This window comes from Macrobrachium nipponense, chromosome 8 (genome assembly GCF_015104395.2).
Source record: "Macrobrachium nipponense isolate FS-2020 chromosome 8, ASM1510439v2, whole genome shotgun sequence".
Lineage (NCBI taxonomy): Eukaryota > Metazoa > Arthropoda > Malacostraca > Decapoda > Palaemonidae > Macrobrachium > Macrobrachium nipponense.
In genome coordinates, this window is record NC_087203.1 from 46,708,100 (window position 1) to 46,780,188 (window position 72,089).

At 40.8% G+C, this 72,089-nt stretch overlaps 2 protein-coding genes across 4 annotated transcripts in view; both read left to right on the top strand.

Annotated features, from left to right (window-relative positions):
* The first annotated feature begins 15,335 nt into the window (after positions 1 to 15,335).
* LOC135222750 (putative methyltransferase DDB_G0268948) lies at positions 15,336 to 36,457 on the top strand. Of its 2 annotated transcripts, none has more exons than XM_064260998.1 (8): positions 15,336 to 15,473; positions 19,881 to 20,015; positions 22,658 to 22,821; positions 24,044 to 24,168; positions 25,308 to 25,393; positions 26,271 to 26,374; positions 27,034 to 27,174; positions 34,418 to 36,457. In XM_064260998.1, exons 1-8 carry the CDS (start codon positions 15,471 to 15,473, stop codon positions 34,515 to 34,517), a joined length of 858 nt encoding a protein of 285 aa, XP_064117068.1. In that variant the 5' UTR covers positions 15,336 to 15,470; the 3' UTR covers positions 34,518 to 36,457. The 2 variants fall into 2 exon arrangements, with proteins under 2 accessions (XP_064117068.1, XP_064117069.1); XM_064260999.1 differs by having other exon boundaries at positions 15,400 to 15,555.
* Positions 36,458 to 63,852: 27,395 nt separating this feature from the next.
* The window catches only part of LOC135222753 (putative methyltransferase DDB_G0268948), a 122,487-nt gene continuing 114,250 nt past the window's right edge, over positions 63,853 to 72,089 (top strand). For both annotated transcript variants that reach the window (XM_064261003.1, XM_064261004.1), the window contains exon 1: positions 63,853 to 64,043. The gene's annotated coding sequence lies outside the window, so the exon portion shown is untranslated. The remainder of the gene's footprint in view (positions 64,044 to 72,089) is intronic.

Sequence of the window (72,089 nt, forward strand, 5' to 3'; positions counted from 1 at the left end):
TAGGACCTACGAGGTCCTATAGTAGATTGAAATTGACAGTAAAAGGTTTGAAAGGTGTAACAGGAGGAAAACTTAAAAGCAGTTGCACTATGAATCAATTGTTAGAAGAGGGTGGAGAGTAAGATGGAAGAAAGAGAATATGAAAGAAAGTACAGTAAGAGGAACAAGGTTGGAGGACAAGGTTTGTTTTCAGAGTATCCTTCTCTTTGAAGGGTTGCCTACCAAGGCTATAGGTTCCCTTCTCTTCCAGACAACTGAATACCGTAGTAGTTTTCTAAAGGTTACGTTATATTTGGGGTTTATTTATCAATTTCAGGTCCAAAGGCTTCAGAATATAATCAGTTTTGTGATGTCAGATCAGGAAACACACAGAGCCAACTCAGTTACACTCCAGTAGATTGTATATAAAGTGATTCCCACTGACTGGCTAATCTCATTTGGCCAGTGGTCTCGTGCATGGTTAGGAACTGGAATACTATACAATTTAGGCCAAAGACCAAGCGCTGCGGCCAATGAGACCATTCAGCGGTGCAAATAATATTGGAATGAGCAGTTATAAGGAGAAGGGTGAGGAAAGTAAGGTAGAAGAAAGAGAATATGAACGGAGGTACAGTAAAAGGACTGAAAGGGATTGCAGTGCAACTGGGGGTCGAAGGGACGCTGCGAAGAACCGTAAGTAATGCCTACAGCGCACCGCGTGAGGTGCACTGATGCCACTACCTTAGGTGCCATACTTTATACGGACCTTCATTTAAAACTTTTTTTTATAGTGTTATTGAGGTCAAGGCCAAAGGAAGTCGTTCAATGTTCTGGTTATAGCAACAGGTATCTACGTAAACCGGATTGTATTTCGATAAATTACGTCCATTTTTAGTTTATTATTCATTTGTTAGATTATTTTCCCATTTCTGATCAGTGATTTCTTCTTTCTGTATTTCCCATTACCTTCTGTTACTTTTTTTCTGATGAACACCAAAATATTCTTTGGAAGCTTGAATTTCAGTGGCTCCTGTATTGGACTTGTTCCATATGAATAGGGTTCATATTCTGAATATAATAATAATAATAATAATAATAATAATAATAATAATAATAATAATGACCTCTGATTTGGTCTTCATCCTGCAAGATATTCCAGTTGAGACGTCGTCTTTTGATGAATCAAAATGAAAATTACCTGGGGACACGTCACACTTGGAACTCTTCCCCCATATAGACTCTTATGTTTGTGAGTTCCTGTTTGTACGTATGGAAGAAAATATGAGTTAGGCAAAATACGAGATAACTTTGCCTTTAACTTATTGGCATGTCCATCATATTTATACTTCCGTTTTGTCACCTCATTCGATTTTGTCAAGAAATTTTCCGTCTTACGTTTTCAACATTCCCAAGCGGTAAAGACCTCAGAGTTCATCATTTCTCTCTCTCTCTCTCTCTCTCTCTCTCTCTCTCTCTCTCTCTCTCTCTCTCTCTCTCTGCCGTAACTGCTCTGGTGAGTCCTTGAAAGCCAAAACGACTTCCGATTTTGTCAAGAATTTTACGTGTTACAATTTCAACATTTCCAAGCGGTAAAAACCTTCGCAGAGTTTATCATTTCTCTCTCTCTCTCTCTCTCTCTCTCTCTCTCTCTCTCTCTCTCTCTCTCTCTCTCTCTCTCTCTCTCTCTCTCTCTCTGTTGTAACTGCTTTGTTGAGCCCTTGAAAGCTATAACGACCTCGTCCAAATCTCCTTCCTTGAGAGAAATTTCCCGCCCTGGAAAGTGCGAGTGAATAGACTTGGGGATTCTACCAGTGAAGATCCTTTAGATGATAAGGTGGATGGTGAGGCCTGGAATCCTATACGCGCCTCCCGCTAGACAGGTCGCTTATGCACCAGATCCTCCGTAATGGAGAGTTAAGCTCGTCGGATTCCCTCGTGATCCCACGCAGCGCCGGATCCGAACGTAAATCATTAAAAACAGTCACTCAGGATCGCCAATAAATGCCTGTGGCTTGGATGTTCTGAGCGATGCGCGGATGGTAGCTACCTCCTCCTCCTCCTCCTCCTCCTCTTCCTAAAAGAAGAAGAAGAAGAAAGAAGAAGAAGAATGAAAAAAAAAAAAAGCAAAAGAAAGAAATAAGCGATATTAAAAGAGGAAGACGGAGCGGAGAGGAGTAGAGAAGAAGAGAAATAAATGAAGAAGGAGAAGCGTATAATCCCCCCGAATGTGATTTCTCGAAGATGAGAATGAAATGATGAGGTTATTATAATTATTATTATTATTATTATTATTATTATTATTATTATTCCCCCGCGTAACTAGAAGAAATTCTCTGGATGATTGCGATTAAGGCGATCCCTGGGGGAAGGGGGGAGGTAAACGGCGTGGGGCAAGTGGGGGGAGGATCCCCTAACGTCGTTCTTGGAGAGTAGGATTTTTCCTACTCTGTCTTGGATGCAAGATTCGTATTTGCTAATCCATGAATTTATTTAGCACCGTCTTTCGTGATCATCGTGAGGTGTTTCATCGAATATTTTGAAGTTTCACTATACATTTTGAAGTTTCACTGTATATTATGAAGTTTCACTACATATTTTGAAGTTATTTTTTGAAGTTTAACTGTATGTTTTGTAGTTTCAAAATATATTTTGAAGTTTCACAAAAATATATATTGAAGCTATTTTTGAAGTTTCACCATACATTTTCAAGCGTCGCTATATACTTTCAAGTTTCAGTATACATTTTGAAGTTTCACTGTATATACAGTTGAACTGTATATTTTAGTTTACAAAAATATATTTTGAAGTTTGGTATATATTTTTTTGAAGCTATCTTTTTGAAGTTTCACTATACATTTTCAAGCTTCGCTGTATTTGAAGTTTCACTACATATCTTGAAGTAAAATTTTGAAGTTTCACTATGCAATTTGAAATTTCACTGTATATTTTGAAGTTTCACTATATATTTTGAAGTTTTACTAAACATTTTTAAGCTTCACTATATATTCTGAAGTTTCACTATATATTTTAAAGTTGAACTGTATATTCTAAAGTTTTACTATGTATTTTGAAGTTTCACTATACATTTTGAAGTTTAACCACATATTTTGAAGTTTTACTGTACATTTTGAAGTTTCACTCTATATTTTGAAGTTCCACAAGATATTTTTAGAAGTTGCACTATATTTTTTTAAGTTTCACTATACATTTTGAAGTTTCCCTATACATTTTGAAGTTTTACAGTATATTTTGAAGTATCAATATGTATTTTGAAATCTCACTATATATTTTGAAGTTTCACTGTATATTTTGAAGTGTCACTATATAATTAGAAATCAGTAGATATTTTGAAGTGTCGCCTTATATTTAGAAGTTTCACTATATATTTTGAAGTGTCACTATATAATTAGAAATTTCAATAGATATTTTGAAGTGCTGTTTATATATTTTGAAGTGCCACTATACAATAAATAAATCAATAGATATTTTGAAAGTGTCGTTGTATATTTTGAAGTTTCACTATACATTTTGAAGTGTCACTATATATTGTGAAGTTTCACCATATATTTTGAAGACCAAATTGGCCTGAGGACAAGAAAAAATTATATATTTGTCTCTGATTATAAAAATCTACTTTACGTGATGTTTGAACCTGCATTTCCTAAACCGTGGATATTTTGAAAGGAAATTTTGACTTAAACCTAAACCTACTATCAGTGTGTAGAATAGAATGTCTAGATTACTTCTTACTTACTCTAACTTGTCTGGGAAATGGAATACTGGAATATACAATTCCCATCCACTCACTAAGATAATCAGATCTTGTAATCGTGAACAGTTAGGAACCAGAATTGGAATGGAATTGGGAATGGTTAGGAACTGGAATTAGAACGGAATCGTGAATGGTTAGGAACTGGAATTGGAATGGAATCTGGAATGGTTAGGAACTGGAATTGGAATGGAATCGGGAATGGTTAGGAACTGGAATTGGAATGGAATTGTGAATGGTTGGGAACTGGAATTGGAATGGAATTGGGAATGGTTAGGAGCTGGAATTGGAATAGACTCATGAACAGTTGGGAACTGGAATTGGAATGGACTCATGAATGATTAGGAACTGGAAGTGGAATGGACTCATGAATGGTTGGGAACTGGAATTGGAATGGACTCATGAATGGTTAGGAACTGGAATTGGAATGGAATCATGAACAGTTAGGAACTGGAATTGGAATGGAATTGGGAACGGTTAGGAACTGAATTGGAATGGACTCATGAATGGTTAGGAACTGGAATCGGAATGGAATTGTGAACAGTTGGGAACTGGAATTGGAATGGAATTGTGAATGGTTGGGAACTGGAATTGGATTGGACTCGGGAACGGTGGGGAACTGGAATTGGAATGGACTCGGGAATGGTGGGGAACTGGAATTGGAATGGACTCATGAACTATTGGGAACTGGAATTGGAATAGACTTATGAACAGTTAGGAACTGGAATTGGAATGGACTCGTGAATGGTTGGGAACTGGAATTGGAATGGAATTATGAACAGTTGGGAACTGGAATTGGAATGCACTCGGGAATGGTTGGGAACTGGAATTGGAATTGACTCAGGAATGGTTGGGAACTGGAATTGGAATGGACTTGGGAATGGTGGGAACTGGAATTGGAATGGACTTGGGAACCAGTGGTGAACTGGAATTGGAATTGACTTGGGAATGGTGGGGAACTGGAATTGGAATAGACTCGGGAACACTGGGAACTGGAATTGGAATGGACTTGGGAATGGTGGGGAACTGGAGTTGGAATGGACTTGGGAACAGTTGGGAACTGGAATTAGAATGGAATCAGGAACAGTTGGGAACTGGAATTGGAATGGACTCATGAACAGAATCGGAATGGAATCACGAACAGTGTGAACTGGAATTGGAATGGACTCGAGAATTTTGGAACTGGAATTGGAATGGACTCTGGAACAGTTGGGAACTGGAATTGGAATGGACTCGGGAACAGTGGGGAACTGGAATTGGAATGGACTTGGGAATGGTGGGGAACTGGAATTGGAATGGACTCAGGAACAGTCAGGAACTGGAATTGGAATGGACTTGGAATGGTGTGGAACTGGAATTGGAATGGACTCGGGATCGGTGGGGAACTGGAATTGAAATGGAATTGGGAACAGTTAGGAACTGTAATTGGAATGGGCTCATGAACGGTTGGGAACTGGAATTGAAATAGAATCGTGAATGGTTGGGAACTGGGATTGAAATGGAATCATGAATGGTCAGGAAGTGGAATAGGAATGGAATTGGGAACAGTTAGGAACTGGAATTGGAATGAACTCATGAATGATTAGGAACTGGAATTGGAATGGACTCGTGAACAGTTGGGAACTGGAATTGGAATGGACTTGTGAACAGTTAGGAACTGGAATTGGAATGGAATTGTGAATGGTTGGGTACTGGAATTGGAATGGAATTGGGAATGGTTAGGAACTGGAATTGGAATGGGCTTGTTAATAATTAGGAACTGTAATTGGAATGGAATCATGAATGGTTGGGAAATGGAATTGTGAATGGTTAGGAACTGGAATTGGAATGGAATAGTGAACAGTTGGGAACTGGAATTGGAATGGAAATGTGAACAGTTGGGAACTGGAATTGGAATCGACTCATGAACAGATAGGAACTGGAATTGGAATGGAATTGTGAATGATTGAGAACTGGAATTGGAATGGACTCGTGAACGGTTGGGAACTGGAATTGGAATGGACTCATGAACGGTTAGGAACTGGAATTGGAATGGAATCGTGAATGGTTGGGAACTGGAATTGGAATGGACTCATGAACGGTTAGGAACTGAATTGGAATCGAATCGTGAATGGTTGGGAACTGGAATTGGAATGGACTCATGAACGGTTAGGAACTGAATTGGAATGGAATCGTGAATGGTTGGGAACTGGAATTGGAATAGACTCATGAACAGTTAGGAACTGAATTGGAATGGAATCGTGAATGATTGGGAACTGGAATTGGAATGGACTCGGAAACGGTTGGGAACTGGAATTGGAATGGAATCGTGAATGGTTGGGAACTGGAATCGGAATGGACTCGTGAATGGTTATGAACTGGAATTGGAATGGACTCATGAATGGTTAGGAACTGGAATCGGAATGGAATCGTGAACGGCTGAGAACTGGAATTGGAATGGAATCGTGAACAGTTAGGAACTGGAATCGAAATGGAATCAGGAATAGTTAGGTACTGGAATTGGAATATAAAAGTTAGGCCATAGACCAAACGCTGGGATCTATGAGGTCATTCTTAGCTGTAAATAATATTGAAACAACTGGTAGGAGAGGGTGGAAGGAAAGATGGAAGAAAGAGAATACGAACGGAGGTACGGTAAAAGGAATGAAAGGGGTTGCAGCTACGGGCCCTAAGGAGAGGACGCTGCGAAGAACATTAAAGTAAATGCCTACAGTGCATCGCGTGAGGTGTACTGACGGCACTATCCCCCTTAGAAATATGTTGTGTCGATGCTGGAAATTCTTTGCTTGAATCATTGAAGCTTCAAGTCGGACTGATCCGTCCCCCCCCCCACACCCCCCCCCCCCTCTCTCTCTCTCTCTCTCTCTCCGTCTCTCCTCTACTCTCTCTCTCTCTCTCTGTATCTTTCGTACCACATCGAAAGATACCAAAAATCTTCCATTACTTTTTCCACTTGCGCTGGCATGAAAAAGGCTCTCTCTCTCTCTCTCTCTCTCTCTCTCTCTCTCTCTCTCTCTCTCTCTCCTGGAGTTCTTTCTCTCACGCTCTCATGGTTGGTCGACTTCGCTTGGGATCGACTGCGGGTTAGATCGCTTCGGACGAGTCCTAAATTGTATTAAATTCTCTCTCTCTCTCTCTCTCTCTCTCTCTCTCTCTCTCTCTCTCTCTGTCGTAGTCATTCTTTTTGGTTGGCGGTTTCTCAGTTTACTAATATATATTTTGTAATGTCCACTGTTTCCTTAGTTTGTGTTAAATTTCTCTCTCTCTCTCTCTCTCTCTCTCTTCTCTCTCGTACGGTCATCCGTATTATAGTCTAGTGTTAATTTTCTTATATAATTGTTTTATTGTTAGTATATAGTATATATAATTACGTATATTGATAACTATATATATACATACATATATATTATATATAATATTCTTATATATATATATATATATATATATATATATGCCATAACTAAATTTCTGAGATTTCGTTAAACCTACAAATGGTTTCGTATCTTAAATTCACAAGTTTTCTTTATATATATACCATTTTCCTCTCTTTATTTTATTTCATTTCTTTGTGTTTTTGGACTTTCTTTGTTTTGATTTTTCTTTCACACGTCGCTTCAATAAACCTTCGTGGATATACCCACAAGTAGAAAAGTGTCATATCGACGGAGAGAGAGAGAGAGAGAGAGAGAGAGAGAGAGAGAGAGAGAGAGAGAGAGAGAGAAGAAAATATCCCAGAACTTAAAAACGAAAAATATATGTAAAAAAAAAATCACTAGCATCCAACACAGATCTTGGGGATTTTTTTGTGTGAGAGAGAGAGAGAGAGAGAGAGAGAAGAAGAAGAAGAAAATATCCGAGAACTTAAAAACGAAAATATAAAAAAAAAATCACTAACACCCCACACAGATCTTGGGGGATTTTTTTTTTTTTTTTTTTTTTGAGAGAGAGAGAGAGAGAGACAGAGAGACAGAGAGAGAGAGCGTGAAAAAACGAGCCTTTTCTTCGCGACAGTTCATGCAAAACACAGCGATCCAGTCCTCTCTAGAGGAGTAGGAGGACTCCCTCCCTTCCTCCCTCCCTCCCTTCCCTCCCCTGGGATGAGTTCTTGGTCTAGGACTAGGGCCGGTGGGGGCTAGGGAGGGAGGGAGGGAGGGGTTAGGTTGTAAATAGGGAGTCTACAGTTAGCAGACGTGAAAACTTTCGGTTGACGGTGAATACATCTTTAGGGAGGAGGAATGGGGGGAGGGGAAAGGAGGGTAGGATGGTGGGTAGTATTGATTCCTTGGAGAGTTTGTGTTGCGGGTTTGTGTGTGTTGGTGTTTCTGATCTGTAGGAGGCTTTTGGAGGGCGTTGGGGCGCCGTGGGCGCGAGGGAGGGAGCGGGTGGGGTAGGTATAGGGAGTCCATAATATTAATAATATGGTGAGGATGATAATGAGGATGTCATAGTGTAAACAAAAGTACTTGGAAAGGATTGTCTGAATTGAGAGTACGTCTGTTTCTCCAATACTTAAGGATTGAGTGAATGTTTCTCCATTACTTAAGGATTGAGTGAATGTTTCTCCAATACTTAAGGATTGAGTGAATGTTTCTCCAATACTTAAAGATCGATTGAATGTTTCTCCAATACGGATTGAGTGAATGTTTTGCCAGTACTTGAGGAGTAAGTGGGTACTTCTCTGATACTTAAGAAAAGATACTTAAGGACTGAGTGAATGTTTCTCCAACACTAAAGGATTGAGAGAACATTTCTCCAATACTTAAGGACTAAGTGAATGTTTCTCCGATAATTAAGAACTGAGTGAATATTTCAATTTTATCTTTCTCTTCTTATCAGGTCGTACACCCAGATATTTATTACTCTCTGACCTTATAAACAAGCAGTCGACGGATGAGTTTGATAGAGTTGGGGAGGAAGTGGAAGGGAGGGTGGGGGGGGGGGGGGTGGGGGGGGGGCGTGGGGGCAAGGGTTTACACGGAGGAAATTGCGGGGGCGTGGCCGGGAACAAGAAGAAGAAGAAGAAGAAGAAGATGAAGAAGAAGAAGAAGAATCACTCCGTGGAGGATGTTTTTGACAGTGAGTGGCACACGGGGACAGATGTCAGGAAAGGACGGCTTTTCGAAGAAGAAGAATAAGAAGAAGAAGAAGAAGAAGAGGAGGAGGAGGAGGAGGAGGAGGAAGAGGCGAAGAAAGAGAAGAAGTAGAAGAAGACGATGATGATGATGATGATGATGATGATGATGATACGGAAGAAGAAGAAGGAGAAGAAGATGTGGAGGAGAAACCAATATATAAATCCGATTTCCTAAGACTCGACGACGTACGAGGAATCAAATCCGGACTGAAAGAGAGAGAGAGGAGAGAGAAGACGAGAGAGAGAGAGAGAGAGAGAGAGAGAGAGAAAGAGAGAGACCTTTCAACTACCTCGTCTGATTCGTAACCGTACTTGTTTTGTTTATAGTATTTTTATTTTAGTATTGATATATTTTCGTTGCTTTGGACATGATATTAACTGGAAATTGGGATAATGATGTAAAGCTCTTATTATTTCCGTACTTATTTTATTAATTTTTTTTTTTTTTTTTTTTTTTTTTTGCTCTATTACAGTCCTCCAATTCGACTGGGTGGTATTTATAGTGTGGGGTTCCGGGTTGCATCCTGCCTCCTTAGGAGTCCATCACTTTTCTCACTATGTGCGCCGTTTCTAGGATTACGCTCTTCTGCATGAGTCCTGGAGCTACTTCAGCCTCTAGTTTTTCTAGATTCCTTTTCAGGGATCTTGGGATCGTGCTAGTGCTCCTATGATTATGGGTACAATTTCCACTAGCATATCCCATATCCTTCTTATTTCTATCTTCAGATCTTGATACTTATCCATTTTTTCCCTCTCTTTCTCTTCAACTCTGGTGTCCCATGATATTGCGACATCAATGAGTAATACTTTCTTCTTGATTTTGTCAATCAACGTCACGTCTGGTCTATTTGCGACGTATCACCCATTATCTGTTCTGATACCAGGTTATTATTGGTTATTTTATTAGTTATTTATTATTAATTATTGGTTTTTTAGTATTATTATTATTATTTCTATTATTAATTTTCTCGTTTCATTCAACATGATGTTCACTATAATTCTAATAATATTTAAAGTTTTGATATTTTGTCATAGAAATGTGGAATACCGTTGAACCTTAAATAAATTAAAACTACCGGGAGGAGGCTACTGGGCTGCAATTTGGTATGTTTGATGATTGGAGGGTGAATGATCAATATCCAATTCCAATTTGCAGCCCTCTAGCCTCAATAGTTTTCAAGATCTGAGGGCGGACTTAATAGTGCGGACGGATAAACACTATAAATAGTGTTTATAGTATTTTTATTTTAGTATTGTATATTTTCGTTGCTTTGGACATGATATTAACTGGAAATTGGGATAATGATGTAAAGCTCTTATTATTTAGTCCCCCCCCGGTACCCCCCCCCCCCCCCCCCCCCCCCTTATTTTATTATTTTTTTTTTTTTTTTTTTTTTTTTTTTTTTTGCTCTATTACAGTCCTCCAATTCGACTGGGTGGTATTTATAGTGTGGGGTTCCGGGTTTGCATCCTGCCTCCTTAGGGAGTCCATCACTTTTTCTCACTATGTGCGCCGTTTCTAGGATTACGCTCTTCTGCATGAGTCCTGGAGCTACTTCAGCCTCTAGTTTTTCTAGATTCCTTTTCAGGGATCTTGGGATCGTGCCTAGTGCTCCTATGATTATGGGTACAATTTCCACTAGCATATCCCATATCCTTCTTATTTCTATCTTCAGATCTTGATACTTATCCATTTTTTCCCTCTCTTTCTCTTCAACTCTGGTGTCCCATGATATTGCGACATCAATGAGTAATACTTTCTTCTTGATTTTGTCAATCAACGTCACGTCTGGTCTATTTGCACGTATCACCCTATCTGGTTGTACGTTGGGATTACCTGAATATTATTATTTATTATTATTCTTATTAATTATTTTATTATTCTTATTATTATTTATTTTATTATTAGTTCTATTTTCGTTTCATTCAACATGATGTTCACTATAAATTCTAATAATAGTTTAAAGTTTATATTTTGTCATAGAAATGTGAATACCGTTTGAACCTTAAATAAAATTAAAACTACCGAGGAGGCTACTGGGCTGCAATTTGGTATGTTTGATGATTGGAGGGTGAATGATCAATATACCAATTTGCAGCCCTCTAGCCTCAATAGTTTTCAAGATCTGAGGGCGGACTTAAATAGTGCGGACGGATATATATAGCCATCTCAATAGTCTTCTTTTACAGAAGATTAAAAATATGTTAAATTCTTCATTATAGTAAAGGTTTTGAAAATTGTGCACTGCCACTAATCAGGTGGACACCGTCTCCTCAACTCGGAGTGAAATTAGGATAGATTGGTTACCCAAACTTTCGGATAAACGCTTTCTTGGCTCCATTAGGTCCCACCCGTGTTGCGCCATTTTCGGGAAAGAAGAAGAAGAAGAAGAAGAAGAAGAAGAAGAAGAAGAAGAAGAAGAAACAACACCTTCCCATTGTGGTAGATACTTTGCCTAAATTATATATATATTTTTTCGTTAGGAAATAGAAAAAAAAATTAGTTTGTTGTATATACCAATATACCATTCCTGTATTATAGTTTTTTGTTTGTTTGTTTGTTTCTTTGTTTGGAACAAAGAAAAACCTTCCCATTGTTGTAAGAATCCTTTGCCTGAAATAGTTTTTCGTTTATTTTTTTTTTTCAAATTGTCTTTTTTGCAAATACCTTGTGTGAATTTTAGTTTTTTTCAGGTTATTTGAAACTATGCCTTATTTATAGCTTTTTTTCGTTTGTTTGCAAAAAGAAGAAAAAACCCCTTCCTTTTGTTTATTTTTAAGGTGAAAAATTCTTTTTTATAGATCGTATCTTCCTGAAATAGTTTTTTTTATGTGAAAAACCTCTTTTGCAGGTACCTTGCCTGAATGATAGTTTTTTATACTGAAAAAAAAAAAAAAAAAAAAAAAAACTTCCATATTTTGCAGATACCTTGTCTGAATTTTAGGCTTTCGAGTTTGTTTGAAAAAAAAAAAAAAAAAAAAACTTCACTTTGTTACAGATACCTATCGTGAATTATAGTTTTTGTTTCATTAAAAAAAAATCTGGTATATTTTCTACGTTCATCAATCATTTGGAAATCATTACCTATAAAACCTCTCACCACAAAAGTGAAGTCGTGCTTCAGCAACTTTTCTGAGCACAAAGAATTGTCCAAAACAACAACAGACATTCGGAGATTAGCAACATAAATATCTTATCTTTGAAGACGCTGCGATGAGGCAGATAAGACGATGATACCTACTCTGCCCAAAAAAAAACAACTCGCCTTGTTTTTTAATGATTTACCGACGTTTTTATCTGTTTATTTGTTAATTTGTTAGTTTTTTTTTTTTGTTTAATCATTGATTTTTCCTTTCGGTATTTCTTATTACCTTCTGTATTTGCTTTCAAATGAACGACCGTGTTCTTTGGAAGCTTAAATTTCAAGTCAGTGGCCCCTTTGGTGGTGGGCTTGTTCCACATGAATAGGGTTCATCATCTTAATAATAATAATAATAATAATAATAATAATAATAATAATAATAATAATAATTCTTGTTGCACAGACAATAATACTAAGTATGTTAAAAGAGATCGCCTGGCTCTTATGCAAGACTTTTCTAACTTATATTTTCCTTTTTTTATAAGGCGCGTTCAGCAAGCATGTGTCGGTGGTGTCACAAATCTAGCACTATCTAACAAAAACAAGGATTAGGCTTAGCAAACCCAGAGACCATTTGCCTATCAATCACGCCTCTTATGTCTCTGGTATTTTGGCATTGTGTGGTTTCTGTGTTTTTGTAAGGCCAAGCGCTGGGTCCTATGAGGTCATTCAGCGCTGAGAGAGAAATTATCAGTAAGAAAGTTTGAAAACCACGTAGTTGCACTATGAAACGATTGTTGAAGATGGTGGGAATTCAGAAGGAAGAAGGAGAATATAAACGGATGTGCAGTAAAAAAATAATGCAAGAGATTGCAGCTAGGGGCCGATGGGACGCTGTAAAGAACCTTAAGTATTGCCTACAGTGCACCATGTGAGGTGAACTGAAGGCACTACGGGGTATAGGTTTTATAGGAAGTGGAAAAACACAAAGATATACGAACGCTGACTGATATTTTTCAAGATGTTAGAATACTGCATTTTTAAAAAAAATCTGTCATTGATATAATACTAAAAAAAAATAATAATAATAAAACTGATATAAAATCTAGCCTGACTGTATGTATCTAAGCTGAAAAAAAAAACAATTGTCACCTCATATTATTTATGCTAATTTTTATTTCAGCATATGACGTTATTCGCTGACATGATTGCTTGTCCTGTTATCTGTTCTGTGTGTGTGTGTGTGTGTGTGTGTGTGTGTGTATCTTCATGCTTAATTCCTTGTTTAATATTATACCGATTATATGCAGCCCAAGGCATCATGTTTTGCCCTGAGAGTTATTGCGAGTAAAGGTTTATAAATCCGCATTATCGCGGTGTGTGTATTTTTTTGGGGGGGCGGGGCCATAAACTTGTCTTAAAGATGCTTTCGTTCCTGTGGAAGACGCTGATAGAAGCCTTCAGCCTTCCTTATCGCGTGCTCTGGGTATTTTGCAAGGTATTTAAAGCTTAAGCCTTTTCATTAAGTTTCTTTTTCTTTCTTTTTTTGTTACATTTTGGATTTACAGTTTTTGGTCTAACCGACAGACGCGATTGTTTTATCTAGACCGAACTTTTGTGATGTGGGTATATATATATATATATATATATATATATATATATATATATATATATATATATATATATCATACTATAGTATATATATTGTATTGAGAGAGAGAGAGAGAGAGAGAGAGAGAGAGAGAGAGAGAGAGAGAGAGAAAGAAGACCGTTTATTTTCCATAGCTATGACTATCGTACCCGTAGGTACGATAGTCATAGCTATGGAAAATAAGCCATCCATTCTTCAAGGGGCTCTTTATTCTCTCTCTCTCTCTCTCTCACACATACACACACACACACACATGAACTTAGGTTCTGATATTCAACTTTTGATAATCAGGTGTAGTTTTCAAAAATGGTTTAAGAATAATCAGTGGCCACTTTCTCAAATACAGTAAATATGTTCGTGTTAGTATTAACTTCCCCTAATCTTTTCTTAAATAAAGCTTTTTTTCATATATATATATATACACACACACATATATATATATATATATATATATATATATATATATATATATATATATATAAAGATAAATTCCACGAAGGAAAAATAAATGAAAGAGGTCTGCGAGATCTTTCGACTTTAAAAGTCCTTTACTGAGCAGATACTGACATAAATACGAGAAAAGACAATACAAGAAGGTTCGTATAACTGACGATAGGGATTATAAAGGGATTAGTACCTAGAATCTGACACACCTGGAAGATAAGAAACCTTCCCAAACAAGCATAAACAATGGGTGCAATTAAAGGTTTAAGACAATATCTCAGATACAATTTCCAGACAATTAAAGGATTATAGGTGACAGCTATTCGGAACTTAGTAAACAAAACCATATTCACCATACATGACAGACATACATTACAACAAAATTTTTTTAATAACTCTAAGGCAACTGATTTTATTTAAGTCCGTAATTATATCTTTGAGGTTCATTCTTAAACATGTTACAGATACAAGGGTCTAAATGAAAAAGGCCACGACTAACATTGAAATTACAATGAAAATTAAGTTGTATTAAAGCAGATTCTAAAAGATTTCGTGATAAGACATCTCTTGACCATGCAATTACTGAACTATCAATCCAATTAATTCGGTGGTTGTTTTCACTTCAATGAATGAATAATGCATTAGATTTTTGCCCAGTTTTTACAGAGTATTTATCACGTTCCTAACTTTCGTGATTCAGTTATACACACACACACACACACACACACACACACACATATATATATATATATATATATATATATATATATATATATATATATAAACAAGAAAACCATAATTCTTCTCTTGATTACTGAATCACCAGAGGAATTTTCTTCACTCGGCATTATCCTTCACCTGCATTTCTCGCGTAAAATTTGGAATTTTCAAAATAAAAAATTCTACAAACGAGTATAGTCAGTATACAGACTTGGTATGTACACACCTCCCACTGTTGCAGAGTTTGCAATTTTAATACTCAACTCCTTGATGCAATATTTGTTTTAAGTATGTGAAAAGTGACACCTGAGTGATTTAAATAAAAAATAAATTTCATTTCAGAATGTATCACTCGTGGGGAATTCCAGCTAGGTATGTTGCAAGCAATGGTTCCCTACGTACAATATTGACCTCGGTAATCGGTATTATTTTTACATACTGGCAATGATATTTACAAATTAAATACAAATTTCATAGATATTTAAAAACTCTGAATTATCTTTATGGCAGCTAATAACTAACATGCAGAAGAAAACTGTTTTCCGTTCGCGCCGAACCGTCACCTGAACCCTCCCCAGCTGAGACTTGTAAACAAACCACTTCAAAACTTGGACGGGAGAAGAATCTCGAGATAGTAGAAACCTACGTCTTATCATCTTATATTACGACGTGTGGGCAGTAATCAGACTAATGGTGAGATTAAGAGCAATTCATAGATATCAGTCTTGAAATAACTAACGAAGGAGAATCGTTAGGTTGTTATAAATTCGACAAAGTAAGTCGTAACCCTCGTTAGGCCTAGTTTTTTTTACACGTACCTACTAGACGTTTTTTTTTTTTTTTCGTAGGCGTAGATTTGATTATTTTCTGCTGTTGTTTTCATACTATATAAGCAATTTGTAATTCTAAGCCCTTATTCCGCGGTAAAGTAGACAATGCAGTTTATTTTACTTACTGAACAAGAATTTAATCGGACGACTGTAATTATAGCCCCCAGGGGCCAGTACTAAACACGGCGAAATACATTGGACGCCCTAATCCCTAATGGATGTCGTATTCGCGGTTATGTTTCTTGCAGGGTATTTCTAAAGAATAGCTACCTAGTTCCGCACGGACTGCATAGAACGTAACCGCAGATAGGACATCCACTAGGGGTTGGGGCGTCCAATGTATTTCGCCGTGTTTAGTACTGGCCCCTGGGGGTTAATTACAGTCGTCCGAATAATTATTACTTTAAATTCTTGTTGGCCACCGCGGATAGGTACCCTATAACTACCAAATAACGTAGGAAAACGTCAACTGCCATAGTCTACTTTACCGCGGAATAAGGGCTTAGAATTACCAACTAATTATCGTCTCTGCTGTAGTATTTTACATTGACACAGAAAGATATACCTAGACTAATATTGGTAGGCCATATTTGGCCTAAATTGATATTAGCCTAATAGGCCTAGTAAGCCTATGGTCACTTTTACCCTTTTGTTTCAAGTGGGCAAATGGATACTTAAGTATTTACGCTACATTATGTTCAAATATTGATACTTTTTAAAATATTTTTAGCATTCCAGTTGCTCAAGTTGACATTTTATCGTTTTCCCTCAGGCCTATATAGGCCTAGGCTAGGGTAAAATACAGAATGGCCACCTGGCCTCTACCGTAGCACGACCACCTTCCCAAAAAAGTACTTTTAACACGTCCTGTAACCTAGGATAGACATTAGTCAAGAGCCAGCAATGCCTTGAGACGTCTACTTTCCTCTTAAAGGAAGTTTTTTCTTCCAAATCTCTAATTAAGGCCGTAATTTCCAATTTCCAGGAAGATGGTCGCGCCATGGTAGAGGCCGGCCATTCGGTATTTTACTCTACTATATGTTTCAAATGTGGGGACCATTTGGGAACGACGGACACAGGTTCTGATGGTGAAAACATTATTATTTCTACCATTATTTCATGATTTCCATCATAATCAATCGGCAACGTTAATTACATGTTGAAACCTGATTCAGGTTGGAGTTAACATTTACCCGTAATGGATGGCAAATAACATTTTACAAAAAAATGGGCGCATAGGCTTAGTTGCTTAAAGGTAAACACTACCTGAAAAGTACTTGGTAGTCCTCTAATTTTGTTCACTATCCTTCATTGCAGTGGTAGGGTGTTGTTCCCCACTTGGCAACTACCCATTTGACACAATACTAAAAATAAACAAAAGACATTGTTATAGTAACACCAGCTGAAGAGTATATGGTAAAGATGAATGGAGAGACTTGCTTACCATTAAAGTGTTGGAGATGTATCTTTCAGTATGAAAATTATAATTTTAATATTGATATCAAATTTACCAGGTGTGAATTGTCTCAACACCACTATACAAGCAGTCCCCAGTTATCGGAACGGGTTCTTTTCTGACGGCATTATGATAACCGAAAATCGCCAATAACTAAAAATCCATGATTTTTTGGTTCTTATTGGTGTATAGGCATCTAATTAAACAGGAACTATTGTACTTCATTAGGGAGGGAAAAAATTAGCACAGAGAGAAGAACTGGATAGGCTTAGAACTTGAGTAGAACATTCAAATTTAAAAGAACTTTTACAGTCATTCCTGACAGAAGCTACATTTTATTCCCTAACAAATGTACATCTGGATAAGTTCCTAAGCTTTGTGAAAACTCAGTTGAAATCCATTTGTATGTATTCTAATGGGTATAGGTATATCATTATTTGTACTTGTCAAAATGTTTTATCTTCAAGATACCTTCAGACTCGGAACTTGACTATTATTTAAGTACATTTTTGTAAGATTTTTTATTTCCTAAAGAGTATATTTCTTTTCTCTCAAGTTCACAGACAGACTGTACTTGAAATCACTGTGATAATTATAATGCCATTTACAACATATATATTCATCTGAAGAGTTTGGTACCCAGAGGTTGGAGAACAGATTGAAGTCTCAAAAATTGAAATGGTTTGGATTTTTGATGAGAAGGGTTGAAAGTATTTGGTCAGAAAAACAGTTACATAAGGAAGCAGCAACATGAAAACCTGTAAGAATTCTAGGGAAACTACAGAAGAATGGATAGATTATGACCTAGGCTGGATAGTTGCTGTGGTAGAAAGAGCCCAGGACAGAGGAGAGATCTCATTGTTCACACGCGGAACAAACCTTCGGTCTTAATAGGATAATCTTCTAGCGCTAGCTGGAAACTGGTAAAAACAATCAAAGATTGTAAAACAAGTAATCTGTGGCATCTGGCAACTCATGCATATATGAGGCGGATGTTTCGTTATTGACCAAGCTCGGACCCTAGCGATATGCCAGTCTTTCCTTTTACCACAGAGCTCAAGTAAAAAATTTTATGATGGTGGTAAATTTTTAAAAGAAAAATGACATCTTTGTAAAAAGTATCATCAGCGTCTTTTAACATTTATATACCATTTACTGTCATATAGGGCAGTTGTATCAGATGATGGCCTGTATATGTAAATCGTACGTATCCTCACTGATTGGTTAAAGGATAATGTCTGTGTTTGTTTAGATACAAGCCATATGCTGCATTCATCCAAAATATCTTTCTGGGTTGACCTGTGTTCGCTGGTGAAAAGGATAATTTTGGAAAGGAAATCTCTAAATGGCAGATGACCTGTGAATAGTGGCTTACACACACCCTGAACTTTATACCCGACGCCCTTTGGGTGCTCGCGCGAGGGTAGTAACCCGTGCATACCAATGCTAGCTTTTTTCTCTGGTATATTTAGAAACTATTTATACTAGAAAAGTGGATAGCAGGTTCCTTTTCACCGGGCGACACAGGTCTCTCCCCAGAAATAGATTTTTCCTTCATCAAAATCCCTTTTATAGGTTTCAAGAGTCATGTCCATTACTTTTATAAGTATTTCTTAATTGAATTATTTTATTGCTGTGGCGGGATCACAAGCTGAAAAAGAAGCTGGCAAAATCCACCCCCCCCCCCCCCCCCACCCCCACATTAACCTAATCACTCTAGCTGCCAAATCCACCCCAGTCACACTTTCCTCTACACACTACAGCATACACGCAGGACAATTGACCTACACCTATACAAAACAAAACAAAAAAAACAAAACACAAAAAACAAAAAACTGAAAACACATGTACAGGCAGTCCCCGGGTTACGACGGGGGTTCCGTTCTTGAGACGCGTCATAAGCCAGAACATCGTCAAAAATCCTAAGAAAACCTTACTTTTAATGCTTTTCTTGGGCTTTTTGCAAATTGAAAAACTAGTAAACTGCATTCTTATGGCATTTTTCATCAAAAAAAACCTTCAAATATTGATTATTTTGCATTTTTGGTGTCATATTTTATCTCCCAGATGAGCGTTGTAGGCGTCGTAACCCTGGAAATAACGTCTATTGACAAGTGTCGTAACCTCGGAACGTCGTAAGCCGACACCGTCGTAACCCGGGGACTGCCTGTACTTATCAATCAATCCAGTTACTCCGGGCTACCCTGTGCTGTCCGCTGGTTGAGGTCACAGAAATACCAACAACAACACAAAAAATCACATATAACAACAAAACACAACAACACAACAAAAGACCACTGCACAAACAAACACGTACAGCACAGGCACAACAACTCTAAGCAAAAAAAAAAAAACACTAACTAAACAAAACAACAAAACAAAACACAAAACTCAACCAATTTCCAATGCCTTCAAATAACTGTCCGACACTACTAACTCTCACCAGCTCTCACCAAAGACTGACTAAAAACTCACCAAAAACACAGAACTCTAACAATCAACAGCACCAGCAGACAGCCCAGAACTACCAACAACCAATTCAGTCATTAACTATCCATACAGCAATTTACACAACCCCTCTCTCTCTCCTCTCCACCTCTCTCTCTCTCTCTCTCTCGTCCTCTCTCTCCCTCTCTCCCTCTCCTCTCTCTCCGGGTCTCTCTCTCTCTCCCTCTACTCCGGGCCTCTCTCTCTCTCTCTTCTCTCTCTCCAGGAGCTTGTCAAATGGAACTCCTTAACTCCTCCATATTACCACTTTTTAAAATTTTGTTAAACAGTACTGTACTGTAATTGATGTGAAAATTTCTTTTACAGGTTCTTCTATCCACAAGGTTAATCATGGCTAATCGATTCTTTGAAGGAGCAGCTCATGCAGCTGCTTATGCAAAATTTAGACCACAGCCTCCAACAAGTCTTATTGGGCGTATTGTTTCTTTCTTGAAAGAAGGGGTAAGTTAAACTAATTACTGCAAGGATTTTTATTAGTATGAATATGTATATAGTACTCTTGTCCATTATATTTATGTAAGTGATGATTGCAGTAATTGTTTTAACTTAATAGGATAGTTTGTACGGAAGAGTTTCTGAAGAGGTGTAACTATTGCTACAAATATTAATACTGTCTTAAGATGGGGTTGCCTAACCTCATATACATGGAAACTTGACATAAAAACATGGTGATGTTGGTGCATTTAATTTTACTACATTTCTATTTTATTTGCTACACCACTTCAAACTTAAACATGCCCAACTAATTCTTAATATTGCACATCACAAAAGTAGATATATGACTGTGCTTCTTGAATAGAATAAAGCTTTTCCAGAAGAGAGACATTCCATGAATAAAGAGAATTTAGAACAACAATATTAAGCATATCTGTATTGGCAGTTTAACTCTGAACCAAATTTCAACCAACAACATATGTCAAGTATTGGAAAGAAATTCCTGCACAGATTAGCCATTGATTCAATTTTTAAGAAAGTGCTATGCATAAGAACCCCCATAGGGGGGTAGTGCTGTCAGTAGACCTCGTGCAGTGCACTGTTACTTAAAGTTTTTTGCAGCATGCCTTTGGCCCCTAGCTGCAACTACTTCCATTCCTTTTTACTGTACCTCCTTTCGTATTGTCTTTCTTCATCTTACTTTCCACCCTCTCCTAACACTTAATTCATAGTGCAACTGTGAGGTTTTCCTGTTGTTGCACCCCTCAAATCTTTTACTGTCAATTTCCATTTCAGTGCTGAATGACCTCATAGGTCCTAGTGCTTGGCCTTTAGCCCAAATTCTATATTCAGTTCAGCTCAGGTAGGTCGAAGAACAAACCTTTCAGACCTGTGTTCTGGTTAAACTATTTGCCTGTAATAATATTCTCTAATGCCCATTTTGAGTGGAGACATACATTCTGTATTTTTCTACAATATTTTGAATTGGTTAAATTACTTCAAAATTGGTTTTAGTTGGTAGCAGTTATAATTACAAATTATTTAGATGGTTTTAGTAGGTAGCAGTTATAATTACAAATTATTTCTAAAAACAATTTTACAGTCATTGCAGTACTGATATTCAGTTTAGGTTTATTGACAATCTCCGCTCAAGCACAGCGGTTGTCCTCATTCTAATGTCATCAGTCTACATCACCAGCTTATGATCAGTGTGTAGTCTCATGTCCCTTATCATAAGTATTGGCATGAAATAGGTTCTTGTTCATCAGTATCAGTTCATTTTCTGTCCTTAGTATTACAGTGGGCCGCCCGTATTTGCGTTCTCCGGATTCGCGGACTCATGCATTCACGGATTTCTCTCTGGAACTTATCCCCCCATTATTCATGGGAAATTCGCCTATTCGCGGTATTTTTCAATGAAAAATCTCCACAAATTCCTGGTTTTTTTATCAATTTCAACATAAAATGCACTTTTTGTGATAAAGCTATTAAAAAAATAAATATAAACATTCTTGTGGGTTTTTCTTGAGTGTTAACTAACAAAATAGACCATTTTAAGCATTTTTATAGGGGTTCCAACTATTCTCAGGTTCTAACTATTCACGGGGGGATTCTGGTTTGCATCTCATGCAAACACAGGGGACCACTGTAGGACCAAATCATTCATAAACATCAACTCTGTATGTGGTGTTTGTTGGTATAGTATTGGTTCTCAAAGTTAGTGGCCCTCAGAGCTTGGCCTGTTACCCGTCGTCTGTTTGGTGCTCCGGAGTTCAGATTAGCTTACTTTTCATTGCGTGATACTTGCCTCAACTTCCAGGTGTATTGTTAGCATCTCCGTAACTGGATGATTGATTTTATTGCTCTTGCCTCATTTATAATAGCATCAGCATCCGTTTTCTGTTGTTGTTCCAGGGTTGTCTCCACTCTCCCAGATTGTGCAAACTCCTAGATTGTGCACTGTCTGCCTGAATTTTCATCTGGTCCATACGTATGTTCAGTGATGTCTGCTCCCTGACTTTTTTTTATCTTCCTACCATGTTTTGTCTTGCCACTCCCATTTCTGCCTTTACTCTGACTGACTGCTCCTGTTCCTTTCTCATCTCATGCCCAAATCATCATGATAACCGTAATATCTGTTAAGCTAACTCTCTTTGGAACATTATCTTTCAGAAGCTTCTTCATTTTTAATTCTGTCGTATGACCTTCCCATTGCTCTCCAGCAATTGTTTGCAATCTCAGCTTCTTTTTTATCTCACCTCTTCAGAGTTTCCTCCATTTTTGTGTAAGTTTCCATTCAGTTTGTCCATATTTGTGTATTTAATGGCTGGTTATCATATTTTATTTCATATGAATTCTTCTATACCTTCTATACAATGCACTTTGTCTCCATGTTTTCTCTGTTCATGTATGGGCAATATGTGAAGTGGAAGAAGTTTAATTTGCATGTCAGTGTTCTTTTATTCTTGATTCTATTGACAGTGAACATTTCTGGATTTGTAATAATTCAGCAATTTATGTTCTTTTTTTAGGATCTGATCACTGAAAGCAATATTTTTATGAAAATATATCATTTCTTTGACACAAATTTAATATATTTTCATGTTGCTGTAGTATTATTTACTTTGGTTTCATCTTATCTTGCTCAGTACTCGGGAACTTTGGATGTGGCTGCTGATGTAGGATGTGGCACAGGCCAGAGCACAGAAGTGTTGACTCCTTATTTTGAGAATGTTACAGGCCTTGACATATCAGCAGCACAAGTTTCTGAAGCCGCCAAGCTTTCTTTATCTAATCCAAAAATTTGTTTCAAGTAAGTTGCTGCCTCCATAGGAAGCACAGTAATTGATTTTATTTCCATGAATTTCAACTAACATTTATATAGTAGCACTAAGTTTTGAGCTGCATTTGAAAAAAATTTAAAGAAAATAGGAGGTTTGTACCTGCTTTATTTACCTATCTTGTTTTCTGCTGGTTTGGTGTTCACATCAGTGGTAGTGCAATTTGTTTGTTGGGAAGTATTTTAGTTGCTTTTCTTGTGCTTCACTGGAAAATTGGTATACAGGCAGCCTCGGGTTACGGCAGTCTTGGGTTATGGCGTTCCAACCTTATGGCACGTGGCTCATGAGGCTGTTAACCTGATTTTTCGGCACCATAACCCAGTTTTACAGTGCCATAAGCACTATTTATTTCCATCATTATTATTATGATGTTCCATTTACAGCGTTTTTTGGGTTATGTGGCGTCACCAGGAACAGAACCCCTGCCGTAAACCGGGGACTGCCTGTAGTTCTAACCTTGTTTTGTATTCTATTATACTGAGGAAGTGCCTGTTCTAGGGGCTTTATGTGAAACTGCATTATAGTGTTGACTGTAGTAACATGGATGATGGATGATGAAGGCATTATGAAACATTAAACAATTTCTTTTGAATAATCTAAATTAAAATCAGTCAGAAGACTGGTTGGGGGTTTTTGAAAGTTTTTTTACTGCCAAGGCTGTTTTTGCTTGCTAGATAGATGATGGACTAGTAAGCCAAAGAGTAAGGTTTTGGTCTTATTGGAGTCTTATATACAAAATTTTGCTTGATTTCTATTGCCAATTCATACTCATATGTGGTTATTACATTTACTTCTTATCTGCAGAAGCTGTTGTATTTCAGCACTTTATAAGTTTTCAGTGTTTACTTTTTGGTTGTGTGAATTTTGCCATCTCATTTTACTGTCTTTGTTCCCAGGCTAATTTAGTTAGTGTGTTGTTTATGTTAAACAAAGTTGTAAGTTCTTTTCATGAGATATGGAGATAGATATTATACAATTAGATTTGGATTGATGGGTGGTCAGTCGGGAGAAAAAGTATGTTTACATAGTTTTTGATATGTCCATTACATTTTGACACTGTCATCTTACCAGTTTATTGTTTAATTGGCTATAACAGTTGTGATTTGTGTCATTTTTAAGATAATTTTTGTGGATCTGGAGGATGTGCTATTATATCAGATCTTTTATTTCAAGGTGTTCCAAACATTTTTTCAGGGTTAGTGGTGCAGAAGCACTTCCTTTCAAAGAAAACAGTGTACAACTCGTAACAGCCAGCCAGGCATGCCATTGGTTTGATATGCCTGCCTTTTACAAAGAAGTTGATAGGATTCTTGTACCAGGTAAGAGCATCATTTTTTTAGATTTTTTTTTAATATTCCCTCTGAAAATTTTCTTCATCTAACTTGTTTTTGAAAATGTATTACTTTGATTATAGCATAAAGTTTAATTAGATATTATGGCATTACACATTTCATGAATGTGTATGTGGTATTATGTACTTTTAAGTGTTAATTCTTTACTTTAAATGATGGTTTTGAGAAAGCATTTCCTCATCATCATTAACAGTTTTATATGAGTCTTCTAAAATTTTAGAGGTCATACATTTGTCAACATATCTCTGAAATTGAATTTTAATTGTGAAGTGCTGGTTATTTAAAGGTAGGAACTATGTAGGATTGCCAGCTGTAAGATATGTTCAGCAGTTCAAGCAAAAATGCAGTGCATTATTACCCTAATAGGTACAGGCAGTCCCTGGGTTACGACGGGGGTTCCGTTCTTGAGATGTGTTGTAAGCCGAAAATTGTCGTAAGCTGGAACATCATCAAAAATCCTAAGAAAATCTTACTTTTAATGCTTTGGGTGCATTAAAATCTATATAAACTGGATTCTTATTGCATTTTTCATTAAAACACCTTCAAATATTGATTATTTTGCATTTTTGGAGTCATATTTCTTCTGTCAGATCAGCATTGTAAGTGCCGTAACCCTGGAACATGCATCGAAAACCTGGAAATAATTTCTGATAAATATAATTGAAAAGCGTTGTAACCTCGGAATGTTGTAAGCCGAACCCATCGTAAGCCAGGGACTGCATGTACTATTCTTCTTGATTTTTGATACATTTTATCTAGTATTTATCTATATTTATTTTTAATAAGTGGGATATCTTCTTTCTGTATTTCCCTTTACTTTCTCTTACTTCTTCCTAATGAACACCTTATTATTCTTAGGAAGCTTGAATTTCAAGTCAGTGGCCCCTGTGGGCTTGTTCCATATGAATAGGGTTCATCTATGAATGTAATATATAATAATAATGTCTAAAAAATGTTCTAGAGGAGGCTATGATGTAGGGTCCTTGTTACTTATTAGAAGGCAAGACCACCAAAGTTTCTATTAAGTTGCAATGTTGCTGTGGTACAGAATTTAAAGTGGCTTATTAGGACGTGAACTTTTCAAAAGACATTTTTGTTTTGTTCAGGTGGTGTTCTGGCCCTTTATGGTTACTTGTTCCCAAGACCTGTTCATAAGCATCATTCAGAAGAATTGTATGGACTTCTTGATCATGTAAGTTGTAATTCTTTCGTTATCTATGTGTAAACAGTTTTAAATGTTTTATGTAAAACACTTTAATATTTGCCATGGTGTTGTATAGTCACAAACTGCATTCCGAGGGTATGTTTTCATTTTATATATTCATAAGATTTTATCAAACCAAAAGCAGTAATACTCTGGTAGCTGAAACAAATTTTATACAGTCTACCCCCGGATTTCGGGGGGATGTGTAGTACTTCAGCCCCTAGCTAATATCTGCAAATACTTAAAACACCTCCAAAAATGCTGTGGGTAGTGTTCCCAGTGATAATAGGAAAATATTTCCATTAGGTGGCGTTGACGTTATTAACCCACATTGTAGTAGCCTTTTACGTTATTACTGTCATGTATTATAATGAACTTGGCTAAACAACATAGAGACTCTCTGTCCAAAATAAGGTTTGGATACTTTAAGGATGGTTATCAAGTGTTGTTTTACATATAATTAGTTTAATGAGGAAAAGTATGTAATGATTTGCACATTATGAAATGTTAAGTGGCTTCTATACTGAATGTTTGTAATTTTTAGTATTAATTAGCATTGCTAAAGGATGCTGTAATTGACATCAGTCACTTAGGGGTTGGGGCAAGGTAGGTAAATTATTCATGATTTTCATTTGGGTTTGTTTTCTCCTAATTTAGTTTTGACAAATTTTGGATGACAGTATTTTAAGAAGGTAAATTCTTAAGGTGATTTTTTCATATCCTTTGCAAGAAATAAAGGGTGATGATATGCATTCATTCTGTTTAATCAACCCTCCAGTGGGGTAAAGATTTTCTCATTGAAGTCCAGGACTTGAAACACAAAAAAAAAAACAAAATTGTAAATAACTTTGTATTTACTTCAAAGGTATATAAAGTAGAAACAGAAGGCTGCTGGGGAAGTGCCCGAAAAGATGTGGATGAAGCCTATTCGGATGATAGATTCGTCATCCCATATCCTGGTATTGTCAGGTTTGTTAACCAAGTGTTTGTTGATTCTCAGAGAGCTTTTGATGCTCAGAATTTTAATGAAAATTTTGCTTGTAGCTCTTTAGTAGTTTGAACTGTCTTGTGTTCAAAATATTTTCTGCCCAGTTTTGAAGATTACAGACACCACTCTGCTTACAGACGAGTTTAGGTCCAAGTGGCCGATTCTATATGGAACTGTTTTTAACTTGATTACTGTATACTCTTCATGCCTATTTATAAATACAGTATGATATAGTAAAATCAATACAGTACCATATGTTTTTTCATCCTAAAACACAGTACACTGTTCATACAGCACTGTTGTACAAATAGGCATGCAAAACAAAAGTTTGAACTTACAGGTGGCAAAGGGGAGCTCTGTGAACACAATTTTAATTTGCGATATTATTTGTCTGCATCTCTTGAATGTTCTTAAGAAGGATGGTGTCTGTGTACATAGAAATATAATTTAAGACTTCTTATCAAGACAATTTTCCTAGCAGGTAGTATAGAATGTCTAAAAAAAATCATTGTCTCTTAAACAGAACAGTTCAAATCTGTAGACATTATAAACAGTTTAATAATGATAGTTGAGCTAAATCATTCTGACAGTCTATACAAGATAAGACCACAAATTGATGTGCTGGTTCTTTTACTTTCAGGGATGAAACGCATTACGTAGATAAGATGATGTCAGTGTCGGATATAACTGGCTACCTTACTTCTTGGTCAGGTTTTCAGAATTTCAAGGAGAAAAATGGGGAACTAGCAGCTCAAAAAATACTTGATGATTTCCAAAATGGGTTAGTGACAGTTGACAGTAATTTAATTTGATTCCATACAAATATACAGTTTTCTGTAAATGCCTTACATAACCCCATTCTTTTTCAAATGACAGAGATTTTTATAGTCTTCCTTTCCAAAATTATCCATAATGCATTAGTATAATTTAGAATTCTAAGTGTTGGTGCTATCATATTTATTTAGAATGGGAGATGTAAGTTCCATCCTAAGTAGGAGGTAGTTAATATTTTTGTCATTTGCAAATACTGCAATAGAGATTTATCTTAAATTTTTGTAATTGTTTGATGTATTTTGAATGTTATTTTGCATAATGAATCTTTCCTGTCAATAAGTTCAAAAGATTGTTCATTCATTTACAATTTGATTCTGTTTTGGGATCCCAGGATAAGTTGTATTGAAAAGTTTTGTTCCTTTATACAGTACAAGTTAATTTGCTTTCATTGCTATTTGTGAGCAAAGAAGAAATATCCTTATTAACCACAAGTTTGTTCATGAAACTTACCTGTCAGATATATATATAGCTGTATTTTCCGAAGTCCGACAGAAATTAAAAAACTTACGACATACGTAGTGGGAGTCAGGTGGTTAGTACCCATTCCTGCCGCTGGGAGGCGGGTATCAGGAACCATTCCCATTTTCTATTCATAATTTTTCTGTCGCCAGTGTTGTAAACACAGTTTTCAGCACCTCCGTCTTGAATTTAGGAAACTTGGCTACTATAAGTACCCCTTTTTGATTTTTTGGTATCTTGACTTTTGGATCGGTGGCTAGGCACACGTTAATTGTGGATTTGATTGATTTTGGCTTGATTTCTCTTTAAATAAGATGTCTGGTTCTAGTTCGGCTAGCGCCAGGTTTTGTACCAAGAGTGATTGTCGAGGTAGGCTACTGAAAGCATCAGTAGACCCTCATACTTTGTGTAAGAGTTGCAGAGAGCATGATTGTATGTATGAAAGTCGCTGCAAGGAATGTGAGTGTCTTTCTGATTCTGGATGGAGAGCCTATGAGTCCTATCTTCGTAAGCTTGAACGGGATAGGTTAAGGAGGTCTTCCTCCAGGAGCGTTTCAGGTAAACGTCAGGAAGTTCATGTTTCTCCTACTAACCCTCCTTTAATCACTACTCCTAACCCTGTAGTGTTGCCTTCGGGCCCTGAAACAGTGTCTGTGGAGGGTAATACCCTTACGCTTATCTTAGAGTCGATTCGTAATTTAGAATCTAAAGTGCTCGCCTTAGAAGGCAAAAGTGAAGGTGCAAAGTGCAGTGACAGTGCTCCTTCGTTTGTGGAGGGTGCGTCAGATCGGCCCCATTTCGCCTCTAGGCCTAGACCGCTGCCGGACTCCCAGGTTTCAGGGAGAGGGCATGTCGAAAGCCGCAGGAGGGTTACGGGGAACGCCCACCGATCTGACGTGCCTTCGGCAGTATCTGTTGACGCTACCCAGACTGCCAAGGAGCGTGCGCGTGCACGTCTCCTGAAAGAGTGTTTCTCTTCTTCAGAGGCTTCCTCCCTGCACAAGGGGTGGAGCTCTCAGTCTGTTTCACGCCTGCTGAAAAGGAGCGTTGGTGATCGTGACGCTTCACGTCCAGTTTTTGCTCTCGAGCGGCGATCTTCGCCTGAGAGTATGTTCGCAGCCTTCCCGCCACAGAAGAAACGTAAGGAGTCATCGGATGATGACTTTGTTGAGCGCCCCAGTCGCTCCCGAGCGCGTTCAACGGCAGTTCCTGGGAGAAGGAAGAAGGCGTCCCCTCGCCCCTCGCCTTCTCACAGGATCAGCCCGTCACCTGACAAGGAATCCTCTCCTACTGAGAAGATCCTGCGCTCTTTGCAGCAACAACTTGCTGATGCTCTTTCTAAGAGAGGGACGCAACCACGTCCCAGGAGAAAGGATGACCGTCTTCCTGTGAAGAGATCTAGAAGGTCTCCCTCTCCCTCTCCTCACTCGTCTATCTCTCCACTTTCTTCGCCTGCTAGAGTTCGTGCGACTCCCCAGCGGCTCTCTAGAGGACGTGAAGAGGAATTTACTCGCTCTGCGCATGAAGCGGTATTACCCGCTCGTAAACTTGCAGTGCGAGAGCTCGATATTTGCGTGGACGCTTTGGTGCAAGTTCAGGATCTTGACGCTCGGTCAGAAGCCAAGCGAGCGCCAGTGGCATCTAAGAGTGCACCGGCGGAAGCAGAGCGCGCGCGAGATGTTAAGCGCGCTTTAGTGAACGTCATACGCACGCCAGTGGACGCCAAGCGTGCGCCAGCGGACGCCAGCAGCGCGCAAGTGGACGCCAATCCCGCGCTAGTAGCAGCCAGGCGTGCGCCAGTGGACGCCAGGTGTGCGCCAGCGACGCTCGGGTGGACGAGGATGTGGATTTTCGTCATCACCCACCTGTTTTTGATGAGACTTTGCAAGTTACTTCGGGTCTTAGAGAGACAACCGGAGTTTCTATTAAGGAGTCAGCTTTGCCTTCCACTTCACAGCAACGCTCCTCTTGGAAACTTAGACCAGATAGTCTTAGTTCAGCCTTACTTCCTCCGACTTCACCTGTGTCGGAAGCAGAGGTTAGCGACGCTTCGGTTGAAGTTGATGATGAGAAACCTTTGGCGGCAGTCTCTTCTGACTACCAGGTATTGACCCGCCTTCTTCAATCGGAGTTTGGAGATACGTTTCATCCGGAAGCTCCTCGCTCTCCTCCTTCGCAACTTTCTTCTTCCAAGCTCAACAAGGTCTCGGCATTTGTCAGAATGAAGAAGTCCCTTTCAACTAAGAGGGCTCTTCGTAAGGTCCATGACTGGATGGAGAAAAGGAAGTCTCAGGGAAAGACTTCTTTTGCCTTGCCACCTTCGAGACTTAGTGGGAAAGCTGGCATTTGGTATGAGACGGGAGAAGACGTAGGTATTAGACTTCCCTCGTCAGCTCAAGGAGACTTCGCAAGCATTGTGGATGCCTCGAGGAGGTCTCACCTGTCCTCTTCGAAAGTTTCCTGGTCTACTACGGAAATGGACCACCACCTTAAAGGCCTCTTTTGGACGTTAGAGGTCTTTAACTTTCTAGATTGGTGTCTGGGAGTTCTGGATGCCAAGTCTAGGGGTTCCGACTCGATTAGTCTGGGGGAGCTGTCCAGCGTAATGTCGTGTATGGACAAGGCCGTCAGAGATGGTTCGGAGGAGCTTACAGCTCACTTTTGCACAGGGCTCTTGAAGAAGAGATCCCTGTTTTGCAATTTTACAGCTAAATCTGTCTCCGTCACAAAAGGCAGATTTGCTCTTCGCTCCTTTTTCGGATCATCTCTTCCCCCAGGCTATGGTAAAAGACATTGCTACCAGTCTACAGGAGAAGGCCACGCAAGATCTCCTCGCACAATCTTCAAGGAGACCTGCGGTTCCTTCGTCCTCGGGAGTTTCGATTCTCAAGAAATCGAAGCCCTTTCGAGGTAGTTCTTCCTCGAGACCAGCCCCTCGAGGAAGAGGCACTTCCAGAGGCAGAGCCACTGCGCTTGCCAAGAACAAGAAGTGAAACAGAAGTCCTTCAGTCACCGGTTGGAGCCAGGCTTCAGCTTTTTGCGCAAGCCTGGGAAGAGAGAGGTGCGGACAAATGGTCCTTGGACATCTTAAAGAAGGGTTACCGGATCCCGTTCCTGAAACCACCCCCGCTGTCTACGACACCCAGGGACATGTCACCTTCTTATCGGGGAGAAAAGCAACAAGTGCTTTACGATCTGCTAGATCAGATGATCGTGAAACACGCCGTAGAACAGGTCTCCGACCTGAATTCCCCCGGATTTTACAACAGACTGTTCCTGGTGCCAAAGCAGTCGGGGGAATGGCGACCGGTACTCGATGTCAGCAACCTGAACCTCTTTGTCATCAAGCAGAGGTTCAAGATGGAGACACCTCAGTCAGTGATGGGAGCCTTAAGACCGGGGGATTGGATGGCTTCACTAGATCTCCAGGACGCGTATTTCCACGTCCCCATCCACCCCCAGTCCAGGAAATACCTGCGGTTTGTCCTGAAAGGAAAAGTGTTTCAATTCAGGGCTCTCTGCTTCGGACTCAGCACTGCTCCGATGGTATTCACCCTACACCCTACTGATGAAGAACATTGCGAAATGGCTTCATCTTTCCAAAGTCAGGATCTCTCTCTACCTGGACGACTGGCTCGTACGAGCCTCCTCGAAAGAACGGTGTCTGGAGGACCTGCACACGACCTTGTCGTTAATGAAGTCCCTGGGGCTTCTGGTGAACCTCGAGAAGTCACATCTGACCCCTTCTCAGTCTTTAGTCTATCTGGGGATTCAGATGGATTCAGTGGCTTTTCGGGCTTTTCCGTCCCAGGGGCGACAACTAGATTGCCTAAGCAAAGTGTCAACCTTTCTGGGGAAAGAATCATGCTCGGTGAGGGAATGGATGAGTCTGCTGGGGACCATTTCCTCACTGGAGAAGTTTGTTTCCCTAGGGAGGTTGCACCTCAGACCTCTTCAATTCTTCCTGTCGGACAATTGGAAGCACCAAAACAATTTGGAGTCGATTCTGGTGTTATCGGAAGAGGTCAAGGAACATCTAAGATGGTGGACCGACCCTTTGAAGCTCGCAGAGGGTCTTTCCCTCAAGCTTCAGAGCCCCGACCTAGTGTTGTTTTCCGACGCGTCTTCCGCGGGGTGGGGAGCAACACTGGGGGGGGAGGAAGTGTCAGGCACCTGGAGAGGGGAACAGGTGTCCTGGCACATAAACCTCAAGGAGCTGGCAGCAGTTCATCTGGCGCTCCAGTTCTTTCAGGACGAAGTCTCCGGCAATGTGGTGCAGATCAACTCGGACAACACCACAGCCCTGGCATACCTCAAGAAACAGGGAGGAACCCACTCTCGATCCCTGTTCTTCCTTGCAAAAGAGATCCTGTTATGGGCGAAGGCACACGACGTCTCTATCCTGACGAGATTCATATCAGGAGTAGAAAACGTCCGTGCAGATCTACTCAGTCGACAAGGTCAACTTCTGCCGACGGAGTGGACCCTTCATCAGGAAGTATGCCAGAGGTTGTGGAAGTTATGGGGATGTCCTCTCGTAGACATCTTCGCAACTTCCAGGACAACGAGACTCCCGCTGTACTGCTCACCAGTTCTAGACCCAGGAGCAGTAGCAGTAGACGCCCTTCTTTGGGACTGGACGGGACTAGACGTATATGCCTTTCCCCCGTTCAAGATCCTAGGGGAAGTAATAAGGAAATTCGCGGCATCAGAGGGAACGAGAATGACTCTCATCGCCCCCTTCTGGCCAGCGACCGACTGGTTCACAGAGGTCATGTCTTTTCTAGTAGACTTTCCGAGGACTCTGCCTCCAAGGATAGATCTACTCAAACAGCCCCACTTCGAGAGGTATCACAAAAACCTCCCCGCTCTGAGTCTGACTGCGTTCAGACTATCCAGAAGTTGGCCAGAGCGAGGGGTTTTTCAAGACCTGTGGCTAAAGCGATCGCAACGGCAAGGAGACCTTCTTTTTATTGCCGTATACCAATCCAAGTGGGCTGTTTTTTGGAGCTGGTGCAGGAAGAAAGGCATTTCCTCCACCTCTACCTCTGTGAGCCAGATCGCAGACTTCCTTCTCTACTTGAGGAATGAAGTTCGCTTAGCGGTGCCTACGATAAAAGGCTACAGAAGTGTGCTTTATGTAGTCTTTAGGCATAGAGGGCTGGACTTAGCCAATAACAGAGACCTTCATGATCTTCTGAAGTCTTTCGAGACTTCGAAGGTATCTCAACCAAGAGTTCCTTCTTGGAACTTAGACATTGTTCTAAAGTTTTTGATGTCCAGTGATTTTGAACCGCTCAACTTAGCTTCGCTTAGAAACCTTACAAGGAAGACACTTTTTCTAACTGCTCTGGTGACGGCGAAGAGAGTTAGTGAGATCCAGGCAATAAGCAAGCATGTTGGGTTTAAGAACTCTGATGCAGTTTGTTCTTTAAGCCCTATGTTCTTAGCAAAGAACAAAAATCCTTCCAACCCTTGGCCCAAGACATTTGAAATCAAGGGTTTGACAGAGATCGTGGGTAGTGAGCCAGAGAGAGTCCTGTGCCCTGTCAGGGCTCTCAAATTCTATTTAGACAGAACGAAGGACTGTAGAGGACCTTCGGGTAACTTGTGGTGCTCTGTTAAGAAGCCTGATCTTCCCATGTCAAAGAACGCGCTTTCTTTCTTCTTGAGAGACACCATTAAGGAAGCTCATTCCACATGTAGTGATAGTGACATGAAGCTTTTAAAAGTGAATGCCCACGAGGTGAGGGCTATTTCGACCTCGATAGCCTTTCACAGAAATATGGCACTCAGTGACATTTTGAGTGCCACATATTGGCGGAGCAACTCGGTGTTCGCTTCACACTACCTGCGGGAGGTGAAAGCGACATACGAACATTGCTCGTCGCTTGGACCATACGTCGCTGCAGACACTGTTTTGGGGCAGGAGGTAGCACTCATCCTTTCCTTTAGTGGTTAGGTGAGCTTTTAATTGTGTGTGTTTTTTGGTTGTGGGGTCAACCGCCCGAGGCGGATCTCCCTTCTTTAGTCTAGTTTAGTGGAATACCTTTGGTAGACTAGGCCAGGTGGTTTTTTACTTTGTTGCCCTCATTGTATGGTCAATGGTCTAGTCACATCGTGGTCATGCCCCCGTTGACAGATCATCTTGAGTGCACCAGCTTATAGGTCTCTACCTCTAATAGCACAAGCAAGACTTACGTGGCAGTAACCACGAAGCCAGCTATGCTAACAGGTAAGGAACCAAGATATCAATTATCTGCATGTATATGTTTCCTAAAATTCTATTCTGTCTCTTCCCACCACCAAAGGTGGGATTCAGCTATATATATATCTGACAGGTAAGTTTCATGAACAAAATGATATTGTAATGATACAATAAAGTTTGTTCATACTTACCTGGCAGATATATATAATTTTAGTACCCACCCACCTCCCCTCAGGAGACAGTGGAAATAAAATTATGAATAGAAAATGGGAATGGTTCCTGATACCTGCCTCCCAGCGGCGGGAATGGGTACTAACCACCTGACTCCCACTACGTGTGTCGTAAGTTTTTTAATTTCTGTCGGACTTCGGAAAATACAGCTATATATATATCTGCCAGGTAAGTATGAACAAACTTTATTGTATCATTACAATATCATGTTATCTGTAATATTCATTTGATATTCACAGCCTCTTGTATTCTTCTTACCACAAATAATTATTATCTGTTTGTATTATTTCAGGTTTATGAAGCTCCTAGACGTATCAACTGCTCCAGAAGACACCCAGGTTTGCATGCGTTTACAGTTTTTCCTTCTCATGGGCCGTAAGCCTAGTATGTGAACAGTTTTAGGTACTGAATGTTAGTTGTGGAGAATTGTAATAACTTTTTACTAATTGCACTTTGTACAATAGTCATAATTTGTATTATTTTATTGTGATAATTTATGGGTATACATATTGTTGGTAGTTTAGATGGTTTTATATAAATTGGATATGGAGAATTTCTTAGAGAAACGTATCTTTGTACACACTGAAGTCCTGTTGAACAGTGATTTAATAGGGTCACTAAACTAATTGCTAATAATATTGATCTACATTAGGAACGTTATTGTACAACACAGTGGTGGGGAGGGGGAGGGGAACTGAGATGGAAAAGATTATTCTTCTGTACACGTTCCTGATCATCATGACCTTGTGTCCAACATTCTTTACCATTCCTCTTTCTGAAACCCTACCAAGTAATACACCTACATTAGATTTCTTGACCCCTTGGAAATTCACACAACTCTTGTTTCCATAACCTCAACTTTCACCTGTCCCCTACTGGTTCCCTCCAAACAGTGGGAATGTTACATTGGTAGCTGAAACCCTGACCTCATGGCCTTGAATGTTTATGAGTTGTAACTTTCATGGTTCAGGCATATGTATACTCTTTTGCTGTAAATTTCCCTCCTTCCAACTAAGAGAGCTGGCTAATGAGTGATTCATGTTATCTCCTACTTTTACACTTCTTTTATTATGTGCCGTGAATCTTTGTACCACTCTACTTTTGAGCTGTAAATCTTTTCATATGTTCTAATCAAATTTCCAACCAAAAATATGTATTTTCCTTGACCAGTAAAGTTATCAGAACTTCTGGAATCAAAATTTCCCTCCTCTCATCTATCCTGATGTATCTATAGCTTGCTTTCGTAGTGGAAAAGCCACACTGTTCCTCCTTCGTTTTTTCACTAATTCTTCTATCAGAGATTCCAGTTGACTTGATCCTCCTACTCTACACCTTCCTAATCAGGAGTCTACTTCTGCTCTTCTGATACTTTAAACTTCTTTCTTTTGATCTTTTATCGTAAAGTCTCTTGCTGCCTTTATGGATAAGTTCCTTTTTTCTTTTCCCTTATTCACTGTTTTCTTTTGGTTATTATTAGAGGAGGACTTTAGGTTGCTTCTTCTTAGAAGGAAAATGTTGCCCAAAATTTTTGTTTTTGTTGTAGAAAACATTGTATTTAATAATAGTTAAGATTAAACTATGTTGTTTTTCATGATGTATACACTTTATTTGGTTGCTGTTATTTATGTAATACTTTATTATGCTGTGGTAAAGTGTACTACTAATAATAGAAACATATTTTGAATGCGTCTTACCTACTGATCAAGATAGTTTATATCTCTGTGCCGATAGGCAAGGAGATGTAAGCTATCTTGAACAGTAGGTAAGTATCCAAATGATAAATTTATCATGAAAATGTATATTATTGCAAAAGATTACTTGAGGTATTTTCTAATTTCAATGTTATGTAGACTATAGTAATAGTTACAGACACAACTCTACTTACAAACATTCAGAGATGTAAACAACGGGATCACAAACTTATTTTGTACATACAGTATTATATGTACAGTGTAACATACAGTATTGCATTGATTTTATATCATACTGTACTTAGTCATGAAGATGCAAATAATTCAACATACAAGCAGCCATCTGCAATGTAACTCATTTGTAAGACAGTGGTGTCTGTATATGTCTTGCTGTAGAAGTACTCATATGCACACACACTTTTATTTTTGTAGGATCCTTGGTTTCTGATTTCCATTCTCGTAAGTGACTCTTACTCTTTGAAATATGTTGTACATGCAGGGTGTAATGAACCTGTAAATAACCTTAGGAGTATCAGGTAACGGTAGGTGCTTATATGAAAGTAGAATTAATTTTAGAGGGTTGTATATGTTGTTAATAAAGTTATACTGTATTTTTATATTAAATACTAACTCTATATGAATTGTCTTTTTATTCTGACACAAGGATCTCGGCCATCTTAGAACACTGTATGCATGGTATAGAGTGTATTTATTTAATTATTTTACTACTTAATATTTAGGTACTGGTAATTATTGAGATTATAAAATGGACAGACAATAGCAGGCATACTTAACCTCTGGCTTGCAACACAATTTATGTATTTAGTCTTTTGTGAAGAATCGAGTGAAATCAAAATTTAGTCTTTTAAAGGGCTGGAAGTCTATTTGTATTTGCTTATGAACTAAAGATCAATGAAAATTATTTACACTTTTATCTTACAAGTTTTTAGCCATCACAAGCAGAAAAAGTTCAGAATGACATGTGATCAGCACCCACTTCTGATATTGCATTCTTTGCAAATAGGGACTTGTTAAGTATGAAGACAGTTTTCCTTCCCCTTTCCTCAAGTCATGTCTTTCTTCTGCTTAGAGAATGACTTATTGCTGTCAGCAGATATGAAATACAAATGTTTGGTATTTTTAGTTTTTAAATTTATCCATTTCAGACCCTTTCTGAGCTGCAGGTTTTCAGATGAATACGTATCCAGAAACTAACCATTGTTCATACGCGAACAAACCCTCGGTCTTAACAATAGGATCATTTCTAGCGCCTAGCTGGATCCGGTAAAACAGCAGATGAAAGCAAGAAATCTTGTAGTATCTGGCAACGCATGCGTAGATAGGGTGAAGAGTGGCCAAACCCGAACATCTACTCCAGTCTTTTCTTTACCGCCTGGACGAGAGTTGGGTTTTTTCCTCTTGGCCTTTTCCCCGGTTCTTGCCCGTTTCGTTCCTTTAGTGTGTTTGTGTGTGTTTTTACCTGGTATTATGGCTTCTGCTCCCTCTCGACGTCAGTGTTGGTGCCCTGCAATTCCTAGATTCCCGTGTTCTCGTTTTTTGGCTTCATCAGCAACGGACCCTCACATCACATGCAGCAGGTGTCGTTCCAATTTTTATACGATTACGAATCCTTGTACGGAATGCCGGGCATGGCCTTTGGAGCAGTGGAGGAAGTTTTATGGTAAGAGGGAACATCGGAGAGTCTCCACTCTTCTTTCTTGGGAGGGCTTTGCTCCTGTTCCCGATGTTTCGTCTTCCGCAGTTGTCAACCCCCATAGTAGCGTTGTCTTTGCATCTCCTTCCTTTTCTTCCATTGATTTGTCAATGGAAGTATCGGGAGATAGCCAGGGTATTGTTTGTAATGTAACCCCCCTCTTTTTTGGGAGCTTTTTCGGTTCCCGAGAAGGGTGAGGTTTTTTTCATCATTCTCTTCTCTTCCAGAGTAGGAGGCATCCAAAATGGCGTCGATTTGGAAGACACTTGGGCTAGGGGGTACCCCGTTCTTGGAGGGGTTACTAGCGCATTTTGTGGAGGCTCGCACCCCCCTCCCCGTTCCAACCAGGCCATCCCCCCTCCTCCCGGCCTCGTCTCCATGGGTGGGAGCAGTTGGGCATCTTGTATTGCTCCGCCGGCGTCTGCCGCCACCTTGTCTCGGAGTGATGCTGTGTCGTCAGCCCCATTATTTTCATCACGGGGCCCATCTTTGTGTATTCCTCCGCCAGTGGCGTCTCTTTCCCCCTCATTCAGAGGGGAAGTCGTGACGTCACTCTCATCGACGACATATCTCACAGTCGCCTCCTCTGATCTGCCTCTCTTAGCCACAACGTCATCTCTGCCACCCAGTTCGAAACACCTCCCTTCCTTCGGAGCCTTCTCTGGCATGTCAGTCCGAGATCATCTGCCAGGCAGTTCTTAAGAGGCTGGACTCTGTTTTAGATGTGAAGTTGGCTGCCTTATTGGTTGGGAGGACTGGTAGGAAACGCGTTGCTTCGTTCCCGCCTTCCGAGAAGAGTGCGCATAAGAAGCTAGTGCTGTCTTCCTCTCCCTCTTCCCCCTTTACGCCTGGTAGGCATCTTCAGTGTTGGAAGGCTAAGGGCTTTGCCCTTCCTTCGCCGCCGAGGGAGGAACAGCACGGATGTGTTCCCAAGAGTGCTGTGGTTTCGGGCAGTGTTAGTGATGTGTGTTCTGCAAGGGTTGCTTCGCCGCCGAATCTCGTACGCGCTACCCCCCCCCCCCCTTCCATCCTTGCACATCGCGAGCGTGTTGCAACCTCCCCCGTCCGTGCACATGATGGTGGTGCTCCTTCTTCTCCCAGGCCTATTCGTCGCCATAAAGATCAGAAGGCGCCTGTCAAGAGGTCAAAGGTAGTGACCACGGAGGTGGTGCAGCCGGAGTGTTTGCTTGCTTCCATATCTTCCACTATTAGGGATTCTCCGTCAATCTCAAGTGCTCGAGTTTCCCCCCCACCTCACATACGTACGGCCGCCACGCCTGTGTCTGTTCATGGACGTCTGGAGTCACCTGTTGAGGTAAGTGATGAGCCTGATGTTACTGTGGGTCCGTCTCGGAGGCTGACGCTCGGCCCCAGCCCAGATAGGCTAGTAGGGATTTCAGACTGTTTACCTACTAACCCTACTGTGAATTTTGGTGAAGAAAACGCATTAGAAGAGCCTACACATCCTTCTCGTCGTCGGTCCCCAGTGCCAGAGCAGGAAGAGGGGAACACGCAGGAGTTTCTGTCTTCCTTTTGGGAGGTTGTTGATCTCATTCGTGGGTTCAACAATTTGGAAAGTAGGACTCGGGCTCGGTCGTCTTACACTCCTTCTTGCTTGGAAGCCTTGGTGGGAGCTTTTCAGGACCCAAAATCATCTCTCCAGCTGCCATTGTCAGGGCACATTCAGTTGGTCTTGCAGAAGGTTAATGCCTTTGTTTCTGACTGGGATGGTTCACTTCACTACTGAGGCTCTACCAAACTACTACCTCGGCCTCTCACAAGATATAGGAAGTACTATGCTACGAGCTCTGCGTTTTTGTTGTCACGCCACCTTAACCCAGACGTCATTCGCCTGAAGCCGGGTTTGTCTTTGGAACAGGTGAGGTCAGTGGCTCCGTCCTGATCTCCGCAAGACACCTTAGCTTTGGAATCTACAGCGGCCTCCATGTTGCAGACGGTTTCTTGGCTGGACCTCTGGGCTGTGGTGATGCCAAGATGGCTTCTGACAGGTCCCCTGATGGGTTGGTGAGTGCCGCCTCGCTTGCCAGTCTTTTGCAGTCCGGGGGCAAGGCGTTTTCTTATTTGGCTCACCTCAGTGCCAATTTATGGGCTAATCTTCTGGTTAGGAGGGACGCGGCTTTGTCTAGGATGGAGAGGTCGCTCGACACCGAGTCTTTGCTGGCCTTGAGGAACGGTGATCTGTTGGAGTCGCAATTTTTGTTTCCACGGACAGAACTAGAAAATGCGATAGACTGACGTCGGGCTGACACCAAGGACCAACTGGTGCACCAAGCCGTGTCTAAATCAGTGTCCCGCCCTCGGAGATGTCTGGCCCCCCCTCCGCCCCCGGTCCAGCAGCAATCGAGGAGATCGTCGCCTGGTAGGCCCTCGAGGACCTCGAGTTTGGCAGGGCCTTCCCGTTCGACACAGCCCAAGTCTCAGGATCAACGCCCCTTTCGCTCTTGTTCCTTTAAACCAAGAAGAGGCCCCAGAGGCAGAGGTCAAGGGGGCCGTCGGTAGGTTGGGCACCTCTCCCTCTCCTGTGCCATGGGTGTGGGGGTGCCTGGCTGGCCATTGGGCCAAGTGGCAGGGTTACGGGGCGGAGAAGTGGGTGGTAGATGTCCTCTGGGTGGGATACCTGTTGCCATTCGCCTTCTCTCCTCCTCTGTCGGACAAGCCGCAGCTCAGGAAGACGTATCCCACAGATTCTCTGAAGTTCTTGGCTCTTCAGGAGGAAGTGCAGAAAATGCTGGACAAGGATGCGATAGCGGAAGTAGTGCTTCTGTCCCCTGGGTTTTACAGTCACATCTTCTTGGTGCCTAAGGCGTCGGGAGGATGGAGGCCGGTGATCGACTTATCCACCTTGAATCACTTCATCAGGAAGACACGGTTCGAGATGGAGACCCCCACGCTCAGTGGTGGCAGCTGTGAGGGAAGGCGACTTCATGCTGTCGATAGACTTGAATGACGCAGACTTCCAAATCCCTGTTCATCCCACGTCCAGGAAGTTCCTTCGCTTCTCTTTGGCGGACAAGATCTTCGAGTTCAAAGTCTTGTGCTTCGGGTTGACCACAGCCCCTCAAGTGTTCACAAGGGTCTTCTCTCTTGTGTCAAGTTGGGCCCATGCTCAGGGGATCCATTTGCTGAGGTACCTCGACGATTGGTTGGTCTTGGCAGTTTCCAGGGAGAAGCTGCTGCAAGACAGGGATCGTCGTCTTCGGTTCTGCCTGGACCTGGGCATATTAGTCAACCAGGAAAAGTCGAACCTCGTACCCACTCAAAGGATTCTCTACCTGGGCATGGTCATCAATATGACAGTGGCAAGAGTTTTCCCATCGGATCAAAGATTGGAGAAGTTGCGGGCTGTGGCGCGCAACTTCCTTTCAAAGTCGCATCAGTCAGCTTCCCTGGAGAAGCTGGTCCCTCATGGGCGTCTTCATCTTCGGTCTCTGCAATGGAGATTGGGGGAATTCTGGTCTCCAGTGGGGGACTCTCCCCTGTTTATGGTCCCACTGTCTTTGAAAGTGAGAGAAGACCTTCGTTAGTGGTTGGACGGCCAGAATCTATTGAAGGGCATCCCTCTGCATTCTCTCCCTCCGGACTTCCTTCTGTTCTCGGACGCCTCCCTCGCAGGTTGGGGCGTGCACTTAAGCGGCCTCATCGCTTCAGTCGATTGGGGTTTAGAGGACAAGCAGCAGCATATCAACGTCTTGGAGTTGAAGGCGGCTTTCCTGGGTCTGAAGGAGTTTCGGGGGATGGTAGAGGGTCACTCTGTCGTTCTCATGTCGGACAACACCTCGGTGGTAGCCTACGTGAACAAACAGGGAGGCCTAGTTTCTCAGCAACTTCATGCCTTGACCGCCGAGCTTCACCAGTGGGCAATCAGGAATTCGGTAGAGCTCTCAGCCAGGTATATCCTAGGGAAGCGGAACGTGGTCGCAGACAAACTCAGTCGCCAGGATCAGATCTTAGGCACAGAGTCCCGGTCCCTCATCAAGCGGTGGTGGACAGGCTTTTCCAGATTTGGGAGAGACCCATGCTGGACCTTTTCGCGACACATTACAACAGGAAGCTGGAGGTGTTCTGTTCAGTGGTCCCAAATCCCTTGGCATTGGCAGAACACGCATTCCAACATCCCTGAGACAACCTGGAGGTGTATGCCTTCCCTCCATTTTGTTTGATCCGTCAGGTTCTGAACAGGCTGTTGGGTTCACAGGGTCTCAGAATGACTCTGGTGGCCCTTTTGTGGCCTCAGGCAGAATGGTTTCCAGATCTGCTATCGTTGTTGCCGGAGATTCCGAGGGTGATTCCGCCTTGGCGGCATCTCCTGTGTCAGCCCTATGCAGAAAGGTTCCACCAGTCAGTAGAATCCCTGTCTCTTCACGGTTGGAGGCTATCAACTATCTCCTCCGAGAGAGAAGCTTTTCTCAGAAATCAGCTGGGCACATGTCCAGCAGTCTTAGGAAGTTAACCTCCGCAGTTTACCCAGGCAAATGGGCGATCTACTGCGATTGGTGTCGTAAACAGGGTTTTTCTCCATTCGTGACCTCTATTCAGCGAATAGCAGACTTTTTAACCTTTCTCAGAGACGAGAAACGTTTGTCTGTGTCTGCTATTAGAGGCTACAGGGCGGCTCTGAGTTTGGTGTTACGCCTGAAGGGTATCGACATCTCCTCTTCCTGGGAACTTTCCCTGCTAGTTAAGGGGTTTGAGCAGTAGTCTTCTCCTAGAGAGCCCAAGCCAACTTGGTGCTTAAGAGCTTGACTAAGAGTCCTTATGAGCCCTTGCAAAGCTCATCTGATAGGAACCTGACGCTCAAGACAGTTTTCCTTTTGGCTTTGGCATCTTCCAAAAGGGTAGGAGAGCTCCACGGTCTGAGTTATGAGGTGAAGCACACCAGGGTTTGGAAGTCAGTATCCTTTGAACTTGTTCCGGAGTTTGTGGCCAAGACCCAAAATCCCTCGGTGCATGATGACAGGTTCGCTTCGTTTTCCATTCCATCACTGACTGACTTTGTGGGTGGTGATGCTCAAGAGCTTTTGTTGTGCCCTGTCCGGGCCCTGCGTTACTATCTTAAAAGGACTCGGCACCTTAGACCAGGCTGCCGCAGACTTTTTGTCAGTACAGGCCGTACAAAGAAAGAGGTGTCTAAGAATACTATCTCTTTTTGGATACGGGAAGCCATCAGACAGGCATACTTGACTCTTGATTCCATTACCACGTCTGTGCAGGCTAGAGCACATGACGTTAGGGGTATTGGTCCCTCTCTGGCTTTCAAAAAGAACTTGGCTGTACATAGAGTGCTGAGCGCTGGTACTTGGTTACGCCAGTCCACGTTCACCTCCTCCTATCTTAAGGATATTGCCCACAGATCTATAGACACGTTTTGCCTAGGTCCTGTGGTGGCTGCCCAACAGGTTGTGTACTCGTAGTTACCCTTAACGGGGCACCTTTGTATCTTACCTAAGATGATTGTGTGGATGAGAGAATGAGTGAGTTGGCTGGCCTCCTCCTTTCTCTTGTACCTTTCCTTCTTCCTTCGGGCGGTTTAAGGAATTGACACGTCATTTGCTGGACTGGTCTGATACAGGTGAGTGAGGTAGTCATACTGGTAGTGTGGTTGTGCAGTATACAATATCTTACCCACTATTTAGTAGCATGGGCTCTGCCCCTGAGCAAGGAGGAGTGCCCTTTTTGTTTGTTTTGGACAGTCAAAGTTTCTCTTTGGTTCCCTATACAATGGTTATCCCATATATCATTGTACGTCACTCAGGTTCTGAGTGGTTAGATTTTAGTGTATCTAGCTTCTCAACAGGCTTCAGTCCCTCTAAAAACTATTTCTTTTGAGAGCTGAACTGGCGGGTAGGCCCCCAGCCGGTCTAGGATGTCTTATACCTCCCTCCAAGTATGAGTCTATCCTATTGTTAAGACCGAGGGTTTGTTCGCGTATAAACAAATGACAAATTTTCTAACAATTTGTATTTTTCATAGCTACAAACCTGAGGTCTTAACGTTATACTGCCTGCCTCTATCCGCCCCTCTTTTTGTTAAGTCATCCTGAGTTTGGAAAGACTGGAGTAGATGTTTAGTGTTGTACCACTCTACACCCGATCTACGCATGCGTTGCCAGATACCACAAGATTATTTGCTTTCATCTGCTTTTTTACCGGATCCAGCTAGGCGCCAGAAATTATCCTATTGTAAAGACCTCAGGTTTGTATTTATGAAAAATACAAATTGTCTTAGAAAATTTGTCATTTTATGAATGTAAGTCATTTCATTCAGAGAATCCACCAATTATTGTCCACCAATTATTGTAGTATGTGTATGCAGTAAGGAGAGAACATGAAAATATATAAAAGAAAATAGGAAAGAGCAGTGTATCAAAGAGAAAAGGAAAAGACCATGATAGAATCATATCAGGTGTGTGGTGTGTTTACAGAAAGGGACCCCCTTCTGTAATAGTATTAAGCATCAGGTGGGATATTTTTTATGGTAGCTGGGTGCCCAAGGCAAAAATCACTTGTTGAGATGATACCACTAGAATAAAAAGAAAAAAAAAACAGGATTAATTCAAGTAAGACTGGCCAATCTAAAATTGGGTCAGAGTTAGTATATTCTCTACTCATTCTCATCATCCTGTAAAAACCCAAGAAAACCAAGTGTACCAGATATGTTTAAAAACAAAATTAACAGCCTGTCAGGTATAGAACCAACATGAATTCTTTATCCATCAAAGGGTGGTTCCAATTCAAGACAGATGTCCTCCAGAATTACAATTACCCCCTTCATGTACTCATTTGCATTTTTTATTCAAAAGTGATGCTTCTGTTCCTGAAACATCAAAAACATGTAATATGCAAAATACCATTATGCAATTACAAAGTTCATACAGGCCTAGGATTTACTTACTGTCACGTCACCTATTAGAATAAATTGATTCTCTTTGTCAGATAGTGTTTCTGTTTTAACAGCAGTACCGAGCATAATAAATTAAAATTTAAACACTTAGTTGACTAAAAATATGCCTCCCAGGAATTGTTATTTTCAGTAACTAAAGTGTTACTGAAGCCCTTCAGAACTGTTGTCCTATAAAAATCCTTATAATGTAGCAAATTAAGTTTACTGCCCACAAATTATGAGACTGGTCTATGTTGAATCCCTGTCCCAAAAACCTCCTTATGGGGTTAGTGCCATCAATGCACCTCATGTGGTGCAATGTAGGCATTACTTATGGCTCTTTGCAGCATCCCTTTGGCCCCTAGCTGCAACCCCCTTTCATTCTCCTTACTGTACCTTCATTCATATTCTCTTTCTCCCCATCTACTGTCCACCCTCTTGATAATTGATCCATATGCAGCTGCAAGATTTTCCTCCTGTTGCACTTTCAAATCTTTTCACTCAATTTCGGTGCAGCCAAATGCAGGAATATGAGGCATTCTATAGAGAAAATTGTAAGATGAAAACGAAGAGAATCACACACCCCTATCTTCAAAACAGATTTTTGTAGATATGTATGGCCTTTTGGTTCATGGACTGGCAGTGAGTAAATTTATGACAATTTTGGTATGGCACTGAAAGAATACAAAAATGCCTTGAAAAAGTTTTTGTATGGCCTAGAATCCTCTAGTCACAGATTCTCTGAAGTTCTTGGCTCTTCAGGAGGAAGTGCAGAACGATGCTGGACAAGGTGATGAAGCGATAGCGGAAGTAGTGCTTCTGTCCCCTGGGTTTTACAGTCAACTTCTTCTTGGTGCCTAAGGGCGTCGGGAGGATGGAGGCCGGTGATCGACTTATCCACCTTGAATCACTTCATCAGGAAGACACTGGTTCGAGATGGAGACCCCCACGCTCAGTGGTGGCAGCTGTGAGGGAAGGCGACTTCATGCTGTCGATAGACTTGAATGACGCAGACTTCCAAATCCCTGTTCATCCCACGTCCAGGAAGTTCCTTCGCTTCTCTTTGGCGGACAAGATCTTCGAGTTCAAAGTCTTGTGCTTCGGGTTGACCACAGCCCCTCAGTGTTCACAAGGGTCTTCTCTCTTGTGTCAAGTTGGGCCCATGCTCAGGGATCCATTTGCTGAGGTACCTCGACGATTGTTGGTCTTGGCAGTTTCCCAGGGAGAAGCTGCTGCAAGACAGGGATCGTCGTCTTCGGTTCTGCCTGGACCTGGGCATATTAGTCAACCAGGAAAAGTCGAACCTCGTACCCACTCAAAGGATTCTCTACCTGGGCATGGTCATCAATATGACAGTGGCAAGAGTTTTCCCATCGGATCAAAGATTGGAGAAGTTGCGGGCTGTGGCGCGCAACTTCCTTTCAAAGTCGCATCAGTCAGCTTCCCTGGAGAAGCTGGTCCCTCATGGGCGTCTTCATCTTCGGTCTCTGCAATGGAGATTGGGGGAATTCTGGTCTCCAGTGGGGGACTCTCCCCTGTTTATGGTCCCACTGTCTTTGAAAGTGAGAGAAGACCTTCGTTAGTGGTTGGACGGCCAGAATCTATTGAAGGGCATCCCTCTGCATTCTCTCCCTCCGGACTTCCTTCTGTTCTCGGACGCCTCCCTCGCAGGTTGGGGCGTGCACTTAAGCGGCCTCATCGCTTCAGTCGATTGGGGTTTAGAGGACAAGCAGCAGCATATCAACGTCTTGGAGTTGAAGGCGGCTTTCCTGGGTCTGAAGGAGTTTCGGGGATGGTAGCGGGTCACTCTGTCGTTCTCATGTCGGACAACACCTCGGTGGTAGCCTACGTGAACAAACAGGGAGGCCTAGTTTCTCAGCAACTTCATGCCTTGACCGCCGAGCTTCACCAGTGGGCAATCAGGAATTCGGTAGAGCTCTCAGCCAGGTATATCCTAGGGAAGCGGAACGTGGTCGCAGACAAACTCAGTCGCCAGGATCAGATCTTAGGCACAGAGTGGTCCCTTCATCAAGCGGTGGTGGACAGGCTTTTCCAGATTTGGGAGAGACCCATGCTGGACCTTTTCGCGACACATTACAACAGGAAGCTGGAGGTGTTCTGTTCAGTGGTCCCAAATCCCTTGGCATTGGCAGAACACGCATTCCAACATCCCTGAGACAACCTGGAGGTGTATGCCTTCCCTCCATTTTGTTTGATCCGTCAGGTTCTGAAACAGGCTGTTGGGTTCACAGGGTCTCAGAAATTGTACTTCTGGTGGCCCTTTTGTCCCGGCCTCAGGCAGAATTGGTTTCCACAGATCTGCTATCGTTGTTGCCGGAGATTCCGAGGGTGATTCCGCCTTGGCGGCATCTCCTGTGTCAGCCCTATGCAGAAAGGTTCCACCAGTCAGTAGAATCCCTGTCTCTTCACGGTTGGAGGCTATCAACTATCTCCTCCGAGAGAGAAGCTTTTCTCAGAAATCAGCTGGGCACATGTCCAGCAGTCTTAGGAAGTTAACCTCCGCAGTTTACCCAGGCAAATGGGCGATCTACTGCGATTGGTGTCGTAAACAGGGTTTTTCTCCATTCGTGACCTCTATTCAGCGAATAGCAGACTTTTTAACCTTTCTCAGAGACGAGAAACGTTTGTCTGTGTCTGCTATTAGAGGCTACAGGGCGGCTCTGAGTTTGGTGTTATTTTACGCCTGAAGGGTATCGACATCTCCTCTTCCTGGGAACTTTCCCTGCTAGTTAAGGGGTTTGAGCAGTAGTCTTCTCCTAGAGAGCCCAAGCCAACTTGGTGCTTAAGAGCTTGACTAAGAGTCCTTATGAGCCCTTGCAAAGCTCATCTGATAGGAACCTGACGCTCAAGACAGTTTTCCTTTTGGCTTTGGCATCTTCCAAAAGGGTAGGAGAGCTCCACGGTCTGAGTTATGAGGTGAAGCACACCAGGGTTTGGAAGTCAGTATCCTTTGAACTTGTTCCGGAGTTTGTGGCCAAGACCCAAAATCCCTCGGTGCATGATGACAGGTTCGCTTCGTTTTCCATTCCATCACTGACTGACTTTGTGGGTGGTGATGCTCAAGAGCTTTTGTTGTGCCCTGTCCGGGCCCTGCGTTACTATCTTAAAAGGACTCGGCACCTTAGACCAGGCTGCCGCAGACTTTTTGTCAGTACAGGCCGTACAAAGAAAGAGGTGTCTAAGAATACTATCTCTTTTTGGATACGGGAAGCCATCAGACAGGCATACTTGACTCTTGATTCCATTACCACGTCTGTGCAGGCTAGAGCACATGACGTTAGGGGTATTGGTCCCTCTCTGGCTTTCAAAAAGAACTTGGCTGTACATAGAGTGCTGAGCGCTGGTACTTGGTTACGCCAGTCCACGTTCACCTCCTCCTATCTTAAGGATATTGCCCACAGATCTATAGACACGTTTTGCCTAGGTCCTGTGGTGGCTGCCCAACAGGTTGTGTACTCGTAGTTACCCTTAACGGGGCACCTTTGTATCTTACCTAAGATGATTGTGTGGATGAGAGAATGAGTGAGTTGGCTGGCCTCCTCCTTTCTCTTGTACCTTTCCTTCTTCCTTCGGGCGGTTTAAGGAATTGACACGTCATTTGCTGGACTGGTCTGATACAGGTGAGTGAGGTAGTCATACTGGTAGTGTGGTTGTGCAGTATACAATATCTTACCCACTATTTAGTAGCATGGGCTCTGCCCCTGAGCAAGGAGGAGTGCCCTGGTTTGTTTTTGGACAGTCAAAGTTTCTCTTTGGTTCCCTATACAATGGTTATCCCATATATCATTGTACGTCACTCAGGTTCTGAGTGGTTAGATTTTAGTGTATCTAGCTCTCAACAGGCTTCAGTCCCTCTAAAAACTATTTCTTTTGAGAGCTGAACTGGCGGGTAGGCCCCCAGCCGGTCTAGGATGTCTTATACCTCCCTCCAAGTATGAGTCTATCCTATTGTTAAGACCGAGGGTTTGTTCGCCGTATAAACAAATGACAAATTTTCTTCTAACAATTTGTATTTTTCATAGCTACAAACCTGAGTCTTAACGTTATACTGCCTGCCTCTATCCGCCCCTCTTTTTGTTAAGTCATCCTGAGTTTGGAAAGACTGGAGTAGATGTTTAGTGTTGTACCACTCTTCACCCGATCTACCACAAGATTATTTGCTTTCATCTGCTTTTTTACCGGATCCAGCTAGGCGCCAGAAATTATCCTATTGTAAAGACCTCAGGTTTGTATTTATGAAAAATACAAATTGTCTTAGAAAATTTGTCATTTTATGAATGTAAGTCATTTCATTCAGAGAATCCACCAATTATTGTCCACCAATTATTGTAGTATGTGTATGCAGTAAGGAGAGAACATGAAAATATATAAAAGAAAATAGGAAAGAGCAGTGTATCAAAGAGAAAAGGAAAAGACCATGATAGAATCATATCAGGTGTGTGGTGTGTTTACAGAAAGGGACCCCCTTCTGTAATAGTATTAAGCATCAGGTGGGATATTTTTTATGGTAGCTGGGTGCCCAAGGCAAAAATCACTTGTTGAGATGATACCACTAGAATAAAAAGAAAAAAAAAAAACAGGATTAATTCAAGTAAGACTGGCCAATCTAAAATTGGGTCAGAGTTAGTATATTCTCTACTCATTCTCATCATCCTGTAAAAACCCAAGAAAACCAAGTGTACCAGATATGTTTAAAAACAAAATTAACAGCCTGTCAGGTATAGAACCAACATGAATTCTTTATCCATCAAAGGGTGGTTCCAATTCAAGACAGATGTCCTCCATAATTAACAATTACCCCCACCCTTCATTGTACTCATTTGCCATTTTTATTTTATTCAAAAGTGATGCTTCTGTTCCTGAAACATCAAAAACATGTAATATGCAAAATACCATTATGCAATTACAAAGTTCATACAGGCCTAGGATTTACTTACTGTCACGTCACCTATTAGAATAAATTGATTCTCTTTGTCAGATAGTGTTTCTGTTTTAACAGCAGTACCGAGCATAATAAATTTAACACATTAGTTGACTAAAAATATGCCTCCCAGGAATTGTTATTTTCAGTAACTAAAGTGTTACTGAAGCCCTTCAGAACTGTTGTCCTATAAAAATCCTTATAATGTAGCAAATTAAGTTTACTGCCCACAAATTATGAGACTGGTCTATGTTGAATCCCTGTCCCCAAAAACCACCTCCTTATGGGGTTAGTGCCATCAATGCACCTCATGTGGTGCAATGTAGGCATTACTTATGGCTCTTTGCAGCATCCCTTTGGCCCCTAGCTGCAACCCCCTTTCCATTCTCCTTACTGTACCTTCATTCATATTCTCTTTCTCCCATCTTACTGTCCACCCTCTTGATAATTGATCCATATGCAGCTGCAAGATTTTCCTCCTGTTGCACCTTTCAAATCTTTTCACTCAATTTCGGTGCAGCCAAATGCAGGAATATGAGGCATTCTATAGAGAAAATTGTAAGATGAAAACGAAGAGAATCACACACCCCTATCTTCAAAACAGATTTTTGTAGATATGTATGGCCTTTTGGTTCATGGACTGGCAGTGAGTAAATTTATGACAATTTTGGTATGGCACTGAAAGAATACAAAAATGCCTTGAAAAAGTTTTTGTATGGCCTAGAATCCTCTAGTCATTCTTTAATAAGTGTTAAAAGATTTTATAAATTAAAGCATTCGTAGCATTCCTCAGATGATGATGATACCACTGTACATGTATTTAAGACCTTTTGAAGCTATTCACAAATAACTGTTCCAGTCTTCATAAGCACCCTGTTAACTGTAAATTCTCAGTATATTTTAAATTAAGCAGACTGTATATTTCCAAATTCACTGATACAAATGCTGCGCTAATATGCCAATAAGCATTAGGGCAGCATAAAAAATTCTTTGGGCAAGTTTTGTAAAGAATGAGCCTCATAATTTAACGGCCTAATTGATTCTTTTCGAGTAGGTTACAGTCAGTGTCATTATTTCTTGTGTACACGGCATTGTAGTACATGTTTTGAAAGAGATACGTATATACATATTCACATGGTACTTCTGGCTTTTTACTGGGAACAGCAATCGAAGCATGGTATTATATAAAGAGAACTTCATTTTGGAATCAGGAACACTTGGGAACTGGAATTGGAATGGATTCATGAATGGAATTGGAATGGAATCGTGAATGGTAGGAAACTGAAATTGGAATGGACTCGGGAACGGTGGGGAACTGGAATTGGAATGGACTTGGGAATGGTGGGGAACTGGAATTGGAATGGACTCGGGAATGGTGGGGAACTGGAATTGGAATGGACTCGGGATCAGTGGGATCTGGAATTGGAATGGACTCGGGAATGGTGGGGAACTGGAATTGGAATGGACTCAGGAATGGTGGGAACTGGAATTGGAATGGACTCAGGAATGGTGGGAACTGTAATTGGAATGGAATTGGGAACAGTTGGGAACTGGAATTGGAATGGAATTGGAAGTTAGGACCTGGAATTGGAATGGACTCGGGAACAGTTGGGAACTGGAATTGGAATGGAATCAGGAACAGTTGGGAACTGGAATTGGAATGGACTCATGAATGGAATTGAAATGGAATCACAAATGGTGGGAACTGGAATTAGAATGGACTTGGGAAAGGTGGGGAACTGGAATTGGAATGGACTTGGGAATGGTGGGGAACTGGAATTGGAATGGACTTGGGAACAGTGGGGAACTAGAATTGGAATGGACTTGGGAATGGTGGGGAACTGGAATTGGAATGGACTTGGGAACAGTCGGGATCTGGAATTGGAATGGACTCGGGAACAGTGTGGAACTGGAATTGGAATGGACTCGGGAATGGTGGGGAACTGGAATTGGGAACAGTTAGGAACTGGAATTGGAATGGACTCATGAATGGTTGGGAATTGGAATTGGAATAGAATCATGAATGGTTGGGAACTGGAATTGGAATGGAATCATGAATGGTCAGGAACTGGAATAGGAATATAATTGGGAACAGTTAGTAACTGGAATTGGAATGAACTCGTGAATGATTAGGAACTGGAATTGGAATGGACTCGTGAACGGTTGGGAACTGGAATTGAAATGGACTTGTGAAAAGTTAGGAACTGGAATTGGAATGGAATTGTGAATGGTTGGCTACTGGAATTAGAATGGAATCAGGAACAGTTAGGAACAGGAATTGGAATGGACTTGTTAACGATTAGGAACTAATTGGAATGGAATCGTGAATGGTTGGGAACTGGAATTGGAATGAAATTGTGAACAGTTAGGAACTGGAATTGGAATAGAATCGTGAACGGTTGGGAACTGGAATTGGAATGGAATTGTGAATGGTTGGGAACTGGAATTGGAATGGACTTGTGAACAGTTAGGAACTGGAATTGGAATGGCATTGTGAATGGTTGGGAACTGGAATTGGAATGGAATTGTGAATGGTTAGGAATTGGAATTGGAATGGAATCATGAGCAGTTAGGAACTGAAATTGGAATGGACTCGTGAATGGTTGGGAACTGGAATTGGAATGGACTCATGAATGGTTGGGAACTGGAATTGGAATGGACTCATGAATGGTTGGGAACTGGAATTGGAATGTAATCGGGAAAAGTTAGGAACTGGAATTTGAATGGACTCGTGAATGGTTGGGAACTGGAATTGGAATGAACTCGTGAACTATTGGGAATATAATTGGAATGGACCCATGAACGGTTAGGAACTGGAAATGGAATGGACTCGGGAACAGTCGGCAACTGGAATTGGAATGGACTCGTGAATGGTTGGGAACTGGAATTGGAATGTAATCATGAAAAGTTAGGAACTGGAATTAGAATGAACTCGTGAACTATTGGGAACTAGAATTGGAATGAACTCATGAACGGTTAGGAACTGGAATTGGAATGGACTCGGGAACAGTCGGCAACTGGAATTGGAATTGACTCAGGAACAGTGAGGAACTGGAATTGGAATGGACATGGAAATGGTGGGGAACTGGAATTGGAATGGTTAGGAACTGGAATTGGAATGGACTTGGGAATGGTGGGGAACTGGATTGGAATAGACTTGGGAACAGTGGGGAACTGGAATTGGAATGGACTCGGGAATGGTGGGGAACTGGAATTGGAATGCACTTGGGAACTGGAATCAGAATGGAATCAGGAACAGTTGAGAATTGGAATTGGAATGGACTCATGAACGGAATTGGAATGGAATCGTGAACGGTAGAGAACTGAAATTGGAATGGTGGGGAACTGGAATTGGAATGGACTCGGGAACTGTGGGAACTGGAATTGGAATGGACTCGGGAACAGTGGGGAACTGGAATTGGAATGGACTCAGGAACAGTGGGGAACTGGAATTGGAATGGACTCGGGAACGGCGTACTCTGGGTATTTTGCAAGGTATTTAAAGCGTAAGCCTTTTTTTTTTCCTTTTTTTTGTTACATTGTGGATTTACAGTTTTTGGTCTAACCGACAGACGCGATTGTTTTATCTAGACCGAACTTTTGTGATGTGGGATATATATATATACTATAGTATATATAGTGTATTGAGAGAGAGAGACAGAGAGAGACCGTTTATTTTCCATAGTTATGACTATCGTACCTAAGTTATAGCCATCCATTCTTGAAAGGGGTATTCTCTCTCTCTCTCTCTCTCTCTCTCTCTCTCTCTCTCTCTCTCATGAACTCAAGTTTTGATATTCAACTTTTGATAATCAGGTGTAGTTTTCAAGACTGGTTTATGAATAATTAGTGGCCACTTTCTCAGATACAGTAAATATGTTCGTGTTTACTATTAACTTCCCCCAATCTTTTCTTAAATAAAGCTTTTCTTCATATATATATATATAATATATATATTAGTATTATATATATATCTATATATATATTATATATATATGTATAACAGAATCACGAAAAGTTAGGAACGTGATAAATCCATAAATAAAGATAAATGCCACGAAGGAAAAATAAACGAAGGAGTCTGCGAGATCTTTCGGCTGACAAGACCCTTTACTGAAGCAGCTACTGACAAAAATACGAGAAAGACAATACCAAGAAGGTTCGTATAACTGACAGATAGGGATTATAAAAGGATTATGTGCCTAGGAATCCGACACACCTGGAAGATAAGAAACCTTCCCAAACAAGCATAAACAAAGGGTGCAATTAAAGGTTTAAGACAATCATCTTAGATACAATCTCCAGACAATTAAAGGATTATAGGTGACAGCTATACGGAACCTGGTAGACAAAACCATATTCACAAAAAATGACATACATACATTACAATAAAAAATTTTTTTAATAACTCTAAGGCAACTGATTTTTATTTAAGTCAGTAATTATATATTTGAGGTCATTCTTAAACATGTTACAGATACAAGGGTCTAAATGAAAAAAGGCCACGACTAACATTGAAATTACAATGAAAAGTAAGTTGTATTAAGCAGATTCTAAAAGATTTCGTGATAAGACATCTCTTGACCGTGCAATTACTGAACTGTCAATCCAATTAATTCGGTGGTTGTTTTCACTTAAATGAATAAATAATGCATTAGATTTTTGCCCAGTTTTTACAGAGTATTTATGCTGGCTTAGCCTTACTTCTAAGCCCTTGCTCGACTGTCCGAGGTAGAATGAGGGACAATCCATACATGGAATTTTATATATTATGTTGTTGCTTTCTCTTGGGCCATTTTTATTAAACTTCTTTTTAGTGTGTTATTATAGGAAGAAACAAGGTTGACATTAAAAGCTTTTAACAATGGTTTAATGGTTTCAAATCCGTTAAATAAGGCAAACTGAGAATGTTCTTAGAATTTTCTTTCTGTGTGTTGTTTTCAGTATAAAAACTTTTTTGTGGGCTTTATTATAACAAATGTCTAATATATGTGAAGGATAGCATAAATCTTTCCCTATTTTTCTTATGTATTCAATTTCTTGATCCAAATATTGTGGACTGACAATTCGTAATGCTCGTAAAAACATAGAGGAAAAAATTGATATTTTTATATTAAGATGGTGGCCTGAGAAGAAATGAACATAAGTTAAGTTGTTAGTCGGTTTTCCTATAAATACTGAATTTACATTGAAATGGTTCTCTATGTATCAAAACGTCTAAGAAAGGGAGGCAATTGTCTTTTTCTAATTCTAGAGTAAACTTAATCGATGGTACCTGGTTATTTAAGTTAGAGAGTAAATCATTTACATCAATACCGACAGGAAGAACAGCTAAACAATCATCAACGTAACGATACCACTTTACAGGAATATGAATGATATTAGGTAAGTAGCGTTTTTCGAAGAATTCCATATACAGGTTTGAGAGCAATGGTGATAAAGGATTTCCCATTGCCATGGATTTATCACGTTCCTAACTTTCGTGATTCTGTTATACATAATGAGGGTCCACGTTTACTTTCGCTATCCTGTTTCCTCTTTTGAGATGTGTTGTCACTACCTTCTCCAAGTCTCTGGTGGCTGCACATTCAACCAGAATTCGTCTTAAGTTCCTGAAGAAGTGCTTTCTGAACAAGTGCTCCCTAAATCCTTGCTGCCACGCCGTCTAAGAAGATATGACAATCACATTCAATGAATTTAGTGCCATGATGTTGAAACAGCACATAGCAGCCGCCAAGCAAGAAGAGAAAGAAAAATTCAAGGAACTGGAAAGAACAAGGATCTCTTTCAATCATTCTATCCCGGCTGATGGAAGGACTCGCTGCGACGGGGAAATTTACGAAAAACTACGTAGGACTACAGATGCCCTGAAAAGGAAACTCGACAAAAAACTAAAAAATCTATTGATAGCAGTGATTGACTAATTGTGCACGTCAAGATTGTGTTGTTAAACTTATCTAGTAAACAAATAAGTGAAAAATGTTGTGAGTGCGCTTGGATATGGTTTATCTTTCTTTGCAACAAGTAGACCTTCGGCTTTAATGATTGGGTACATCCCTAAGTAAATTTGAAAAATATTGTGATCTTCTCAAAATCCATGTCGACATGATTAAAGGGTATTGTTTACGGAGCTGCCAATGTTAAGCATGAAAGTAACTTCCCTGCTCGCTATAAGAAAAGTTTGACCGATCTTAAAAAGGACAATACTATCCACATCACAAAAGCTGATAAGTCAAATAGTATAGTAATTTTTAGATAAAGCTGACTACATATCACGTATGCAAGCCCTACTGGATGATGATGTGACTTATAAAAAACTAACAAAAAATCCTCTTGATCAAGTCATAAAACTTCAATAGCATAGTGAAAAGTATCCTTAAAGATAAAACAGAACTACTAGGCAAATTGTCAGTCAATTCTCCTTCGCTACCTTACTTATATGGATTAGTCAAAACGCACAAAGAAAATAACCCTATGCGGCCTATTATCAGTACTGTTGGTTCAATTTCATATAAACTCTCGAAATATATCACTAAGATCTTGTCCCCGTTACTTGGAACCATCTCCGATTCTCATATATATAATTCTCTAGATTTAGTTGATAAATTATACAAAATTGCTCTTTGCCCTACTGATAGATTCTTTGTTAGTTTTGAACGTATGTTCTCTTTTACTAAGTCCTATAGACTCTATTTAGAATATCTTAGCAATGAACTAACTCAGCATGAATTACCTCTACCTATAAGTCACATTATTTCACTCACGAGTTTGTGCATTTGTGATTGTAAGTTTATATTCAATGGTGAATTTTATCAACAAATTTTTGGCATGGCAATGGGAAATCCTTTATCACCATTGCTCTCAAACCTGTATATGGAATTCTTCGAAAAACGCTACTTACCTAATATCATTCATATTCCTGTAAAGTGGTATCGTTACGTTGATGATTGTTTAGCTGTTCTTCCTGTTCGGTATTGATGTAAATGATTTACTCTCTAACTTAAATAACCAGGTACCATCGATTAAGTTTACTCTAGAATTAGAAAAAGACAATTGCCTCCCTTTCTTAGACGTTTTGATACATAGAGAACCATTTCAATGTAAATTCAGTATTTTTATAGAAACCGACTAACAACTTACTGTTCATTTGTTCATTTCTTCTCAGGCCACCATCTTAATATAAAAATATCAATTTTTTCCTCTATGTTTTTTACGAGCATTACGAATTGTCAGTCCACAATATTTGGATCAAGAAAATTGAATACATAAGAAAAATAGGGAAAGATTTATGCTATCCTTCACATATATTAGACATTTGTTATAATAAAGCCCACAAAAAGTTTTATACTGAAAACAACACACAGAAAGAAAATTCTAAGAACATTCTCTTGTTTGCCTTATTTTAACGGATTTGAAACCATTAAACCATTGTTAAAAGCTTTTATGTCAACCTTGTTTCTTCCTATAATAACACACTAAAAAGAATGTTAATAAAAAAATGGCCCCAGAGAAAGCAACAACATAATATATAAAATTCCATGTGATGGAATTGTCCCATCATTCTACTTCTGGACAGTCGAGCAAGGGCTTAGAAGTAGGCTAAGCCAGCATAATACTCTGTAAAACTGGGCAAAAATCTAATGCATTATTTATTCATTAAGTGAAAACAACCACCGAATTAATTGGATTGACAGTTCAGTAATTGCATGGTCAAGAGATGTCTTATCACGAAATCTTTTAGAATCTGCTTTAATACAACTTACTTTTCATTGTAATTTCAATGTTAGTCGTGGCCTTTTTCATTTAGACCCTTGTATCTGTAACATGTTTAAGAATGACCTCAAATATTAATACTGACTTAAATAAAAATCAGTTGCCTTAGAGTTATTAAAAAAATTTTTTATTGTAATGTATGTATGTCATTTTTTGTGAATATGGTTTTGTCTACCAGGTTCCGTATAGCTGTCACCTATAATCCTTTAATTGTCTGGAGATTGTATCTAAGATGATTGTCTTAAACCTTTAATTGCACCCTTTGTTTATGCTTGTTTGGGAAGGTTTCTTATCTTCCAGGTGTGTCGGATTCTAGGCACTAATCCTTTTATAATCCCTATCTGTCAGTTATACGAAACCTTTCTTGTATTGTCTTTCCTCGTAATTTTTGTCAGTAGCTGCTTCAGTAAAGGCTTGTCAGCCGAAAGATCTCGCAGACTCCTTCGTTTATTTTTCCTTCGTGGCATTTATCTTGTTTATTTATATATATATATATATATATATATATATATATATATATATATATATATATATATATATATATATATATATATATTATATATGACTGGTATAAATGTTCTGTAAAACAACAGAGTTCCATCTAATAAAAGGAGCCCATAAAAACACACAAAAATAGAGAAAAAGTACTATATTTCAGAGACTGCTGTCTCCCTCTTCAGGTAGATGAATCGAGAAAAGTTCACAGAAAAGGTGGTATATACCAAGAGGTCCATCCACAAACAAGCCATTTTAAGTAAGCACCCCCCCGCTGATAATCTTCCTCTAATCTTCTTAAGGGTTGGTTGAATGAAGACGTTGTCGATCGTGTCCGAAATCCATCCCTCCTTTTGAGATGTTTCTTACCTGCCTCTCTTTTTTATTAAGGCCGATTCCATCATTTGACTCTTGTACCGGCAGTTGCTGCTATAAATTACACGTGACAAATTCCAGTTTATTCTATGGTTATGTTTCATTTATATGGTTGAAAATAGCCGAGTTCTGTTGTCCATACCTAACTAACCGTTTGTGTTGTATAATCTCTGGGGAAGGGATTTACCTGTAAATCCGATGTAAGATTGGTCACAGTCCTGGCATGGGATTTCGTAATACCCCAGAGTCCTTTGGAGATGTCTTTTGTTGGACGTTAATCAGGGATTTGGCTAAGGTGTTTGGGTAAGTAAATCACAAAAGGGTTCGATTTCGAGGGGGTTGGTTATTCTCTTAATCGTGTCCAGGTGGGGTGGGGAATTATTATTTTATTGTTGGGTGTATCTCTGGTCTTGTCTTTAGGGGTTCGGTAGAAAATTACGTTAGCTTTGTGAATTGCTTTCTCAATTATATGGTCAGGATATTTTAAAGACGAAAGTTGCTTGCGAATTAGTTCAAATTCTTTTCCCAGGAATTCTGGGGAACAAATTCGTAAGGCTCTTAAGAACAAGTTACTAGCTACACCTATTTTGATAGAAATGTCATGATAGCTAAAGTAGTGAATGTATGAAAGTGAGAACGTTGGTTTTCTGTATATGGTTTGTATTCTGTCGTATCTCTGATTATTAAAACATCAAGAAAAGGAATTTTGTTGTCTGTTTCCCATTCAACTTTAAATTTGATGCTGGGCACTAATGTGGTTGTAATTTCGAGAGGCAATTCATTGAAAATTGCCCCACCTATTATCCCAAAATGTTAGGATATCATCCACGTATCTCATCCACAGCATGTTTTTGGGTTTTATTGCATTTATTACTGTAGTTTCAAAGTATTCCATGTACAGATTGGCTAGAACAGGACTTAAAGGACTACCCATACTACACCCGAAGTTTTTGCTTGTAGAATGATTCCCCGAATGAAAAATACGTTATTAGATGCACATAATTCAACTAGCTTTATTATTTTGTCAAGCGCCAATGGGAAATGATCTGAATAGGGGGATAATTTTATTACTTAAAAAACTGAAGAACGTCCTGTACTGGTACTTTAGTGAACAAGGAATCTACATCAAGGCTTAAAAGTTTTATGTTGTGAAGTGGATATGTGCTTTTCCTCTGAATTTGTGACAAAAATCTTCCGAATGTTTAATGTACTGGGAGAAAATGTGCCTAAAAAAAAGGGGAAAGGAGGCCAGCTAACCATTTAGAAATTTTGTAATTGAAAGCACCGGCACATGAAACGATGGGTCTGAATGGAAGATTGTCTTTGTGAGTTTTGGGAAGGCCATAAAAATAGGGCTAATTAGGATTAAGTTACTTTAAATTTCTCTAATTGTTTCAATACTCTTTTTGTCTTTGCCAATTAATCTTCTTCTTTTGCCGAAAAATTTCCTGTGGGTAACGTTTTTTGGGGGTGGGAATTTTTCGTCAGTTTTTCGTATGGTTGTTTGTGTCGCTAAGGAGATGGTTTGATTTTGTCAAGGTAGAAGTCTTTGTCCATTATTACGATTTTGCCGTCTTTGTCGGATCTACTTATTATAACATCTAACTTTTTTAGCGATGGATGGCTATCATGAATCTGCGGGGAACAGGATATTTCTTATGTAAGTCAGTTAAAGCATTTAGTAACACTCCTTTTAAACATATCTCTTCACGGTTGTAGTTTTTGTCAGATATGAATTTATCAAAAGCCACTATGAAGTCTAGGTTGTTTTTGCGGTCTGGCATATTGCCAGACCGCAAAAACAAACCTAGACTTCATAGTGGCTTTTGATAAATTCATATCTGCATATGCCAGACCGCAAAAACAACCTAGACTTCATAGTGGCTTTTGATAAATTCATATCTGACAAAAACTACAACCGTGAAGAGATATGTTTAAAAGGAGTGTTACTAAATGCTTTAACTGACTTACATAAGAAACGAATATCCTGTTCCCCGCAGATTCATGATAGCCATCCACTCGCTAAAAAAGTTAGATGTTATAATAAGTAGATCCGACAAAGACGGCAAAATCGTAATAATGGACAAAGACTTCTACCTTGACAAAATCAACCAGCTCCTTAGCGACAAACAAACACATACGAAAACTGACGAAAAATCCCCTCCAAAAACGTTCCCACAGAATTTTTCGGAAAGTAAGATTAATTGGGCAAAGACAAAAAGAGTATTGAACTATTAGAGAAATTTAAAGTAATTAATCCTAAATTACCCTATTTTTATGGCCTTCCCAAAACTCACAAAGACAATCTTCCATTCAGACCCATCGTTTCATGTGCCGGTGCTTTCAATTACAAATTTCTAAATGGTTAGCTGGCCTCCTTTCCCCTTTTTTAGGCACATTTTCTCCCAGTCACATTAAACATTCGGAAGATTTTTGTCACAAATTCAGAGAAGCACATATACCACTTCACAACATAAAACTTTTAAGCCTTGATGTAGATTCCTTGTTCACTAAAGTACCAGTACAGGACGTTCTTCAGTTTTTAGGGTAAAATTATCCCACCCCCTATTCAGATCATTTCCCATTGGCGCTTGACAAAATAATAAAGCTAGTTGAATTATGTGCATCTAATAACGTATTTTCATTCGGGGAATCATTCTACAAGCAAAAATTCGGGTGTAGTATGGGTAGTCCTTTAAGTCCTGTTCTAGCCAATCTGTACATGGAATACTTTGAAACTACAGTAATAAATGCAATAAAACCCAAAAACATGCTGTGGATGAGATACGTGGATGATATCCTAACATTTTGGGATAATAGGTGGGGCAATTTCAATGAATTCCTCTCGAAATTAAACACATTAGTGCCCAGCATCAAATTTAAAGTTGAATGGGAAACAGACAACAAAATTCCTTTTCTTGATGTTTTAATAATCAGAGATACGACAGAATACAAATTTACCATATACAGAAAACCAAAAGTTCTCAATTTCATACATTCACTACTTTAGCCTATCATGACATTTCTATAAAAATAGGTGTAGCTAGTAAACTTGTTCTTAAGAGCCTTACGAATTTGTTCCCCAGAATTCCTGGGAAAAGAATTTGAACTAATTCGCAAGCAACTTTCGTCTTTAAAATATCCTGACCATATAATTGAGAAAGCAATCACAAAGCTAACGTAATTTTCTACCGACCCCCTAAAGACAAGACCAGAGATACACCCAACAATAAAATAATAATTCCCCACCTGGACACGATTAAGAGAATAACCAACCCCCTCGGAAAATCGAACCCTTTTGTATTTACTTACCCAAACACCTTAGCCAAATCCCTGATTAACGTCCAACAAAAGACATCTCCAAAGGACTCCTGGGGTATACGAAATCCATGCCAGGACTGTGACCAATCTTACATCGGATTTACAGGTAAAATCCCTTCCCAGAGATTAAAGTATAACAACACAAACGGTCAGTTAGGTATGGACAACAGAACTCGGCTATTTTCAACAATATAAATGAACATAACCATAGAATAAACTGGAATTGTCCACGTGTAATTTATAGCAGCAACTGCCGGTACAAGAGTCAAATGATGGAATCGGCCTTAAAAAATAGAGGTCAGTAATGAACATCTCAAAAGGAGGATGGATTTCGGACACGATCGACAACGTCTTCATTCAACCAACCCTTAAGAAGATTAGAGGAAGATTATCAGCGGGGGTGACTAAATGGCTTGTTGTGGATGACCTCTTGGTATAAATACCACCTTTTCTGTGAACTTTTCTCATTCATCTACCTGAAGAGGGAGACAGCAGTCTCTGAAATATAGTACTTTTTCTCTATTTTGGTGTTTTTATGGGCTCCTTTTATTAGATATATTATATTTATATATATATATATTATATATATAATATATATATATTATAATATAATATATATATATATATATATATTATATATATATATTATTAGATATATATATATATATAGTATATATATATTATATATATATATATATATATAAACAAGAAAACCATCATTCTACTCTTGATTACTGAATCACCAGAAGAATATTTCTTCACTCTGTATTATCCTTCACCTGCATTTCTCGCGTAAAATTTGGAATTTTCAAAATAAAAAATTCTTCAAACGAGTATAGTCAGTATACAGACTTACTATGAGATTCAGGGTCTCTGTAACACGGTTTTTTGGACTTTGCTCCTTGTCAAAGCATCGGATGTAGCTGAAAGTTGACATATGTATATTTTACAACCACACACAAATTTTGTCAGCATTATCAATAACCTAAACCCGATAGTTTTAATTTTTATAGAGTAAAAATGATCTAGCCGACGCCATGGCCAATGATTACGAGCCAAGAGTCGAAAACATTCATTACGTAAGCAAGGTAAACAAACACCTTTTGACTAAATGTTGCCCCGCCCATCCACCAGACAGAAATTCCATCGGCTCTGAAACCCAAAGACTTTATGAATGGCGGAACGATACATAGATGTGGGTGGGGTATCAGTGCTAGCGTAGTAATAGCAGTAGTGCCGCAACAGTATAGCAGTAATATACATGAATTAAACGTTTAGGCCAACTGCTGGGATCCTAGAGGATCATTTAGCACTTCTTACAACTACTCGAGAAATTAATTTTTATAGCCAGAAGTTAAATTTTCTAATCCAACAATGCCCTTGGTAGCCTTCAGTGTTATCCTGAATTATAACGAGGCGAAAGTGGGTGGAGCCTCATGAAGTCACCATTCTGACGATAATTATTGGTGAAGGTTTAAAGCCAATATACGGTACCGGCTATTTTTTTTTTTTTCAGTAAATAGGTAGATAGCCAATAAATAAAAAATTGCTTGACATTGGATATAGCTAGCAGTTATCAAATCAAGCTTGTCTACTATGTTTTTGATAATTACCAACTATTCCCTACATCTTGTCAATCTGATTGTGATCTATAAAGTAGACTGTAATTTCTTTGGTAATTTATTTTGGGAGTTAGACTAATAATCGAAGTGTTTTTGTATTTATTAACATATTTTGTTAGTTTGTTCATTATGACAATTATCAGTGGAGAGGTTCCAGAGTTCATAAAGGTGTACTGCTTTGCTTGTATTTAATTTTGTATGTCATTGTTGCCAGAGGTTTAGCCTTCGTTACGTATAGCCAATCATCCATCGAGAAAGAGGGAAGAAATGCTGTCATAAGTTACGTAACGAGTGCGTTCGAAACCTTTTCTCTGAGTAAGTTGGACCATCTTCAAAAAAGGTCACTTTTATATTATAAGTACCAAATTTATTCAACCTACGTAATGCAGAATACAGTCAAAATTTATGTGTTGATATAATATGTATTCTGAATAAGCGTTATATTTATGAAATGCATAGATAAAAAGTTTTTTCGAAAAAACCGTGTTACAGAGGCCCTGAATCTCATAGTAGTACACACTTCCCACTGTTACAGAGTTTGCAATTTTAATACTCGACTCCTTGATGCAATATTTAATTATTTGTTTTAAGTACGTAAAAATGACACCTGAGTGATTTAAATGAAAAATAAATTTCATTTCAGAAAGTATCACTCGTGGGGAATTCCAGCTTGTATAAGCTAGGTGTGTGCAAGCAATGGTTCCCTGCGTACAATATTGACCTCGGTAATCGGTATTATTTTTACATAGTGGCAATGATATTTACAAATTAAATATAAATTTCATAGATATTTAAAAAAATGAATTATCTTTATGGCAGCTAATAACCAACATGCAGAAGAAAACTGTTTTCCGTTCGCGCCGAAATGTCACGTGAACCCTCCCCAGCTGAGACTTGTAAACAAACCACTTCAAAACTTTGACAGAAGAGTCACGAGATAGAAACCTACGTCTTATCATCTTATATTACGACGTGTGGGCACTAGTCAGACTAATGATGAGATTAAGAGCAATTCATAGATAACATTCTTGAAATAATTAACGAAGGAGACTCGCTAGGTTGTTATAAATTCGACGAAGTACCTAGTAAGTCATACCTAGCTAACCCTCGTAGGCCCAGAGTTTTTTTGTTTTGTTTTTTTGTACACGTAGACATTTTATTTTTCGTAGGCGTAGATTTGATTATTTTCTGCTTTTGTTTTCATACTAGATAACTAGCTAATTGGTAATTCTAAGCCCTCATTCCTTGGTAAAGTAGACTATGGCAGTTGACGTTTTCCTACCTTATTTTACTTAGTATAGCCTAGGTACTGAACAAGAATTTAAAGTACTAGGTAATATTTATTCAGACGACTGTAGCTAATTAACCCCCAGGGGCCAGTACTAAACACGGCAAAATACATTGGACGCCCCAATCCCTAGTGGATGTCATATTCGCGGTTATGTTTCTTGCGGGGTAATTCTAGAGAATAGCTAATATATATAGCTAGGTAGGCCATATTTGGCCTAAATTAATATGAGCCTAATAGGCCTATGGTCACTTTTACCCTTTTATTTCAAGTGGGCGAATGATTACTTAAGTATTTACGCTACATTATGTTCAAATATTGACACTTTTTAAAATATTTTTAGCATTCCAGTTGCTCAAATATGCCTAGGCTAGGGTAAAATACAGAATGGCCACCTGGCCTCTACCGTAGCACGACCACCTTCCCAAAGAAGTACTTTTAACACGTCCTGTAACCTAGGATAGACATGAGTCAAGAGCCAACAATGCCTTGAGACGTCTACTTTCCACTCAAAGGAAGTTTTTTCTTCCAAATCACTAATTAAGGCTGTAATTTTCAATTTTCAGGAAGATGGTCGCGCCATGGTAGAGGCCAGCCATTCGGTATTTTACCCTACTATATATTTCAAATGTGGGGACCATTTGGGAATGACGGACACAGGTTCTGACGATGAAAAAATTACAGTAGTACCTCGAGATACGAAATTGATCCGTTCCGAGGCGCATTTCGTATCATGAGGTTTTCGTATCTTGGACCACATTTTACATGTAAAATGGCTAATCCGTTCCAAGCCCTCCAAAAACACCCCAGTAAATTATATTTCCAGGCCTAAAACACATGTTCTAGGGTTACGACGCCGATCCGACGGAAGAAATATGACTCCAAAAAGGCAAAATACTGTAGATGAGTAATATTCAACTGCATGTAATGTTCAACCCCATTTTTACTGCATATATTAGGACTTTAGCATATGTCCCTTTGCAATAAGCCTAACCTATGTTAGGACTTGAGCATATGTCCCTTAGCAATAAGCCTAACCTATGTTAGCGGTTGCTACTGTAGCCTTGTCTATGATTCTGACATCTAAACCTAAGAAGCTAAAAGCTTAGAATATGCCAATAAAATGTATAAATAATTAGTATGTACTCATTTCAAATAATTATTAATTAATCATTAACTATAATACACAAACAAACAGAAAAACAAACCTTCCAATCGATTGTTTACATTCAGCTCTTACGAGTACCGAACGAACGCCAAGCAATCACTTTTCCTAGGACACAGTAAGCCATAAATTGTCATTAGTATCTCTCTTCAACTAATGAAACTACCAAACAGTATAATAACCATTCATTTCTATTCTTTATTCTATCTTTACCTAATGGAGGTACCGAGTTACTGACAGCTATAATGAAACATATACGTAACGTAATATTAAAACAGAAGAAGAATTCTAAAAAATACATATTTGTTGGCAGTCTGATTTATTTTATATTTTATGATATCTAATTCACAATTTTTTTTATTAAATGTATTGCATGTACTCATTTCAAATAATTATTAAGTAACCATTCACTATAATAAAAAAAACAAAAAAAACAAAAAAAAAAACTTCCAAACTGGTTTACATCCAGCACTTACGAGTATTGAACGATCGCCAAGCAATCACTTTTCCTAGTACACAGTAAGCCATAAATTTTCATTATCTCTCTTCAACTACTGAAACTACCAAACAGTATAACCATTCATTTCTATTCTTTATTCTATCTTTACCTAATGTTTTTTTTTTATTAAAAATATTGCATGAATAAGTTTTTCAATTTACAGCATCCTTTTACCAATAGAATACTTAAAGCACAAGGGGTAGATGCTGACCAATAGGAGAGCAGGATCTTATGGGGTGACTAGCATCAGGAACCAATGGGAGTTTTAAAATTGTGCTCGGTGGTCCGGGCGAATCTCGGGACTTTACAGCAACAACCTTTCGTAACTTGAGCAATTTTCGTATGTAGAGCTGTAAAATTTTTCGTATTTGCTTTCGCATCTCGAGTTTTTCGTAACTTGAGCCTTTCGTATGTCGAGGTACCACTGTATTATTTCTACCATTATTTCATATGATTTCCATCATAATCAATCGGCAACGCTAATTTGTTCCGACACGGCATACAAACCTTCGGTCCTTTTACAATAGGAAGGTACTAGCGGCAGCTGGATAGGTCGTAAGCTTTCGAACAAGGGGTTCGGTACGTAACTGCTTGCTGTCCGACAGGCGCGCGCGCGCGACTGGTAGGTAAACAAATCACTTTTGCTTTCGGCCTGCTGGCGTGTGGACGTGTATCATCGCTCTCTGCCCGCTTCATCGTCGTTTGCTTTCGCATGATTGTGTTTTTCTTTTTCTATGTATCTAGTGAAACTGAATTGTAAGTACAATCATTTCATTGAATTCAATTGTGAATTAAAGGATCTTGGTTCACAACGCCTCCGATTACCCGAGTTCCGGGACTGAAGGGCGTAATTGCGGGAATTCATTTTCCCAGAATGATCCTCGTATTGTGTATGCTCGGTGCGAGGGCGGGCGGGGGAGCGCTCGCTCCGAGCGTATATTGGGTTGGAAATGTGTAGATGAAAATCGTAAGTAAGTGCTCTTTTCTTTATATAAATTTTTGACCTGTATGCCGTTGCCGAACGAATGCGCTCGGCACGGAAACTTATTCAGTATGAAAGTGGAATCGCAAGTACAGTATTCTTTTTCATTTTCATATATTATTTTTTATTGTAGCAATACTCATTTTGGATCAGTTTCCGAGCTTGCCCGGAGATTGATCCTTCCCCCTTTTTAATTTGAATGAAGTGAAATCGCAAGTGCAGTTCTTTTTCATTTTCATTTTTTTTATTGAGATTGCATTGTTGACTGGGATCAAAGTTCCGCTATTCACGGGAATTGATCCTTCCCTTTTTATTTGTATGAAGTGAAATCGCAAGCGCAGTAGTCTTTTCATTTTCATATATTGTTGATTGCATCATTTTCATTATGGATCAAGGTTTCCAGAAACCTTGATCCATAAAGGTAAGGAATGAAACCTTTCACCCTTGCGCTCGGTACCGAGGGCGCAAATGCGCTCGATCCGAGCCCTTATTCATTGTGAAGTGAATCGTTTGGCAAGATGCATTTTCATTTTGTTCCTTATTATTGATTGCATCAATTTTATTTGGTTCAAGTTCCGCTCAGTCAGGGAATTGATCCTTATGCCTTGTATTCGTGCCGATGGCACGATTGCTCTAGGGCTCTTATTTTGTTGTTGGGTACATGGGGACTGTGCGGGGGTGGGGAACGAGACCCCCCCCGCTCAGTTCCCACAGATGACTCTTCCCCTTGGGGGGGGCGGGGGGGGGGGAGGTTATCGGCGTTCTTCTCCTCGCCCGATCCGTCGAGCGCGGGGGAGGGCGCTCGGTGCCCGATGTACAATTGTATTAGGGGTCTTCCACTCGTTCGGGAGGGATCAAACCCCGCACGAGGGGATTTCCCCCCATTAATCGCTACTACTATTATTTCCGCAGGTGCTACTGCCACGAGGGTGGACCTTGGTGAGGTATGGGCGTCCTTCCAATTGCAGAGCGTGCTGGTGTCCAGGAGGCGGTTCTATGTCTGGGCCTACTGCGGTCACCCATGGAGTGGTGACCACGCAACCAGGTGACGACGTCCCTCCTCACCTGGTGTACTCGCCTCACGTGGTAACAGTCTTGCCTACAGCCGCTGTGAAGTGCCGTTCGCCGTGACCGAGAGGGGCGTGCCGCCGCCGCTCGTGGTTGCCGCGCTGCAGCGACCACACTTCCGCTGCCCTAGAACTCGCCCCTGGACCTGCCGCCGGTACCAGGATGTTGCTGGCTGCTGCTCCACTTCCTGGTGTTTCCGGTGCTGCCTGCCGTACCATGCCGATTCTGGCTGACTGTCCATGCCGTTTGCTGCGCTGGCTGTTCCTCCGTTGCTGCGCTGCTGTCCCTACCGATGATGTGCTGGCCGTGCCTGCTGTCCTGGATGCCCATACCTGCTGATTGTCGTCCCTGTTCGTGGTGGTACTACCCCAGACTTTGGTCTGTCTGTACAGGTGCGTCCGGGCCCTGTGGCTTCGGCTACAGCAGCCCCGGCTCCGCCCTGGATAGCAGGATCTTATCGTCTGTCCTGAGGAAGGCTGAACGACGAAGAAGAGGAGGAAGGTGTCGTGGTCGTCGTCTTCATCTTCTTCATCGTCGTCGGCCGCCGCCTCTTCCCCTTCGACTTCTAAGGCTTTACAGCCGAGGAAGAAGAAGGTCGCCTCCTCCCTCCTAAGAAGTCTCCCTCGGGAGCTTCTCAGGACCCGTCTCACCTCGGTGGGACGAGGGTTGGGTTCCTTCCGCTGGTCCTCCTGCTCCTTCGGGAGCGGGGCCCGTCTCTTCTTCCGCAAGGAAGAAGACTACGGGGACCGGACCAGAGGGGAGGTACCGGCTAACCACAGGTACTTCCTCGCCTGGTGTCAGTGGTTCCTGCCACTGCATCAGGGTCCGTCTCGGCCTCTCGTTCGTGCGGGAGGTACCGAGTGTACGGTCGCCTACCAGCGACCGTGCAGCCAGGAACCAGACCTCTGAGTCCGCTCAGCGTCAGGTTCACGGCACGGGGCGGAAGACTGGTGACAGCCGCTCATGCGACTCTCACCAGACCAGCTCTCACTCTCGCGGTGAACAGCTGGCTACCCGGGGACGTGACGGTCCACGACCGACCACGGGCTGAGGCTGGGAAGAGGTCCTCCCGTTCGCCGGTGCCAGCCACGGCTGGAACCAGCGACGTGACGTGCCGTGAGGACAAGCACCGGTTCCGGTCACTGCGACAGTGGAGCCTGCAGGTCGCCTGACCGTCGCTCTCACAGAGAGCGATCGGGAACGGCAACCAGCACCAGCTCTTCTGACACTCGAGATCGGGGCCGCTGTGCTCAGTCCAGCCGTTCTCCACAGCGAGACGGTTCGACCAGGCCTGCAGCTCGATCGTCACCGCGGGTTGACGATCGCCTGCAGCCCTCCAAGCCTGCTGGTTCTGCCAGCGAGCGACGAGGGAGCGTCAGGTCTGCCTCTCCCGTACCTTCAACCTCCTCGGGTTTACACCGGGAGGAGCGAGGTACTGAGGAGTGATCGTGAGGGTGTGAGCCCCTCATGATCCCACCACGACGCCCTACGTGCCAGGCACGGTTCTTGGACCGGCCAGGACGTATGCGCAAGTGGATGGGGAAGACCGAGAGGGCTGTCGCTGTTCCCCCTTCTTAGGAGGAAGGTTCTCGGAATATGCTCTTGTTCGAAGGGCTTAACGGTCCCACTCTGCAAGATGCTGTGACTTCCGAGATCCAGAGGAACTTTGCCGAGGTTACGGCGCTGATTCGTCAGCACAATGACCTCGGGGAAGGATCGCCGCTCCCACCAGCAGAGCCCAGTCTCGGCTCGAGTCCGTTTTTTTTGGGGGGCCCTCCGAGAGGGAACCCAAATCGACGGTGGGTCCGGCCGCGATCGGAGCTTGCCGACTGTGTTGAACCAGGTAGTCTCTCGTCTCCGGACAAGAAGGCTCTCTCAGTTCTGGACGGTCGAACAAGCTACTTCACCTCCTCTACGGCGACAGAGGCGTTTTTATACGTGTCTTCGGACAACCGTATTTAAACCCCTACCCCTTCTCGGTTCCTCTGAGGTTTCGACCTCGACGAGGACTGGAATGAGTCGGAGCGGTATCGGCTCTCTACTGTCAGGTGTCGATCAGCCACCCAGACGACGTTCACAGTGGCGGCAGACACTTACCTACAGTATGAGTTCGTAACCCTCCTCGGGAAAACGTTTTCCTCCTGACGATACGTTTTCCCAGGCTCTGAGAGGCCATCGCCGTAAGGCGTGGCTGCTCTCCTTTTCTTCTCCAACTGCTAGATCCGCTGGGAAGGCGAGCCAGTATCCAATTCCTCCCCCATTCCCTCTCTCCTTACGGCTACGGGAAAGGGGAGGGATCCTACAGAGATTTCTCTGTAAGATCCCACACGTTAGGGGCTGCGCTACCGGGGGGACCTTCGGGTCCCTACCTGACGTAAGCCCCGGTCATTGAGGAGGGATCCTGCCCCTTTCTCGATTTCTACGGGAATCGAGAGGACCACCAGCCGATATCGTCTGACGAATTCGGTGGGGGGTTTCGCAGAGTGCTTAGAATTCTACGGAATTTCTAGCGCACTCAGAGTGTTCGAGTTTTTTGCGATCTCCAAACACTCAGGCGAGACCACGGTCCAAAGTGAGCGAGAATCCCCGATAATTGTTACACGATAATCGGGAACCTCGCTTATGCTCGAATTCCTGTAATTTCTAGCATTGGAAGAAGACCGCGCTGCTGAAAGAAGAGTATCTCTCAGTAGGCGCTTAACCTGGAATAGAGAAGAACGGACGGGAACTTCCAGTTTGGCTTGAACTATCGTCTTCGGTATTCTGTTCACCATTGAAGCTTTCCTTTGGGAAAGACTTCTCCTTCACTCTCTTGAATAAGAGAACGAAGGCGGTCGATCTCCAATCCCTTATTCTCCATTCCTCGAGGGGAAAAGAATTTAGGATGAGGTCGTGGTACAGAACCTACTTAAAAATATACTACGTATACTACCCTCTGCGACATGATTCTTTAACAGTTGAATTGTCCGTGGGGTAGGCGCATACCGTAGTTAACTCTACGGTTTGTGACCGAGACGAATTGTATCTTTAATTGAACTGCAACTCGGGTTGCCTGCAACCTCCCAGCAGTTATCAGTTTCGATTTTAGATACTTGGTATTGTCATGACAACACCAAATCAGCTTTTGTATTTACCGAAATCCGTTTCGGTTAAATATAATTGCTCGAGCGTATTCTTTATGCTCGATGGTTCTAGCCGAACGTATTCCTTCGTGGAATAATGGATTACCTGGCAACTCAGGATGACGAGTCACCGAGAGCTACTGCGTATTGAACTGCCTGATAGCGGCTCAGTATCAGCTAGGTCTCGGAGATGCACGGTCGGTTATTTCGTCTCTCTCTCCCCTGGTTGGATTGACTTACCGAACCGTATTCTCTGCCCAACAATCATGGACTTAGGTCTCTGATTAACGGGGATTCTCTTCAATAATGAAGGACCATCTACTGCTGTGACGCTCGATTTCATCGCCTTCGACATTGCGAGAATTTTCACAGAGATATCTCTTGGGACTCTGTCATCTTTCTGTTTACCGCACGGGTAACAGAAGTCTGTACTAGTCAACCGCTGCATCGCACTGCGATAATGCGAATGATTTTTGCAGACATCTGAGTTTGTCTTCAAAATATCTCGTATTCGTAGGTGTGCATTTCATTGCTCGGCCCCGAATTAACAGATATGTCAGAAGAACAATCGCCTACTCTCCGACCTGACAGCTCTACTTCCAAATGTTCAGCCCATGAGAAGCAGTTCTTCAGGCAGTAGTTCCCTGTCTTCATTACTGGAAGCGCTCCGCTTTTATTGCAACTACGATCCTCACCGGACAGCAATCAATAGCGGTTAGCGTTCTCAGTCTTTGTAGTACAGGTTCAGAATCTTGAGAATCCTTCTCTCGGTTCAGCTGGGAAGACGTAGGTTGCATTTTCTGTACACCTTCGTCTTCAACGGCACATAGTGTTGTTTCTCCTTACCCGAGAATCAACTATACTATGAGATATCTTGCCATCAAGGACCGCGCGGGTCTCTAGAAGGCAATTGACTTTCGCCTGTTGGGCACATGCCTTAAGAGAGTCATCACCTTGCCTTCTGGCATCGGTGACGAACAAATTATTGTTTAGTCTCTTGGCATAAC

Excerpts from the sequence above, each read along its gene's own strand:
- LOC135222750 (XM_064260998.1), top strand. Across the intron at positions 24,169-25,307 it reads TGATAGGATTCTTGTACCAG|GTGGTGTTCTGGCCCTTTAT; the intron begins GTAAGAGCATCA and ends TGTTTTGTTCAG. Across the intron at positions 27,175-34,417 it reads CTTGATGATTTCCAAAATGG|GTTTATGAAGCTCCTAGACG; the intron begins GTTAGTGACAGT and ends GTATTATTTCAG.